General features: G+C 43.3%; 2 protein-coding genes across 4 annotated transcripts in view; both read right to left on the reverse strand.

Moving 5' to 3' along the window:
- Nucleotides 1-11,241: 11,241 nt before the first annotated feature.
- gapvd1 (GTPase activating protein and VPS9 domains 1) lies at nt 11,242-52,782 on the reverse strand. 3 transcript variants are annotated; one of them, XM_024003112.3, is made up of 28 exons: nt 52,618-52,782; nt 45,307-45,518; nt 44,551-44,818; nt 43,760-44,335; nt 43,532-43,615; nt 43,270-43,404; nt 42,464-42,653; nt 41,756-41,830; nt 34,153-34,307; nt 29,151-29,280; nt 28,792-28,917; nt 26,141-26,314; nt 23,037-23,174; nt 21,663-21,797; nt 20,900-21,010; nt 20,458-20,538; nt 19,440-19,786; nt 19,159-19,246; nt 17,705-17,776; nt 17,447-17,566; nt 17,234-17,363; nt 16,928-17,040; nt 16,441-16,600; nt 15,964-16,151; nt 15,496-15,709; nt 15,193-15,265; nt 14,877-15,074; nt 11,242-14,514 (listed from the first exon to the last, which is right to left on the reverse strand). In XM_024003112.3, the coding sequence occupies exons 2-28, from the start codon at nt 45,486-45,488 to the stop codon at nt 14,374-14,376; spliced, it is 4,404 nt and encodes a 1,467-aa protein (XP_023858880.1). In that variant the 5' UTR covers nt 45,489-45,518; nt 52,618-52,782; the 3' UTR covers nt 11,242-14,373. The 3 variants fall into 3 exon arrangements, with proteins under 3 accessions (XP_023858880.1, XP_023858882.1, XP_023858881.1); XM_024003114.3 differs by lacking the exon at nt 41,756-41,830; XM_024003113.3 differs by lacking the exon at nt 41,756-41,830 and having other exon boundaries at nt 34,153-34,310.
- Nucleotides 52,783-69,504: 16,722 nt separating this feature from the next.
- The window catches only part of LOC111973847 (apical junction component 1 homolog), a 10,780-nt gene continuing 8,195 nt past the window's right edge, over nt 69,505-72,089 (reverse strand). The window contains exon 2 of the mRNA XM_024001269.2: nt 69,505-72,089. This exon is cut by the window's right edge and continues 837 nt beyond it. Coding sequence (XP_023857037.1) covers nt 69,600-72,089 — 2,490 coding nt within the window. The 3' untranslated portion in view covers nt 69,505-69,599.

A 72,089-nucleotide genomic window follows, 5' to 3' on the forward strand; every position in this document is an offset into this window, starting at 1 on the left:
AGTGCAGGTAGTTGCCCCCAGTGATAAGTTGGGCAGACCGCACCACCCTCTGGAGAGCCCTGTGGTTGCGGGCGGTGCAGTTGGCTTACCAGCGGTGATACAGCCCGACAGGATGCTCTCGATTGTGCATCTGTAAAAGTTTGTGAGTGCTTTTGGTGACAAGCCGAATTTCTTCAGCCTCCTGAGGTTGAAGAGGCGCTGCTGCGCCTTCTTCACCATGCTGTCTGTGTGAGTGGACAAATTCAGTTTGTCCGTGATGTGTACACCGAGGAACTTAAAACTTACTACACCTCTCCACTACTGTCCCGTCGATGTGATAGGGGGGTGCTCCCTCTGCTGTTTCCTGAAGTCCACAATCATCTCCTTGTTTTGTTGACGTTGAGTGTGAGGTATTTTCCTGACACCACACTCCGAGGGCCCTCACCTCCTCCCTGTAGGCCGTCTCGTCATTGTTGTAATCAAGCCTACCACTGTAGTGTCGTATGCAACTTGATGATTGAGTTGGAGGCGTGCATGGCCACGCAGTCGTGGGTGAACAGGGAGTACAGGAGAGGGCTCAGAATGCACCCTTGTGGGGCCCCAGTGTTGAGGATCAGCGGGTGGAGATGTTGTTACCTACCCTCACCACCTGGGGGCGGCCGTCAGGAAGTCCAGTACCCAGTTGCACAGGGCGGGGTCGAGACCCAGGGTCTCGAGCTTGATGACGAGTTTGGAGGGTACCATGGTGTCAAATGTTGAGCTGTAGTTGATGAACAGCATTCTCACATAGGTATTCCTCTTGTCCAGATGGGTTAGGGCAGTGGCCGTGTGGTTGCGATTGCGTCGTCTGTTGGACCTATTGGGGCGGTAAGCAAATTGGAGTGGGTCTAGGGTGTCAGGTAGGGTGGAGGTGATTGGTCCTTGACTAGTCTCTCAAAGCACTTCATGATGACGGAAAGTGAGTGCTACGGGGCGGTAGTCGTTTAGCTCAGTACCTTAGCTTTCTTGGAACAGGAACAATGGTGGCCCTCTTGAAGCATGTGGGAACAGCAGACTGGGATAAGGATTGATTGAATATGTCCGTAAACACACCAGCCAGCTGGTCTGCGCATGCTCTGAGGACGCGGCTGGGGATGCCGTCTGGGCCTGCATCCTTGAGAGGGTTAACACGTTTAAATGTTTTACTCACGTCGGCTGCAGTGAAGGAAAGTCCACAGGTTTTGGTAGCGGGCCGTATCAGTGGCACTGTATTGTCCTCAAAGGGAGCAAAGAAGTTGTTTAGTCTGTCTGGGAGCAAGACATCCTGGTCCGCGACGGGGCTGGTTTTCTTTTTGTAATCCGTGATTGACTGTAGACCCTGCCACATACATCTTGTGTCTGAGCCGTTGAATTGCGACTCTACTTTGTCTCTATACTGACGCTTAGCTTGTTTGATTGCCTTGCGTAGGGAATAGCTACACTGTTTGTATTCGGTCATGTTTCCGGTCACCTTGCCCTGGTTAAAAGCAGTGGTTCGCGCTTTCAGTTTCGCGCGAATGCTGCCATCAATCCACGGTTTCTGGTTTGGGAATGTTTTAATAGTTGCTGTGGGTACGACATCGCCGATGCACTTGCTAATAAACTCGCTCACTGAATCAGCGTATTTGTCAATGTTGTTTGACGCAGTGCGGAACATATCCCAATCCACGTGATTGAAGCAATCTTGAAGCGTGGAATCAGATCAGGCATGTTGCCAGCCAGTCCTCCCCGGGTCATGAGAGCCAGTCGTCGTCTCATACCAGAGGCCAATGACACAGACACCACCCAGAAAAGCCCATCACCTGTTGCTAAAGGACAGCATATCCAAAGCAGGCCACACAAGTACAGGGGCAGTACCCAAGCCCTCCTCAGTGAGTGTGGGTGAGGTGATCATCTAACCAATTTGATGCTCCCAGTCAAGTCCGTGCTCCAGCTCTGAACTGATCCGTGATATCCAACCTGACAGAGATCAACATAATCCGTAGCAGCATCACATGCTCTGTCAGATCATACTCACTCTGAGGGCCAGTCATTGTCACTATGTCCTGCTGGACAGCATGTGTGCCGCAGTAGCTGATGTTTTTGTGTAAATGATTCAGTTTAAAATAGTATGTAGCACTTAGGCTGATAGTGACAGTATTGTGGGACTATGCCTAGTTTATGTAACTGATTAATGGTACAGTATGTAAAACAAAAAGAAGTATCACTTTTTGACTGAACACACACACACACACACACACACACACACACACACACACACACACACACACACACACACACACACACACACACACACACACATCATGTGTTCCCTTCCCTTGTTTTCCCCCCAATTGGAGACCAGCCCCCAATTGGAAACTCCCCCTTGGCTGGTCTCCTTGGAGACGGGAGTTGTCCCAGGTCTGCCACACCTGAGCCTGATCATCTAACAAGCTATCTGGGCTCCTTAAAAGGAAGCTTCCAGTTCACTCTGGAGTTGCTAGAGGAAGACCACGTCAAAACGGCTGTCATCAGCGCCACACGGCGATGACCTTGCAACCAAAGGGTGCTCATACATGTGAGCGTGGTCGAATACGTCTGCTCAGAATGGCTCCCTGCTCATGCATGTCTTCTTCTCCCCCCTCTGTCGCCTGCACTGGACTGGACCATTGGCTGGGTGCCACAGATGCTTTATGACAATCGACGATGAGGAACGACTGCCAAGTGACTACCGACGAACAAACTAACCACTAACCAACTGCAGATGAGACCGAAGGGTGGTGGTGGTGGCCAGTTTAACAACCCTCCAGCAACATGGACTATATCTGGGACTGAATGTATGGTTGGTGTGAACCCAGACGTGTTACATTACAAACCCTTAACCTTACATTTGTCTGTGTTGGCCTGGGATCCAAAGAAACTGTTTTTTGACACACATTATTCACAACTGTATATTGTTACAAACAAGAGTTTTTCTCAAACATCAGTTCAATTCATTTAGAAGCATCAGAAATGTATGAAATGCTTCAGGAAATGCCTTGTGGTCTCTCTCTCCAGGGGATTTTTGTCTCCCTAACTATGCTGCTTAATTGCAAGAACAAAGGAAAGTACAGTAATGGCAGCACCTTACTGTTGCCATTTATGTGAATGCTATGTATGAAAAAGGGATTTGGGCACCTTTTAATTGTCAAGTCCAAAGGGTAATTTTGTTTGTTTTCATTAACATAATGCTGGCTAAGTGCATCTAATTCTTGTTTCCATGGGTGATTACACATGCATAGGAAGCTTGCTTTAGAAACTAAGTTAAGTGCAACTTTGAAGTTTCACTATGCTCTAACCACACGGACAGCTGTAATTGACACAATGCCTAATACTATTCAGTGCACAAAGGAACCTACACTACATGACAAAGTATGTGAACACCTGCTCGTTGAACATCTTATTCCAAAATTATGCAACCCATTTTGCTGTGATAACAGCCTCCACTCTTCTGGGAAGGCGGTCCACTAGATGTTGGAACATTGCTGCAGGGACTTACTTCCATTCAGCTACGAGCATTAGTGAGGCCGGGCACTGATGTTGGGCGATTAGGCCTGGCTCGAAGATGGCATTCAAATTCATCCCAAAGGTGTTCGATGGGGTTGAGGTCAGGGCTTTGAAGGCCAGTCAAGTTTTTCCACAACGATCTTGACAAACCATTTCTGTATTGACCTCGCTTGGTGCATGGGGGCATTGTCAGGAAAGGGAATAACCCCAAACTGTTGCCACAAAGTTGGAAGCACAGAATAGTCTAGAATGTCATAAGATTTCCCTTCACTGGAACTAAGCGCAAACCATGAAAAACAGCCCCAGATCTTTATTCCTCCTCCACCAAACTTTACAGTTGGCACTATGATTTGGGCAGGTAGTGTTCTCCTGGCAATGGCCAAACCCAGATTTGTCCGTCTAACTGCCAGATGGTGAATCGTGATACATCACTCCAGAGAGTCCAATGGCAAGATTTACACCACTCCAGCCAACGCTTGGCATTGCGCATGGTGATCTTAGGCTTGTGTGTGGCTGCTCGCCATAGAAACCCATTTCATGAAGCTCCCAACAAACAGTTATTGTGCTGACGTTGCTTCAAGAGGCAGTTTGGAACTCTGTAGTGAGTTTTTGCAACCGAGGACAGAATTTTTATGCGCTTCAGCACAGGGCGGTCCCATTCTGTGAGCTTGTTTGGCCTACCGTTTTGCATCTGAGCCTCTCTTGCTCCTAGACATTTAAACTTCACAATAATGGCACTTAAAGTTGACCGGGCAGCTCTAGCAGGGCAGAAAACTGACTTGTTGGAAAGGTGGCATCCTATGACACTGCCACATTAAGTCACTGAGTTCTTCAGTATGGGCCATTCTACTGCCAATGTTTGTCTATGGAGATTGCATGGCTGTGTGCTCAATTTTATACACCTGTCAGCAACTAGTGTGGCTGAAATGGCCAAATCCACTAATTTGAAGGGGGTGTCCACATACTTTTGTGTGTGTGTATATATAGTGTATCAGACATTGAACTTCTAAGTTATATAGGCTCCAGCTTTATTTCAACATGAACTTGAACCACTCATACTATACGTTTTAATTATTTTCTTGATCATGTTGAAATAAATAAAAAATATTATGCATCAATACCACCGGTTCTGTCATGATTTAGTAGTGAATTAGTATGTACCACGATTGAGTCTATTGACATGAGACAGTGGTGAGCTTTCGACTGTATCCACATCACTAAGGCTCTATCATGGTCCATGCATACACACTGGTCTCTATACACACACACATACTGACGCCACACAATTTCACCCTCAGCACATATTGTACACTGCTGCTACTGACTATGATCTATCCTGTTGCCTAGTCACTTACCCCTACCTATATGTACAGTACATAGATACCTCAATTAACCTCGTACCCCTGCACATCGACTCAGTACTGGTACTCCCTGTATATAGCCATGTTATTTTCTACTCCCTATATACAGTATAGCCATGTTATTTTTACTTATTTGAATATTTATTCACTGTACATTTTTATTCCTTGTGTCACTATTTCTATATATATATTTTTTAAACATAATCTTTAACTCTGCATTGTTGGAAATGGACCCATAAGTAAGCATTTCACTGTTAGTCTACACTGGTTATCTACAAGAGCATGTGACAAATAACATTTGATTTGATTTTATCATACCAGTGGGAGATCTCCATCACCGATACATTCCCAGTCTGTATAGTTTGGGTGGGAATTATCTCAGAGAAGAAAGCTGAGTTTTATTATTTATGTCTGTTATCACCTCAGGCACAGAGACTGTATCCTCCTGAGTTTTAATCTGCTCGTCTCCAAGCATCCTCCTGGCTATTTCATTTAGGTTTTAATGTGCATTTGACATTTTGACATCTAGGTTCCCCTTTCATTTAATTGATTTGCCGCTGCCTTTTGCTGTTTTCTCCTCAGCGAAAGGATTCCTCATGATCACCTGCCTACTTCTCATCGTGGGCCTATTGCTTATTCAATTTCTCTTCACTACATCTCCAGATGTAGAAGTTAGATTAGTATTAGAGAAGAGGGGATGAAAACCTTGCATATGGGGTTTTGAACATTTTAACAAAAATATTAATGGCTACCATTTTGAAACCGCACACACACACTGTCCAATTTATTTGGACAGTGGTGTGCTATGATTAAAACATCTATAAATGTAAACCTATGGAGTTAGATGTGGAGTTTCGCAGTGCCACCGTTTGACCATTTGAATGCTTGAATGAAAAGTAGTTAGGAATATGGGAGACTTACGAGACCATGTCGACCACAAATGTAGGCCTATGTGTATGCAAATAATTATTGATTCTGTCTGTCCACCCAGTAATTTCAATGTACTGCTTGTGATGGTAATATGCATTCATTCGAAAATACTGTGGTGATTTTTGTGAGAGTGCAACGCTAATGGTGAGCTGCCCAAATTAATGGGGACGCACACCTTTCATTATTACTATTAGATTAGGTGGCGCCAATTGATGGATTCACTTGTGGCCAAACTAAAAGCATTTCTGCGGTTCGCATCAATTTGGTTTAAGACCAAATACAGGTTTTAATGTTATGGACACTTACTAAGTAGCTTTTTGTCTTTGTCAGTAGTCCATTAATTGTAATAAGTTTTCTTCTATCCTTTGATAGAATCTTGAATAAGTAGGCTACAAAAAAAACATGAGGCTACACAACAAAAGTAATGTTTTGTTTGATTAATAAATGAAAGCTATAAGTAGAGACAATAATATTAGTAGTGGTAATAAGAGGATTTCCAAATTTAGTTTAACTTTATAACACTTTTTTTATCCATGGCTTTTGTTTTATTATATATATATAATCCTCATTTACTCTCAAGGATATAATTTACATTAACTGACATTCATGTGTCCATAGACGTTTAATGTGGTAATGTTCCATAGGTCCCTGGTGTTCTTTGTCTAAGCTCAGCTCAGGAGACCGTCGTCGAGAATGATGCGTCTGCCATCTGCAGGAGAGCGACGGCACGCCACATTAAATGACCATTCCATTGGCCAGAGCCAACACATTCATGTAGCTCTGATTTATAGCATATTACACTATGATAATAAAATATTTTCTTTGATACAGCTTCACGGCTATATGCACCTCTACTTTCCAGACTATTGATTTACCACGTCGTTAAAAGGCAAGTGCAGTAAGCATGTCCAGTCTACAGTAAGTAAACATCCATTGCCCTAAGATCCCATGGTTTGGGTAGGCCTATTGTCCATTACAAAAGGTAAATGAGCACAGTGGATGCCTACCATACAGCATAAATGTGTCTGTCTTTCTCAAAGAGTGACTGGTGAGATACACTATTGATATCAAGCAAGTTGTAAAAGAAATCATCAAAAAGAGAGTCTGAATTAACCCTGATCAGAGGTCACTGTGTTCAGAGCTGCATGACCAACACTATTGAGCTAGGTAGCTAGCATTAGCTAGACTAGGGGTTAAGGTTAGAAGTCAGGTTAAAGAGTTAGGGGAAGAGTTAGCAAAAAGGGTTAAGGTTAGGGGAAGGGTTAGCTAACATGCTAAGTAGTTGCAAACTGGTGAAAAGGTAGGAAGTGGTTGAAAAGTTGCTAATTAGCTAAAATGCAAAAGTTGTCCATGATGAGATTTGAACTTGCAACCTCTGGGTTGCTGGATGTTCGCATTATAAGCCCACCCATTCACTCCAACCAACCACCGAACTTTTGTTCTTTCATTAAGTAATCATCTGTCTTATGTAACCATACCAAACATTACATATATTAATTTGAGTGTCCTGGATTTACATGTACTATGTTATGTCTAGTCTATGAGACCAGGCTGGCTCTTTCCATGACAGACTGACCAGGTGAATCCAGGTGAAATCTATGATCCCTTATTGATGTTGAATCCACTTCAATCAGTGTAGATGAAGAGAAGGTGACAGGTTCAAGAAGGATTGCTAAGCCTTGAGACATGGATTGTGTGTGTGCCATTCAGAGGGTGAATGGGCAAGACAAAATATTTAAGTGTCTTTGAACGGGGAATGGTATTTGGTGTCAGGCACACCGGTTAAAGTGTCAAGAACTGCAACGTTGCTGGGTTTCACACGTTCAACAGTTTCCTGTGTTTATGAAGAATGGTCCACCACCCAAAGGACATCCAGCCAACTTGACACAACTGTGTGTTGGAGTCAACATGGGCCAGCATCCCTGTGGAAAGCATTTGAAAACATTGTAGAGTCCATGCCCCGACGAATTGAGGCTTTTCTGAGTGCAAAAGGAAGGTGTTCCTAATATTTTGTACGCTCTGTGTAGATTGATACATTCTGGTAATCAAATTTCAATCAAACATATTTATAAAGCCCTTTTTACATCAGCAGATGTCACAAAGTGCTTATACAGAAACCCAGCCTAAAACCCCAAACAGCAAGCAATGCAAGCAATGCAGATGTAGAAGCACGGCCGTTAGGAAAACTCCTTAGAAAGGCAGGAACACAGGGAGGAACCAGGCTGAGTGGTGGCCAGTCCTCTTCTGGCTGTGCCGGGTGGAGATAAGTAAATGGCCATTAAGGCCAGATTGTTCTTCAAGATGTTTATTGATGACCAGCAGGGTCAAATAATAATCACAATGGTTGTAGAGGGTGCAACAGGTCTATCTCAAGGCCATCAGACTGTTAAACAGCCACCACTAACATTTAGTGGCCGCTGCCAACATACTGACTCAACTCCAGCCACTTTAATAATGGGAATTATGTAAAAATGTATCACTAGCCACTTTAAACAATGCCACTTAATATAATGTTTACATACCCTATATTACTCATCTCATATGTATATGTATATACTGTACTGTATATCATCCACTGCATCTTGCCATCTTTATGTAATACATGTATCACTAGCCACTTTAAACTATGCCACTTTATGTTTACATACCCTACATTACTCTCCTCATATGTATAAACTGTACACTATACCATCTACTGCATCTTGCCTATGCCGTTCTGTACCATCACTCATTCATATATCTTTATGTACATATTCTTTATCCCTTTACACTTGTGTGTATAAGGTAGTAGTTGTGGAATTGTTAGGTTAGATTACTTGTTGGTTATTACTGCATTGTCAGAACTAGAAGCACAAGCATTTCGCTACACTCGCATTAACATCTGCTAACCATGTGTATGTGACAAATAAAATTTGATTTGATTTGATACCTCAGGATTGTTTTCTATAGACCTAACATATTTAGCGTTTAACTACTCAAGGTAATATAGTGGAGCGAGTGAGGGGAGATATGTCATTCCATGGTTCCCCTAGTAGTCATGCACAAGCCCCGCTGGACTGATCATCTGTTATTCCAGAGCCATCTGGGCCAGGCTCCAGGGCTGTTTATATCCTCATGCAACAATCTGACATCAACGTGAAACAAGAGTTGCGTCAGAGAAGCCAAGTCCACATTTTCTCCACTTCATCCCTCAAACAATAAAACGGCAAGCATCTTTTGCATCAAACTTAAACAAAAATATACACTGCTCAAAAAAATAAAGGGAACACTTAAACAACACAATGTAACTCCAAGTCAATCACACTTCTGTGAAATCAAACTGTCCACTTAGGAAGCAACACTGATTGACAATAATTTCACATGCTGTTGTGCAAATGGAATAGACAAAAGGTGAAATTATAGGCAATTAGCAAGACATCCCCAATAAAGGAGTGGTTCTGCAGGTGGTGACCACAGACCACTTCTGTTCCTATGCTTCCTGGCTGATGTTTTGGTCACTTTTGAATGCTGGCGGTGCTTTCACTCTAGTGGTAGCATGAGACGGTGTCTACAACCCACACAAGTGGCTCAGGTAGTGCAGCTCATCCAGGATGGCACATCAATGCGAGCTGTGGCAAGAAGGTTTGCTGTGTCTGTCAGCGTAGTGTCCAGAGCATGGAGGCGCTACCAGGAGACAGGCGAGTACATCAGGAGACGTGGAGGAGGGCAACAACCCAGCAGCAGGACCGCTACCTCCGCCTTTGTGCAAGGAGGAGCACTGCCAGAGCCCTGCAAAATTACCTCCAGCAGGCCACAAATGTGCATGTGTCTGCTCAAACGGTCAGAAACAGACTCCATGAGGGTGGTATGAGGGCCACGTCCACAGGTGGGGTTGTGCTTACAGCCCAACACCGTGCAGGACGTTTGGCATTTGCCAGAGAACACCAAGATTGGCAAATTCGCCACTGGCGCCCTGTGCTCTTCACAGATGAAAGCAGTCACACGCACATGTGACAGACGTGACAGAGTCTGGAGACGCCGTGGAGAACGTTCTGCTGCCTGCAACATCCTCCAGCATGACCGGTTTTGCGGTGGGTCAGTCATATGTGGGGTGCATTTCTTTGTGGGCGCACAGCCCTCCATGTGCTCGCCAGAGGTAGCCTGACTGCCATTAGGTACCGAGATGAGATCCTCAGACCCCTTGTGAGACCATATGCTGATACATGCACATTTGTGGCTGCTGGAGGTCATTTTGCAGGGCTCTGGCAGTGCTCCTCCTTGCACAAAGCGGAGGTAGCGGTCCTGCTGCTGGGTTGTTGCCCTCCTACGCCTCCTCCACGTCTCCTGATGTACTGGCCTGTCTCCTGGTAGCGCCTCCATGCTCTGGACACTACGCTGACAGACACAGCAAACCTTCTTGCCACAGCTCGCATTGATGGCCATCCTGGATGAGCTGCACTACCTGAGCCATTGTGTGGGTTGTAGACACCGTCTCATGCTACCACTAGAGTGAAAGCACGCCAGCATTCAAAAGTGACCAAAACATCAGCCAGGAAGCATAGGAACAGAAGTGGTCTGTGGTCACCACCTGCAGAACCACTCCTTTATTGGAGATGTCTTGCTAATTACCTATAATTTTCACCTTTTGTCTATTCCATTTGCACAACAGCATGTGAAATTTATTGTCAATCAGTGTTGCTTCCTAAGTGGACAGTTTGATTTCACAGAAGTGTGATTGACTTGGAGTTACATTGTGTTGTTTAAGTGTTCCCTTWATTTTTTTGAGCAGTGTAGTATATAATGAAACGTAGCTGTTGCTCATACAGCCAGAGCTGTGTAATGCAGGATATGATCACAATGGGATCATGGGCAAGCAGTGATTGGGGAAACAATGTATCTGAAATCAACCATGTATCACAAACAAAAAGACCCAAACTCTAAACCAGGCCAATTTTGCCATTGGTTAATTAATCCAACTAATTAACTGCACAGAACATTTGAATTTAAATTAACAATTGAGAGATATTATCAGGAGATGCAAGCCACTCCGAGGACTTTTTTTTTTGTAAGAAAGATTACTATTAGAGAAGGCTATGGGTGAAGTGAGTGGAGCTTTTAGATGAGGGAAATCTCCAATTACAAATTTGGCGTACACTTGTCAGCAGTAATTCAATGTTTGGTTAGAGGTTGCTATATGTGGCGCTGCCGAGATAGGATGATCTTGCTCTGTTGCCCTCTCCAACAATTATGTTCCATGCAAAAATACGGTCACCATGTACCATTTATTGTGCAGCCTGAATGTCAGAATTTCTCTGAAGCTAAATCTGAATTACAAAGCTACAGTATATCTCCCACAGAATATGAAACGAAAGAATGAAACTACAACATCCCTCCATTAGAGAGCCTTCACACACTATACTTGCATGCAAACAAATAACAGGATACCGAGTCACAGAAAAATGACTGTTTAATAGTTTAAGATTTATATAATACATTAATCACATTAAAGACAGATCTCCTACCCCTCTGCATAWGTCATAATTGTGCAAGCTTACAAATGTCAAATGAATTATTCTGCCTACTCTGTACAGGGAACAGAGCACAGGGAGGATTGTAAAGCTTTGAAGACCAGATTTCATAGGCAAGTGTCTCTTCGTCCACCAACTGTCTACTTGTTTGCATACAATCAATGCTAAATCAGGCTATAGTACAGAGTTCTCAATGTTAGGATGTGTACTTTAACTTCACAATAAGAGGTATTCCGTCACTGTGTATGAACAGTATCACTCAGGTCAGACACTAAGGCTGGTTGTAGCTTTTTTAGCTATTAAAAAGAGTCACTGATATGTATAAGGGAACATTGAAACACTAGTCAGGTCCAGATTGTTTCACATTTGGTCTGTACTGTACAGTACCTCTAAAGTGACACCACAAACACTTATAGATACAGTCTATCTACATTTGGTGACATAGTACATGGGTGTGTTTTCAAACAGGTTAGAAAGCAGCATCATCTATTTAGCAGAGGTGTATTAAAACGGTAGATGCTGTACACATATATTCCTCAAAAACCAGGAACAGAAGTCCGGGAATGGGGAGAAAACACTAACATATCCCACCTTTAGAGATTGCTTATAAATGTGTGTCCTTATGACTAACAGTAAGACCTAGCTAAACTACCCATATAATCATCTCAATTACAGTATTTTAATGTCAGAGGCATTAGTTCAAACGAGTGCAACTCATTACTAAAGAGCAGGGAAGTAGAAAACATGTCAAATGTTCTGCTTGTAGAATGTAGGGCTCAAGCGTCACTAACCTCGTACAAAAAATCCGAGTAATTTAGCTCTGAACTTTGAAAAATAAATGACATCATGGTCACAGACTCAAAAGAAAACCAAGCCTTATTCTTCTCAACCCTTTCATACCTGGCCTGAGTTGGAAAAGAGAAGTATTATAGATTTTTTACCAGCAAGGATTTACTGCTCGTGGAGTAGTACTGTAGCTACAGTAAGAAGACCATCCTATAAGACAGTGCAAGAGGAGACGCACTCGTTTAACAGACCAACCTCTCTGCCCATCACAGACTTTTTCCAACGGTCAGTAACATGTCAGTGTTCTGATTGTTTGTTCTTTTTGTTGTGCTGTCTATTCATGTGATATGACAGCAGTCATTTAACACATCAAATAAGACAAAACACTTGGCACAATACTAAGTGCACAAACATAGTGTTCCTTCTTTTGTAGCTGCAATGAAAACAGAACAGGAGTTTGAGTTTTGAACTTTGGCTGCAAGTGATTTTGAAACAGTTTTTTCCCCTTCTTTTGTTTTTTTAACTAGGCAAGTCAGTTAAGAACAAATTCTTATTTACAATGACGGCCTACCCCGGCAACACCCTAACGACGCTAGGCCAATTGTGCGCCGCCCTATGGGACTCCCAATCATGGCCGGAAACATGCCTGTAAGTGGAAGAAAGTTATGAAACTGGAATATCCCTGCACTCTAAATTGGTAAAAGAAATAAAATAATCCACGCGTGCATACGCATGAAGAGTCCCTTTCTTGATCATGTGAGGTAGAGCTAATCCAATCACTAGCCTGTCTGCTCTATGCTGACACATACATGCATTCAACTACAGAAATACATAACTTTGTTCGTTTGGAAATGCTTTACTACCTTGAATACCAATGGTTACTTTGACCCGCCTAAAATAAAAATATTACATACTAGTATGCTTCATTGTAGCAGGGGAAGATGATGCTATAGAAGCCCCTTGAACAGTGAATACCTGTTCCATTATTCTTTCTATCCAACCAATGTTAAAGACTTGTGCCCAAAATAAATGGCAGGTTCATTGGTTCTAACTGAGGTAGAATCTTGGATATTCAAGGGCATAACGGTAATGGGAAGGAAATGAGTGCAAAGGGAATTAACTGAAACAACCAGCGGTGTTCCACACACTGCCTGTCCTCCTCAGAGGTCACTCCCAGCATAGAGGTTGGACAGAGGTTTCTTAAAAAGAGGCTGTGGGGCTCATTGGTGATAATGGGATGGGAGAGTAATGCCAATCGTTTACGGAAAATAAAGAGCAGAACCCTCATACTCAAGAATATATAGAAAATTAATAGACTTACACAAAACGCCCCTCAAGGCACTCATTTTCAGTAATTCCAAATAAGCAGTGCTACTGATATCTCATCCTGGGGGCTTTTCAGTCCAAGGACAACGCTGCTCCTTGTCCTAACACTATATATATTTTTTTGTTTTGTTTGTTGTTTGTTTAAAAGCATTAAATAGAATGAAATAAATACATACATTTTATTTCATATATAAATATGTGGGCCCTTGTGTCAAAATTGCCACATAAAAATAAGTATTTAGGAAAGGATGAACTGAAATGACTACATTTGTTAACATTTGATGAAAAAAAAAAAGTTACCCTATTATCAATGTGGTAGCGTTAAAAATAGAAACATTAGCATTACTATTATGGATTGATCTTATAATGTACTTGAGTCACGAATAATCAGTATCTATTGAGTTTTGTGATTCCCCAGGATACGATGCATCTGAAGAGCATAAGTATTTCAGGGGAAAGATTGCACAATTTAACAAGGAAGAACTTCCATCACCTTCTTGAAGTCCCCTTCCACAACATTTATCTGAGATCATCTCTYGGAAACATGGTCCCCTTTCATCTGATTAGAAGCTTTCAGTCAATTTAACATCAGAATCATAACTTAAGATAGAACACTTCAGATGCAGACCCCCACACCTCACCATGACTACGGAGACCCAAGAGATGAAAGGAAAAAAATTGAATTAGTTTAAGTTCAAAGTTAACATCTGCCATTTTTCCAAGGCCTTTTTCTCCACTGTAAAAACTGGATTTTGCCCACTTAATAAGCATATATACTCTCAGTCTCTGACTATGTACAGCTATACAAACAGACAGCAGACAGGGTGTGGGCCTGGGTCCTGGTGGCTGTGGGGAMCAGAGAGAGAGGGAGCAGTTGGTTGGGAAGTTTCCCAGTCCCGTCTCCTTCACCACGGTCTGCCCATACAGGTGGCTGTTCTGCTTCACTTGCGATCGTCGATGGTCTTAATGAATTCCACTGCCGCGGTGAACTGCATCCACCAATAGCACTCCTCCCCACTCAGCCGGCTGGCGTAGAAATTATTGATGTACTGAATAGTGGACAGCAGGCAAGGCGGGTTTGCCTGGAGGGAGGGGGCTCACATTAACCACGGAGAGAGCCACACGTCCGCCATGTATAATACATGCCGTATGTTAATATGTCCATACAAGTTATCATACAGCAAGATCTTTCTGCTACTACACATTTACTATACAGTTGTCTAGGTGAGAAAGAATTGTCAGAAGGTCTGCTAAGGATTCAGTTCTCCCCTCTGCATTTTAGGGAGACGAGGGTCATACTTCTAGCAAAACCTATCCTTTTAATAACTATGTTTGTGAAATTAAAGATATGGTTTAATGAGGTATCAATTTTCATTATCTAAAGTGAATATGTTGTTGTAAACATCTCAGAGTAACTTGATATCAGTTTGCGATGGATGCTCACCTTTATCAGGACAAAGACAAGCACAGGGACAAAATCGTCAGCTCCGGGGACAGAGTCCTCGTTGGCCAGACTCAGGAGATTCATGATGGTGGAACACATGCGTAAAATACACTGCACTTTGTCCCGAGGGGTCTTGTAGGCACTGATGGTCCGGATCTCTGACTGGGCAGACGGCCAGGGAGCCTCCCTCGCATACACCTGGAGCCACACAGGAAAAAGCATTCAGCATGTCAAATCTGTAGAGCTCCAAAACATCAACACAAAACATCTCAGACTTTGACGGACAGTTGGGGGATACAAATCTGTGGGGCATTACCTCTGGGATTTGAAGAGCTTTGTGATTCGCTGTCACCACTTTTGAGAGACGTGCTATGTGTTCCTGAAGAAGCCTAGAGGGGGAAACATGGATGTAGAGAGCAATAGATACAGTAGCCTAAGATAAACACATAACATAGCAATACAGGGTATTGGTTATTCAAATATGTCAAAGATACTGCTGCTACAATAGCATCAGAGGAGGAGGAGAGGATTCTGGGTCATTTGATAGCGTCAGGGGTAGCAGCCACACTGAGGCTGGGGCTGTGTGACTGAGGTGGCGGCGGCGGTCACCGTTACTCACTGGTCTCTCAGGATGTCCCCGTCCTGGTTGGGGTAGAAGGCCAGCTTGAAGATGCGGTTCATGACGCTGCGCTCGATGGCCATCTGGGCATCCTGCAGCTGATCCTCGCTGGCATACTGCCAGATTGCATCATGGGCCATGGCCCCGTACAGGTAGCGCAGGAAGTCCTCCACCGCCGCCGTCTTGTCGTCTGACGCTGTGCACCCCTGGAAGGCTAGAGGGGCAGAGACAGACACACTGAGCACTATGTACCCCTGGAAGGCTGGGGGAGGAACCTGAGATACAGTATTTTAGAGGTTACAGATTGARGCACTGCAGTGTGGTGCAGGTAGTTAGGTTGAATATCCGTGTCTGTATTTTGAATTCCACTCTATGGCCATTCAGCGGACAATCAACTAGCAGAGACAACATGAGTAGATTCATGGTTACAATATCACAGTGAGTGTGTCAGTAATAAGCGGCAAAGACCTTTGATGAAATCCAGGGACTTAGCCTCCATGTGTTCCAGTAGGAGGCGAACACAGACTGTGGTGAAGTAGCGGTTAGCCACCTCCTTGTCCCTCAGCACCCTCTGCAGCAGCCTCTCCAGGTGGGCATGGGATGTCTGCAGGCCCTGCCGACACCGCGTCAGATACGCTATGTAGGGTGCCCGCTTCCTACCGGAGGGTACAACGGACACACACAGACAGGCATTATGGATTATGCTTACTAACAGTTGTGTTCAGTGACAAAATTATGTTGATCTGAGATAATACCGGTGAAATAAGACAGTACACTCAACATTCATTGACAGTCAACCAAAATGTTTCTTTTATCCTTTCAAATAGACACACACAGGTATTTCAAACAAAACAACCAACTATGCCACAGTACTACGTCCTGCAGTAGAAGAGGTGAATGTGCAGTGCTGGTCCTTTGGCAGCATGTCTGTCTTCCTCCAGTTACCTGTAATCCTCAGCAATGGCAGCCAGCAGCTTCTTGCAGGTGCGTGTGTCGAAGCGGCTGACGCAGCGCGTGGTCTCCTGGATCTGGGCCATCTGGTTCTTATCCTGCAGGTTGATGGCCTCCGCCAGCTGGACCTTCAGGAAGCACACGATCTCGTTGTCTGGGAAGGAGACGGGAGGGAGGTGGCGGTGGGTCAGATACGCAGGCCCCTCACTGGGAGAAGGGCTACTGCTGTAATCAGATCAGCCTGCCCTGCTCCCCCCTGACATGTGGATGTGACTGATGACTACAGAGCTGGTCTCTTACGGATTTCAAATGTAATAATTTCAAAGGATTTCACTTTCTATTGTGTGTGGCCGTGCCCTGATGATCAACGTGTAGTGGGATGGCTTACTTACAGGAATGAATGTGGCCAGATATAATATGAACAGTGATGATAGAATGTGCAAAACAGATCAGTGATTTTTTACAATAGCTCGTCTGGTACCTTCAAAGTCTGTGTGGTCAGGCAGCCCATTGCGTGTGGTGGCAGGAGCCATGAGAGGGAAGGCCACAGACTCTGCTGAACACAAGGCCAGCCTCAACTTCTTCTTTGCATCACTGCAAAATATGAGTAAAAAAATTGCCAAATGTAGATTTGGTTTGACAGTCTTATCACTTGGTCTTTTGRCTCTGAAGCACTTCTGGCTAATTAAGCATCACATGAAATCTGATGTATAAACAAAGATCTTATTATTACTATTATCAATATCCTAGCTGTGTGATTCCTGTGAGTTGGTTAGCGTTGATTGACCTGAATGAGAACTTGTTGGAATCGTGTTGCTGGGCTGTCTGGCTGGCTGAGTCTGGCAGGTCGTCTGTGGACATGTTCTGCAGAGCTTCGTCTCTGGGGGAGTTGTGCACACACTCCTCTCCACACAACTCTGTGTACAACACATTCACACGCTCAAATTAATTTAACGTGTGTGTGTGTGTGTGGGTGTACCTGAGTGAGAAAGACACTGACCTGTGGCGTCGTAGGCTGCAGCAGTGGCTCCTTCACTGGGACTGGTCCTCTTGATGTTCCTGTACTTGTCAAGGATGTCTTCTGCTGCCTGGGCCTGGGAGTTCCTGAACAGAGGGTCGTCTGACACATACCGGAGACACCACAGGCACAGACACACACAGGACACATTTGGATTAAACCCACCATGGGAAACATGCCCAATTCCTTTCCCTGTGATTCAGCAATATCTGAGTGCAATGACAGTAAATCAGGACAGACCTTGTGGGACACGTTCATGGCCCATATTGTCTTTCTCTTGCTTGTCCCTTTTCCGTAAGGCTGCTATCGGAGCTGTGGAGAGGGCATAATGAGTGAGCTAGGAGAAGTGCAGCTACGCTCTCCTCTCACCGTCTCTGGACCACAGTCCCATCATGACTCACTTCACACAGCAGTGGTTCATTACAGCATTAACAGCATGTGTTTATACAAGGTAATTTCTGACTAACAATGCAGAGGAGAGATGCATACCGCAGCATAGCATCATATCACTGAACAAAACAAAGGAGATTTATCCATCTTTTACCTGCATGAAAATAGCAAAGGAAAAGAGTGGTAAATAAAACCAACATGGCTGAAATAATACGACTGCCAGACCGCAATGGAGAAATAAGATCATAGATATATACACATGATAAAATATCAATATATACAGTAAGTGTATATATTTGTACAAATAAGCAGGTGAGGCTCATCCTAATAACATGTCAACTAGACAAACGGGATGTGTCCAGATAACAGACGTATCCTACAGGACAGATATTTAAAGGGAGAGAATGTGGAGGACTAGCAATGATTCAACTAAATGGGTTGCCATTCTGTGCGCTCCACTAACATTGGCTCACAATGTTGTATCGCAAACAGTACAGTGCAAAAAGAAAAATGGAGACAACCAAAACAAATGCATGAATGCTGAGCCAGAGARATCAACTCAGGTGGCACCATATCACATCACAGCTTTATCACAAAGGGCCACGTCTACAAGCCTCATGACCTACAAAACTACAGCCACTGACTTCAGAGCCGCTAGCTCAATGGTGACAGTTACAGTGTCGGGACGTGTTACCTGGGACTTCACTCTCAGCCGTCCAATACAGCACTGTGTGAGGAACACAACAGACAAGGTTGGCCTTTCACACACTCAGTCTGCCTGGCTGCCACTCTGTGTGAGGGYCTACACATCACCATGGTATTCACAGCACAGCAGCAGCAAGGCCAGGCCAACAGAAGGGCCTTTATGTGGACTTCACAGGTTTACACTTCTCTTTGCAGATCTGGCTTTATTAATACAACTTTAATGTTCACTAAAGGAACATCATTATCTAAAAGAGTAATACGCAGTCATCTCTTGTAGGCACAGCTCATTATTTCCCTGACACTTCCATGAGAGATGGTTTGGGGTTTAACTGCAACAAGAGATGTGTAATCTATCACGCATCATCACTCCCTTTCTCACGTTACAAACAGTACAGGTCTGAAACACTCCATTTTCTGCAACAGATGTGATTAAGAGAAGATAGTGAAAGAATGAAAATAATGTACGATACATAGGAACCATGCAATTCTCTAACGAATTGTAACAATTTTCAACCCACTAAAAGCATTTCTTGCAACAGACAGCATGCCAAAATGACACAGTGATGGAGGGGAAAAGAGTAGTTGAAGTGATTGTTTACCTTTAGGAATGGCTGACTGAAAGCGTTTCTTCCACCACGGTCTGTTGCGATCAGACTTTTCCTCATCACTGTCCTTTCTCTCCTCAACCTTTGGGAAAACAGACATTCAAGTATGTTTTAAAATCCATAGTGACATACTGTACGGTAGGACAGGAAAGAAAGGCTTACAGTAGAGTTCAAACTTAGACTATTGCTATAGAGCAGTAGGTCTAAAACTAGGCTTGGAGAGCAGCATACAGGACTGACACACGATACAGGCAGCGATGACCAGCAGCTCTCACCTCTCCTTTCAGGGAGTCCTTGCTAGGAGACGAGAACGGACCCATAAAGAAGGCCCCGGCATGGTCCCGCTCCTCGGCTGCAGCCCTGCGGTTCAGGCCCGGGTCGCTGGTGGGTCGGCGGCCTGGGCACACAATGTCAGAGCTGCGGCTGCGTACCAGCCTGTCTGTGTAGGAGTGGCGCTGCTTGGTGTGCTCCAGRTCGGCTTGGGCCAGGCAGTGGGGCGTGAACAGGGAGTAGCGGGGCTCCTGGCCCAGGGCACAGGTCTCTGGGATGGGAGGGTCAGGGGGAGGATGAAGGGGCCTGGCGTAGTGCACCTTGGGCCTCACGATGGTACCAGTGGAGGAATCTGTGGGGGGAAAAAAACATGGCTTAGTTTGGTTATACAGCTTAATACATAGGGGTGCATCACACTCTCAATTACCCAGATTGTCCAGAAACAAAAGAACAGCAATACATTTAGAAAGTAAGGGACAGTGRTAGAGAGAGGTTGATGGGAGACAAGCCCTAGGTGTGGGTAGGCCACCTGTTCCAAGGGTAGATTGTCTCTCCTGAAAAGCTTCCAATGGCAGCCTGGTGCCATGAGCACAGTGGGACAAGGGGACTGTGCCAAAGTGCCTGGGGTGAGGTCTCTCAACCTGTCATCCCTTCACCTTGCCACAGACACACAGCCCTGCCACAGCTCCCCTCCCTCTCCAGCCATCTCCTCCTCCACTCACAACAACACTGAGCAAGACAGGGCCACAATTTACCAAGAGCAGAGAGAACAAAGAGCAAACCACAATGGAAATTTTATACACCAAATTAGCTAATTGAAATGACATTCCCACGCAGTAGACATTTTTATTGCACTAATGTTTTGTCCAGTAATTGGGTCGAGACTCTTTTGGTTCATTTCTCAGAGCTCAAGCTGTTCTGTGAGCCCACGCCATTAGACACGACTTAATGATGCTCATTTCCGGGTTTGATTGGACACTCGACACAGCAAAGACCCCAGAGCATTGTGGAAGCAGATATTACCTTCGCCGGAAGAGAGGGGATCAAACATGGCCAGTAAGGASTCAGCCTGAGAGGGCGGAGAGGCCAAACTGTGATGTGCTCCTGAAACAACAAGAGGGGAAATAGAGAATTATGAATGACATTCATACACTAAACAGAGAGCCACTTTCAGCTATAATTGGTCATGTCATTGAAAAGCGCATGGGCTATTCTGTGCTTCGTATTATACAAAGAGAGTCATCATAATCAATGTACCTACGCTTTGTATTTGAGCAATATGGTCTAAACATCTTATATGAAAACATAGCAGAAAGACTCCAACAGGGTCAGCAGCATTCTAGTGTAGTGGAGAGGTTGTGGCAGCTCAGCTATAGAGCAGACAGGGATTGATAGGTCTTGCTGATGACAGTGTAGTGATGGCACAGCCAGGCCAGGGTTGAGGTGACTCTTCCCGCTCTCCTACCATGGGATGACTCCTCCCCATCTGGACTGGTCACAGAGTCCTTCCCCCCAAAGTCCGAGCTGCACTCTGACCGCAGGTCCTCTGTCTTGTTGGGGATGTCTTCTGATGTCGCTGCAGAAGAAAAAGTGTCTGTTCAAAAGTCTGTCATCCAGGAGATGTTTACATTTGGTGGAAGACTTGGTTTGGCTGACTAGCTCCTATTCTGAGGGATTGAATGCGTGACATTTGAAAGGTAGCAGCATGACACCATACACAATGTATTGAGAGGATATGCCGAATGATCCCACTGGGACCTCTAAATATGGTAGCGGGAGATCCCATGGGTGGGGATGGTGACACAGATAGCTGCAGTAAGAGTGATAATCAGACAGAGCCTATCCATCGGCCCGGCCCCTCTGGGACATGTTCCTATAGGGGCTCAGCCATGGGCACTAGCCCAGTCCTCTTAATCTGGAATGCTACGGCAAGCATGTCAGCACGGCTTGTTCACCTGAGCTACCAGTACAGAGTGCCAGGGTTWACCTCTGTGTCCTTGCCAAACTCTCACACCAACCTGATTGTCCTGGCTATTTAGCATTATTTGACGGTTTTCCAACTAACACAGACAACTCCCAACGTGGTTTTAAACTAGCCCGCATGTATTCCATGTAACTGACCGGTTAGTGGGAAATCAAGTAAAAGCAACCTATGTGTTTTATATGTAATGAAACCTGATGTATAGGGTTTAACCGCACAGCTTCAATGAGTGACAGACGCAAGGTACCTGAGACGACGCTGAGCCCTGGGGTGCTGGGCCGAGAGCTGACCTCTCTGACCTCTGTGTCATCGGAGGTGCTGCCCACCCCTGAGCAGCTCTCTAGCTCCTGTAGACGCTCCTCCTGCTTCAGGTCTGGGGCTTCTGGAGGGGATTAGGGGGAGGTACACACACACACACACAGCACAGTCACATCCCGTTATAGTCAATGTGGTTTGTTCTTGCATACAGTAGGCAGCCTAAAATAGGCCTATGAATGCCAATGTACACCTTGCTGTATGTTTGCTCTCCCTTCTCTGGGAGGACAAAGTAATAGCTAAGAAAAGCTCATATGCACGAAAGAAAACAAACCATTTACAACTGACAAAGAGAAAAACAGAAAGTCAAGTCCAGCCCATTTTGTGGCTGCCCAATGGAGCTGTTCAGCTTAACCCAGAGGCTCCATAGTAACAGCCGTAGTCATTTGCATGCTCATTAGTAATAATGTGCTAGTGAAGTGCTCTTTGGAGTGTAGTTTTCTGCTGCCTAGCCATGAAACAAGCGCTCAACTCCAGGTGAGCATCAGATAGCCCTATTACAGAGGAGAACAGGGGCAGCAAACGGAACAAAAAGCAATCAAGACACTCATGCATGTCAATTTAACACTGCACATATTGCAATGGTCCACTTCAATTAACAGAGTCCGGGCTTTCCCAAGAAACCCTAGTTATGCTTTTATTAGAGCACTCAATTGATATTCATGAAACACTGACTTAAGGGAATTTACGTAATCTAACATAAGGGTTAACCTTGTTTTAACTAAATAACAGACAGTGCAAGATTGATATGATTCCTGCTGTTCATCACAAGGTATGGTTTGTAACTGCTGCAATGGGACCACATTCACACTGTGCTGGAACTGCTCAGCACATGTCCATACATAGAACCACTGTCCGAAGAGAACTGCAAAGCCTACAGATTTGTGAGATTTGTGAGAGGATGTCGCCAGCAGACAACAGCACTTGCACATTTCCTCACGACTGTTCCTTCACTACAGGTGCAAACACACCTGGAGGTTCCTCTGGGGAAGCCCAGAGCTGCCTTATACTGTCACAGGCAGATGTGCCCTGATAGACAGGCTAGTGCACACAAACATGACAGATTGCACCCACTTCCTTGATTTGGAACTGGGGGACGCCACACCTGGCATGTCCGCCCACACACACACACAGAGATTCATACCGTGCACACACCTACTGGAGTGACTCATGCAGATGCAGTGCATGGAGGAAGACAAGAAAATGAATCTACATAGAAACTCATGGAAAATGTGTGTAGGAAGTTGTGAAATAGACAGGAGACACCCTTCAGCCCCTTTAATCCCCTTCTCCACACTGAACCCACCTGAGTCGCTGGGCAGGACCTCCACACTCCAGGCCTCGCTGGTGGTCTCGGAGATGGTGGATCCATATGGGTCTAGCAGCACTGAACCAGAGCCTGGTAGACACAGCAGGCTGCCCAGCATGTTCTCTACAGCCGCCCCTGAGCACACACGCAGACAGATAGAGAGAGAAAGCCTGGGGTCACGGGCATTTCATGCTGGGCCCAAAGGCACGCGCACACACACACACACACAACTGTGCCAAAGGTCTAAGGTTAATGGTAATATCTCACCCCACCGCCGCCCCCTGAGCCATGACTTTGAGCTGTTGATTAAGCCGGGCATTACTCACAACCAAATTACCCCTCACCCACCCTCCCACAAAGTCCTCCACACGACGTCCCTCCATTTCCATTTGGGATGCTGCGGCAGGTTAACAAGGCGGAAGAATGCGGAGGAGGGGAAAGAGCTAGCAGGTGTGAGTGGGAGTATGGTGGCCGGGGTGCGGATCATGAGTCGACCCGTGGTACCCACACTCCCAGGTACGCCATGTTTCCACTTCACAGCACACACAGGCGCACGTGCGTGACAGCGCCCAGGCAACAGTCTGCAGGGCGGGGGCAGGGCCCTTCCTTGCGGCAGGAGCTCTACCCTGCTGTCCATGTTTACAGTCTTCAAGGTAGAGGCGCAGAGCACTTGTCTTTCAGGTGGATGATTAAATGAGTGGCACAACAAGAAGTGAAACAATTAGAATGTCTGCCTCATTATCATGGTAATCTTATCAGTGGGATAATGAGGTATTAATGGATATTTAATGTGCATCTCATAACCCAATCCCTTGGAGAAAACACATAAGGAAACCGTTGTAAATTCACTTAATGATGGAAAAGTCCCCCAACGCCATATTCCGAGCAATGAAAAATGGTGGATGCAAATGAGAAGGAACCAAGGTCAATAAGACTGCAGAGACTGAGTGAATATATATATGAGCGAGAGAGAGAGGTTTGCATGGAATAAAATGAACAATTCTGATGTCTTAAGGCGTCAGCATGCTTCAGTTCGGCTGGTGCCAAGCTGAACTTGTCTAACCGAACAAGTGTGCTCGTAAACTCCCTTAAAAAGACCTTCTCTTGAAAAACGAGAAAAAAAGCAGCAATAGTACCTTTTGGCCATTTAGAGACGCCGTAGCCACTCCAAAATAGTCAGAACTAATCTATGTCAAGAAATCTGTCATTAATTTTGACGTTTTTGCCAAATAAATCTTATTTGCGTGATTTTACATCTAAGATGTTCGGTGCATTATTGTTCAATGAAAAAAATGTGCATGAAAACATTTCTCATTGAATGATAAGACTTTATTTAAGAACCCCTACTGTTYACCAATCACCGATAAAGGGGCGTAGACTTCAACCTTCAGCTTGCCTCCAGAACTGTTTTGGTGTGCACGACCAACCCACCCCAAAAAACTCGCTAAGTCCAAAACGTCGTCATAATATATGCACGAACTCTACCGAACTGTTTGGATGTATGCGGACGCCATTAAAGAACATTAAAGGTTGTCCTTACTTTACAGAATTAGCTAAATAAAATGGGACACTCCAGAATAAATGTGACCATAGGCTATAATGAGCGGAACTATTAAAAAAACAAACACAAAAGTTAGAAATACAAGCTAGATGAATAGCAGATAATGATAATGAGCTGCACACATGGAACTCATACTTTGATTGAAATCATGCATCGATGCTTCAATGGGAACATTCTAGTTATGCACAAGGATCTCAAGTTGGGATTCAGCCCGAAGTGCCCATTTTCTACCCACATATAACCATAGCTAAACTTATAGGGCATTCAAGAGAGTGACCTCAATCAAGAACACACCCATCCAAACATCACTCGAAAAAAGTAAAATTAAGAAATAGCAATGATAAGTCCTCAAGGGATAGAGTGCTTTATAGGACAGGGCTGCTTATGGAGAGGAAACCATAACATGCCGTTTACAACATACACCACAACATGACAGTATTGTGCTACATTTTCTTGACAAAAATATGCAACAATTTCAAAGATTTTACTGAGCTACAGTTCATATGAGGAAATCAGTCAATTGAAATAAATTAAATTTGGCCCTAATCTATGGATTTCACATGACTGGGAATACAGTTTTGCATTTATTGGTCCCAGATACATATTTAATAAAAAATAAAAAAATAAAAATGGGCCTCAGGATCTCGTCACGGTAGCCTAGTGGTTAGWGCGTTAGGCCAGTAACCGAAAGGTTGGTGGATCGAATCCCCGACAAGGAAAAAAATCTGTCGTCCTGCCCCTGAGCAAGGGAGTTAACCCACTGTTCCTCGGGCGCCGAAGACGTGGATGTCGATTAAGGCAGCCCCCCACACCTCTCTGATTCAGAGGGGTTGGGTTAAATGCGGAAGACACATTTCAGTTGAAGGCATTCAGTTGTAAGGTATCCTCACTTTCCCTTTCCTTTCAAATTGCCTCCGATAAAATGCAATTGCGTTCGTTGTCCGTAGCCTGTTGTGAGGCCGGTTGGATGTACTGCCAAATTCTCTAAAATGACATTTGAGGAGGCTTATGGTAGAGAAATTCATGTTAAATTCTCTGGAAATAACTCGTGGACATTCCTGCAGTTAGCATGCCAATTGGACGCTCCCTCAACTTGAGACATCTGTGGCATTGTGTTGTGTGACAAAACTGCACATTTTAGAGTGGCCTTTTTTCCCCAGCACGAGGGGCACCTGTGWAATGATCATGCTGTTTAATCAGTTTCTTGATATGCCACACCAGTCAGMTGAATATATATAAATAAACACACGGCATATGTTGGAACTCCTTCAAGACAGTTGGAAAAGCGTTCCAGGTGAACCTGGTTGATAGAATACCAGGAGTGTGCAAAGCTGTCATCAAGGCAAAGGGTGGCTACTTTGAAGAATCTCAAATATAAAATACATTTTGATTTGTTTAACACTTTGTTTACTTCATGATTCCATGTGTTATTTCATAGTTTTGATGTCTTCATTATTATTCTACAATGTAGAAAGCAGTAAAAATAAAAACCCTGGAATGAGTAGGTGTACAAACTTTTGACTGGTACTGTATGTCTTACCAGCTATTTCCTGCAGTCTATCTTCGTCTATGTTGGGGTCAAAGTCGCTGCCCAGCACGTCTGTGCTCCAGGTCTCACTCACAGTCTCAGAGATATCCCGGTCATCTGTCAGGCCCATCATGTCTCGTATCTCAAACTTCCTCAGTTTGTCATCCAGGTTGTCCTGAGTGGTGGCTGGGGGTTAGAAATATTGACAAAGTTATCACGGCTCAATTTAACAATCCCTGACATTGATATACACTACCGGTCAAAAGTTTAAGAACACCTAGGGTTTTTCTTTATTTTTACTATTTTCTACGCTATACATCAAAACTATGAAGTAACACATGTAGTGTAGTACCTACATGTAGTAACCATAAAAGAGTGTTAAATCAAAATATATTTTTTATTTGAGATTCTTCAAAATAGCAACCCTTTGCCATGATGACAGCTTTGTACTCTTGGCATTCTCTCAACCAGCTTCATGAGGAATMTCTTTCCTTCATGCATRTGACCCAATCAGTTGTGTTGTGACAAGGTGGGGGGTGGGGGGGTGCAGAAGATAGCCCTATTTGGTAAAAGACCCAAGTCCATATTATGGCAAGAACAGCTCAAATAAGCAAAGAGAAACAACAGTCCATCACTACTTTAAGACATGAAGGTCAGTCAAAACGGAACATTTAAAGAACTTTGAACGTTTCTTCAAGTGCAGTTGTAGTAAGGACCTCTGGGTGGGGTGTATATTTATGTATGTGTGTGTGAATATATAAACTCAGCAAAAAAAGAAACACTCTCACTGTCAACTGCGTTTATTTTCAGTAAACTTAACATGTGTAAGAAGATTCAACAACTGAGACATAAACTGAACAAGTTCCACAGACATGTGCCTAACAGAAATTGAATAATGTGTCCCTGAACAAAGGGGGGGTCAAAATCAAAAGTAACAGTCAGTGTCTGGTGTGGCCACCAGCTGCATTAAGTACTGCAGTGCATCTCCTCCTCATGGACTGCACCAGATTTGCCAGTTCTTGCTGTGAGATGTTACACCATACTTCCACCAAGGCACCTGCAAGTTCCCAGCCATTTCTGGGGGGAATGGCCCTAGCCCTCACCCTCCAATCCAACAGGTCCCAGACGTGTTCAATGGAATTGAGAGCCGGGCTCATCGCTGGCCATGGCAGAACACTGACATTCCTGTCTTGCAGGAAATCACACACAGAATGAGCAGTATGGCTGGTGGCATTGTCATGATGGAGGGTCATGTCAGGATGACCCTGCAGAAAGGGTACCACATGAGGGAGGATGTCTTTCCTGTAACACACATCGTTGAGATTGCCTGCAATGACAACAAGCTCAGTCCGATGATGCTGTGACACACCAAATCGATCCCGCTCCAGAGTACAGGCCTCGGTGTAACGCTCATTCCTTCGACGATAAATCAAATCCAACCATCACCCCTGGTGAGACAAAACCGTGACTCGTCAGTGAAGAGCACTTTTTGCTAGTCCTGTCTGGTCCAGCGACGTTGTTGCCGGTTTCTGGTGAGGACCTGCCTTWCAACAGGCCTACAAGCCCTCAGTCCAGCCTCTCTCAGCCTATTGCAGACAGTCTGAGCACTGATGGAGGGATTGTGCGTTCCTGGTGTAACTCGGGCAGTTATTGCTGCCATCCTGTACCTGTCCCGCAGGTGTGATGTTCGGATGTGCCGATCCTGTGCAGGTGTTGTTACACGTGGTCTGCCACTGCGAGGACGATCAGCTGTCCGTACTGTCTCCCTGTAGCGCTTTCTTAGGCGTAAGGACATTAAGGACATTGTAATTTATTGCCCTGGCCACATCTGCAGTCCTCATGCCTCCTTGCAGCATGCCTAAGGCACATTCACGCTGATGAGCAGGGACCCTGGGCATCTTTCTTTTGGTGTTTTTCCAGAGTCAGTAGAAAGGCCTCTTAGTGTCCTAAGTTTTCATAACTGTGACCCTAATTGATACCGTCTGTAAGCTGTTAGTGTCTAACGACCGTTCCACAGGTGCGTGTTTATTAATTATTTATGGTTCATTGACCAAGCATGGGGAACAGTGTTTAAACCCTTTACAATGAAGATCTGTGAAGTAATTTTGATTTTTACAAATTATCTTTGAAAGAGAGGGTCCTGAAAAGGGGACTTTTCTTTTTTTGCAGATAGACACAGAGGTCCTTACTACATTGAACAAAAATATAAATGCAACATGTGAAGTGTRGGTCCCATGTTTCATGAACTGAAATAAGACTCCAGAAATGTTCCACACACACAAAAAGCTTATTTCTCTCAAATTTGTTCACATTCCTGTTAGTGAGCATTTCTCTTTTACCAAGATAATCCATTCACCTGACTGGTGTGGCATATCAAGAAACGGATTAAACAGCATGATCATTACAGGTGCACCTTGTGCTGGGGGCAATAAAAGGCCACTAAAATGTGCAATTTTGTCACAACAATGCCTCAGATGTCTCTCAAGTTGAGGGAGAGTGCAATTGGCATGCTGACTGCAGGAATGTCTACCAGAGCTGTTGCCAGATAATTGAATGGTAATTTCTCTACCATGAGCCAAAGCAAAAAATATATATAAACTGGAATGAGTAGGGTTTCTAAAACTTTTGACCGGTAGTGTAGCTGATGATTTCTCACAACACACCATGTTCATGCTCCAGCAGTTGTAGAGCCTCCACCCCATTGCTCCCTGATGGCCCAGCTCCCAGCTCTGACACAGACTCTCCCTCCAGGTCCAGAGACGACACAGAGTTAGACCGGTTGGACGGACCTGTGCAAAGAAAACAATTACATTGTGACATCTCTAACTACAATGCATCAGATTACAAAGTCCTCMTCTGAATCCTCTTTTTGTGGTACATTAACAGTTACTGTGGTTTACATAAGATACTGTAATAACATCTATTATAAACCTAATTCCATGGTCAAACATTGAACACATTCTGTTGTGTTGCTGTAGTAACAACTGAGTTAGCAGGGCATGTGGGCTGTTAGCACACTGACCCTCTGAGATACCCTCCAGGTTGTCACTGCAGAGGGAGAAACGCAGGGTTTTGTCTGGTTTGCAATGGTGCTTGGTGTCGTCTACAGGAGTGTACCCTTGTGCTCCATCAGTCTGCTGCACGGTCAACACCTGAGAGAGAACAGCACTGGTTACTGRCATTCTGGCTCTTGATATGGGCTTCTAATAATGACAAACACATCTGTTACATAAAAGTATATATAAAAGTAACTGATCTTTGATTTCCACTATAGTGTGGAACTGTATTAGAGCACATCTCTAATATCTCAATCCAAGATGGCGTAGCAGTCGGACGTGTCTTTGTCTTGTCTTGTCCCGTGTAAATAGTCTTCGTATTTTTCGTATACATTTCGTATATATTTTAATTTCACTTTCCATCTAGGAACTGAATATACATTCCTACATTCCGCCTCACCCAATGTGGTACGGACCTGCTATTTTTTTATACTTTAGAACCGTAACCCCAATCAGAAGCTAGCCAGATAACTAGCTACTAGCTAGTAGTCAGTTAGCCACTGCTGCGGTCTTCACCCTCAACTCGGACACAGCCAGCTTCAATACCGGGCCAATACCTGCCAGTCTGCAAGCGCGATATACAAAACCCAGAGCATATAGGACTGCTTTTTCTCTACCACATCACCGGATTCCTGACGCAAGCTCTGGACAATTACACCGTATCATCACAGCTAGCTAGCTGCAACCGAGTGGCTACTACTGGCTAACACCTCTGTCCCGACAAGCACCAGTTAGCCTTGAGCTAGCCTCGAGCTAGGCCCATCTGCCGGCTAGCCGAAGAGGTCTACCAGCGAATTCTTGGGCTACAACCTCTTTTGCCAATTGACTGACCTTTTTTAGCGCAGCTAGCGCCACTGCACCGAAGCTAGCACCAGTTAGCAAACACAATTCTACAATTCACAACCTCTCTTCGCCATCCGGCTTGATTCTCTGTCGACCGACCACGTCTGAGCAGACCCCCTCCGTCTGAACAGACACCCCCCCGGGCTACTAACTTTAAACGCCGCGTGCTAGCTTAGTGGAGGCCTCCCTGCTCCATCTACGGCTGCCCCCTGGACACTATGATCACTTGGCTACATAGCTGATGCATGCTTGACTGTCCATTAATTCACGGTACTCCATTCTGTTTATTTGTGTTTTATCTGTCGGCTCTGTGCTTTAACTCAGGATCTGTGTGTAGTTAATCCGACCCTCTCTGCCTAGTCGTCGCCATTTTTACCTGTTGTTGCTGTGTTAGACTAGCACCCTGTTATTGTGCTGCTGTTATCTTACCTGTTGTTTTAGCTAGCTCTCCCAATCAAGACCTGCAATCACTTTATCTTATTGTATGTCCTCTTCAAATATCAATATGCCTGCATACTGTTGTTCAGGCTAGTTATCATTATCATTGTTTTGGTTTGCAATGGACCCTGTAGTTCCACTCTCCATACCTCTGATACCTCCTTTGTTCCACCCCCCACACATGCGTGACCTCACCCATTGAGACCAGCATGTCCAGAGATACAACCTCTCTTATCATCACCCAGTGCCTGGGCTTGCCTCCGCTATACCCGCGCCCCACCATACCCGTCTGCACATTATGCCCAGAATCTATCTACCACGCCCATAAATCTGCTCCTTTTATTCTTTGTCCCCAACGCTCTAGGGACCAGTTTTGATAGCCTTTAGCCGCACCCTCATCCTACTACTCCTCTTTCCTCGGGTGATGGTAGGTAAACCCAGGCCCTGCATGTCCCAGTCACCCTCATTTGTTGACTTCTGTGATCGAAAAAGCCTTGCCTCATGCATGTCAACATCAGAAGCCTCCTCCCTAAGTTTGCCTTACTCACCGCTTTAGCACACTCTGCCAACCCTGATGTCCTTGCCGTGTCGAATCCTGGCTTAGGAAGGCCACCAAAAATTCTGAGATTTCCATACCCAACTATAAACACTTTCCGTCAAGATAGAACTGCCAAAGGGGAGGAGTTGCAATCTACTGCAGAGATAGCCTGCAAAGTTTGTCATACTTTCCAGGTCTATGCCCAAACAGTTCGAACTTCTAATTTTAAAAATGAATCTCTCCAGAAATAAGTCTCTCCACTGTTGCCGCCTGCTACCGACCCCCCTCAGCTCCCAGCTGTGCCCTGGACACCATCTGTGAATTGATCGCTCCATCTAGCTCAGAGTTTGTTCTGTTAGGTGACCTAAACTGGGATATGCTAACACCCCGCAGTCCTACAATCCAAGCTTGACTGCCTCAATCTCACACAAATCATCAAGGAACCCACCAGGTACAACCCTAAAATCCGAAACATGGGCACCCTAATAGACATTATCCGCAACCTGCCTCCAAATACACACTCTCTGTCTGTTTCAATCAAGATCTCAGCGATCACTCCCTCATTGCTGTATCCGCCACGGGGCCGCGGTCAAACGACCACCCCTCATCACTTCAAACGCTCCCTAAAACACTTCTGCGAGCAGGCCTTTCTAATGCACCTGGCCCGGGTACCCTGGAAGGAATATTGACCCATCCGTCAGTTGAGGATGCCTGGTCATTCTTTAAATGTTACTTCCTCACCATATTAGACAAGCATGCTCCGTTCAAAAAATGCAGAACCAGAACAGATATACCTTGTTCACTCCAGACCTGACTGCCCTCGACCAGCACAAAAACATCCTGTGGCGAACTGCAATAGCATCGAAGAGCCCCCGCGATATGCAACTGTTCAGGGAAGTCAGGAACCAATACACGCAGTCAGTCAGGAAAGCAAAGGCCAGCTTTTTCAAGCAGAAATTCGCACCTGTAGCTCTAACTCCAAAAGTCTGGGATACTGTAAAGTCCATGGAGAACAAGAGCACCTCCTCCCAGCTGCCCACTGCACTGAGGCTAGGTAACACGGTCACCACCGATAAATCCATGATAATCGAGAACTTCAACAAGCATTTCTCAATGGCTGGCCATGCCTTCCTCCTGGCGACTCCAACCTTGGCCAACAGCCCCGCCCCCCCCCCGCTGCTACTCGCCCAAGCCTCCCGCTCTCCTTTACCCAAATCCAGATAGCAGATGTCTGAAAGAGCTGGAAAACCTGGACCCATAAAAATCAGCTGGGATTGACAATCTGGACCCCCTATTTCTGAAACTGTCCGCCGCCATTGTCGCACCCCCTATCACCAGCCTGTTCAACCTCTCCTTCGTATCATCTGAGAACCCAAGGATTGGAAAGCTGCCACGGTCATCCCCCTCTTCAAAGGGGAGACACCCTGGACCCAAACTGTTACAGACCTATATCCATCCCGCCCTGCCTATCTAAGGTCTTCGAAAGCCAAGTCAACAAACAGATCACTGACCATCTCGAATCCCACCGTACCTTCTCCGCTGTGCAATCCGGTTTCCGAGCCGGTCATGGGTGCACCTCAGCCACGCTCAAGTACTAAACGATATCATAACCGCCATCGATAAAAGACATTACTGTGCAGCCGTCTTCATCGACCTGCCAAGGCTTTCGACTCTGTCAATCACCATATTCTTATCGGCAGACTCAGTAGCCTCGGTTTTTCTAATGACTGCCTTGCCTGGTTCACCAACTACTTTGCAGACAGAGTTCAGTGTGTCAAATCGGAGGCATGTTGTCCCGTCTCCTGGCAGTCTCTATGGGGTACCACAGGGTTCAATTCTCGGGCCGACTCTTTTTCTCTGTATACATCAATGATGTTGCTCTTGCTGCGGCGATTCCCTGATCCACCTCTACGCAGACGACACCATTCTATATACTTCCGGCCCTTCCTTGGACACTGTGCTATCTAACCTCCAAACGAGCTTCAATGCCATACAACACTCTTCCGTGGCCTCCAACTGCTCTTAAACGCTAGTAAAACCAAATGCATGCTTTTCAACGTTCGCTGCCTGCACCCGCACGCCCGACGACATCACCACCCTGGACGGTTCCGACCTAGAATATGTGGACATCTATAAGTACCTAGGTGTCTGGCTAGACTGCAAACTCTCCTTCCAGACTCATATCAAACATCTCCAATCCAAAATCAAATCAAGAACGGCTTTCTATTCCGCAACAAAGCCTCCTTCACTCACGCGCCAAACTTACCCTGATAAAACTGACTATCCTACCGATCCTCGACTTCGGCGATGTCATCTACAAAATAGCTTCCAATACTCTACTCAGCAAACTGGATGCAGTTTACACAGTGCCATTCGTTTTGACTAAAGCACCTTTATACGACCCACCACTGCGACCTGTATGCCCTAGTCGGCTGGCCCTCGCTACATGTTCGTCGTCAGACCCACTGCTCCAGGTCATCTACAAGGCTATGCTAGGTAAAGTGCCGCCTTATCTCAGTTCACTGGTCACGATGGCTACACCCACCCGACACACGCGCTCCAGCAGGTGTATCTCACTGATCATCCTAAAGCCAAAACTCATTTGGACGCCTTTCCTTCCAGTTCTCTGCTGCCTGCGACTGGAACGAATTGCAAAAATCTCTGAAGTTGGAGACTTTTATCTCCCTCAACACTTTAAAGATCTGCTATCCGAGCAGCTAACCGATCGCTGCAGCTGTACATAGTCCATCTGTAAACTACCCACCCAATTTACCTACCTCACCCCCATACTGCTTTTATTTATTTACTTTTCTGCTCTTTTGCACACCAGTATCTCTTCTTGCACATGATCATCTGATGATTTATCACCCAGTGTTAATCTGCTAAATTGTAATTATTCGATTTATTGCCTACCTCATGCCTTTTGACACATTGTATATAGATTCTCTTTTTTCTACCATGTTATGACTTGTTTATGTTTACCCAGTTGTAACTCTGTGTTGTCTGTTCACACTGCTATGCTTATCTTGGCCAGGTCGCAGTTGCAATGACTTGTTCTCAACTAGCCTACCTGGTAAAAAGGTGAATAAATACAAATAAAAAAAATCTCCATAATGAACTAATCTTCATGATCCAGGCTCCTTAGTTACCTCATTCTCTGACATCATGCCGGGGATGGTCTGCGGGCTGCTTCCTAGTGAGATCACCAGGACCTCTTCTGGCATCACCTCCTGCAGGGATTCCATGGAGCTGGCCTCTGCTTCCTCCTGCTGGGCCAGCTCAGTACGGCTGCGACTGCGGGAGGCTGCTGGGGGAGCAGGAAGACAGACGAGATGAGGCTAACTAAATAACAGAGATTCAGGGTTAGCAGGGGACAAGGAGTTACTCTGTAATATTCACTCATTAACAGAAATTCAAGAGTGCGCAAAAGACTGGGATCGGTTTCAATTATAACAAAAGCAAAAAGTAGGCAATATACTATCTATAAAACAACCGAACGTACAGACTCACCTACCTACACACAACTACATACAGACTGCTTTGCTAGTTAGATTKCCTGTTAGTTGCTCCCAACCTTTCAGTTTTGCATTGTGAAAGAAGTATTGCAGTGAACAGAAATATTGGACTCATGAATATCTCACATTTAATCATTAAATCAATGAATCTCTCCTAATAGAGACTGAATATTTTGCTAGGCCCTGCTTAGATAACCTGTGCTGTATAACCCGTGCAGTGTAATATAGGTCAATGACTGCATCCAATCAGGTTCACAAATCACAAGTGCATGCCAAATACAATGAAGCAGCCACACTCATCACAATCTGCACATGGCATGCATACCATTCTAATGACCGACCTGATGGATTTCTACAGGATGACAATCTGTTCCTACATTGTGCTCTGTATGGTTTTTTATTTAATCTTTACTTAACCAGGTAGGCCAGTTGAGAACAAGTTCTCATTTACAACTGCGACCTGGCCAAGATAAAGCAAAACAGTGACAAAAACAACACGTGATAAACAAACGAACAGTCAATAACACAATTTTTAAAAACTATGTACAGTGTGTGCAAATTAAGTAAGGTTAGGGAGGTAAGGCAATAAATAAGCCATAGTGGGGAAATAATTACAATTTAGCATTAACACTGAAGTGATAGATGTGCAGATGATGTGCAAGCAGAGATACTGGAGTGCAAAAGAGCAACAAAAGATGACCTGGAGACAGTATTTACAGATGTGCTGTGTACAGGCGCAGTGAGCTGCTCTGACAGCTGATGCTTACAGTTAGAGAGGGAGATAAGTCTCCAGCTTCAGTGATTTTTGCAATTCGTTAAAGTCATTGGCAGCAGAGAACTGGAAGGAAAGGCGGCCGAAGTAGATGTTGACTTTGAGGATGACCAGTGAAATATACCTGCTGGAGCGCGTGCTACGGGTGGGTGTTGCTATGGTGACCAGTGAGCTGAAATAAGGTGGGGCTTTACCTAGCAAAGACTTATAGATGACCTGGAGCCAGTGGGTTTGGCGACGAATATGTAGCGAGGTACAGCCAAGTAGAGCATACAGGTCGCAGTGGAGGGTAGTATATGGGGCTTTGGTGACAAAACCGATGGCACTGTGATAGCAAACTAGATGTAGTCTGAGTAGAGTGCTGGGGGCTAGTCAGTTTTACGAGGGTATGTTTGGCAGCATGAGTGAAGGAGGATTTGTTTGCAAAATAGGAAGCTGATTCTAGATTTAATTTTGGATTGGAGATGCTTAATGTGAGTCTAGAAGGAGAGTTTAGTCTAACCAGACACCTACAGTGAGGGAAAAAAATATTTGATCCCCTGCTGATTTTGTACATTTGCCCACTGACAAAGAAATTATCAGTCTATAATTTTAATGGTAGGTGAGAGACAACTATAACAATAACTATAAGTGAGAGACAAAATAACAAAAAAATACAGAAAAACGCATGTCAAAAATGTTAAATGGATTTGCATTTTAATGAGAGAAATAAGTATTTGACCCCCTCTCAATCAGAAAGATTTCTGGCTCCCAGGTGTCTTTTATACAGGTAACGAGCTGAGATTAGGAGCACACTCTTAAAGGGAGTGCTCCTAATCTCAGCTTGTTACCTGTATAAATAGACAACTGTCCACAGAAGCAATCAATCAGATTCCAAACTCTCCACCATGGCCAAGACCAAAGAGTTCTCCAATGATGTCAGGGACAAGATTGTAGACCTACACAAGGCTGGAATGAGCTACAAGACCATCGCCAAGCAGCTTGGTGAGAAGGTGACAACAGTTGGTGCGATTATTCGCAGATGGAAGAAACACAAAAGAACTGTCAATCTCCCTCGGCCTGGGCCTGGGGCTCCATGCAAGATCTCACCTCGTGGAGTTGCAATGATCATGAGAACGGATCTTGTCAATGATCTCAAGGCAGCTGGGACCATAGTCACCAAGAAAACAATTGGTAACACACTACGCCGTGAAGGACTGAAATCCTGCAGCGCCCGCAAGGTCCCRCRGCTCAAGAAAGCACATATACATGKCCGTCTGAYGTTTGCCAATGAACATCTGAATGATTCAGAGGACAACTGGGTGAAAGTGTTGTGGTCAGATGAGACCAAAATTGAGCTCTTTGGCATCAACTCAACTCGCTGTGTTTGGAGGAGGAATGCTGCCTATGACTCCAAGAACACCATCCCCACCGTCAAACATGGAGGTGGAAACATTATGCTTTGGGGGTGTTTTTCTGCTAAGGGGACAGGACTGTTTAAGTTCATGTTTTAAGTTTCCTATATTTCTGTTATTACGGGGCTATCACTCAGTCAAGAGTGCGCATGCGCAGGAGGTCTTGTCGTTGTTGGACCTAGCCTTGAGTGTAATGGCTACCTTGTAGTGTTGCATATAGTCGAGTAAACTTTGTTAAACTGGAACCTTGTCGTTGTGTCATTCGAGTTAACATTGGTAGCAGAGGATGGCTTCTAACTACAACGTGCCACCTCGCTTCGACGAGAAGAGGTCGTACGAAAGTTGGAAAAATGAACTGGGAATCTGGACACGCGTACTAATCTGGACGCGAAAAAGCAAGCACTTGCGGTGGTATTATCGCTCGAGGGAAGAGCGAGAGATACAGCACTGGAAATATCCGTTAGGATTTGAACAAGGATGACGGTATGGGAACTTATCACAGCACTGGATTCTGGATTTCTTAAAGAGAAAGACCGTGCCTACGAGCATATTCAAACTTTGACAGTGTTACGAGAGATATTTCGGTTGCAATGGCGGACTACATCAGATTTCGAACAGAGGTACACATAGAATGCGCAAGTACGACATGGTTCTCCCAGATGCAGTGTTAGGGTTCAAGTTGCTAGACACTGCTTGTCTAGATTGTTGGGAAAACAGTTGGCTTTGACTGCTTGTACTGTGCTGACTTTTGCATCTATGAAGTCGGCACTAAAAGAATATTTGGTGAGAAGACGTCTGTCGCGCCAATAACAGATGGAATGCAAGTGAGTGACGCAGCATATTACACCGAGCAGCACAGAAAAGGCGCCAACAAGTCACGTTCTCAAGACAACCAGAAGAGGGCGCCATTCCCGGCACAAATCCACTGGACACATATGGAAGATCGAAATGTGCAATTTGTCAAAGCACTTACCATTGGGTTAAAGACTGTCCTCATAAAAATAACACAGTTAAAACAGAGGAAAATGTAAACACAGAGATAGAGCAGTGTAACATTACACTGTTTTCAAATGAATCTGATACTGAGATTTTTATAGTTGAATCCTTAGGATCTGCTGTGATTGATACTGATGTACACGGACAGTGTGTGGTGCAAAATGGCTATACTATATGTCAGTGAACTAAATATGAAAGAAGTACAAAATAATGATTGACACACCAAGCAAAAGAGCTTTCAATTGGAGATGGGAGAATTGTCCATTCTACCAAGAGTATAAGATACCAGCAAAAATTGGTCAGACTAAGTGTCACATTGAAACAGAGGTGGTCCCTACAGATATCCCCTTACTATTAAGCAAAGCTTCCCTCAAGAAGGCAGAACATAAACATAAAGACATAAACATAACATACTAGACATAAAAAAATGACAAGGCAGTGATGTTTAAACAACCAGTGACTCTTGAACTTACTACCTCTGGCCACTATTGTGTAAACATTTAGACAAAGACATCTCACAGAGTCCATGCAAAAATAAGATTCTGACTGGACACAGAGCACATGGAGATTCTGACAGTCACAGAGAACATGAGCACTAAAGAAAAACACAAAGTATTGCAAAAGCTTTACAAACAGTTTGGACATGACAGTTGACAGACTTCAGAAGTTACTCAGCAGTTCAGGGAATAATGATGATGAGAAGTACGAAACTGGAAACAAAGTGTACTACAAACGAGTTGACTGTCAAGAGTGGAAAGGACCGGGAGTAGTCATTGGTCAAGATGGTGTGGTGATATTTGTGAGGCACGAAGGCATGATTGTCAGGGTGCATCACTCAAGATTGCGGAAAGTAAATGATCAACAAGATAGAGGGGCTGTAGCTGAGAATCAGTCTCCTAATGAAAATGACAAAAAGGACACAGTAACAGACACAAGCCTACCAGATGTGTCATCCAATGATATGGACACTGAAACTGAAACAGGAAATGGAGCAGAGACCTTCAACCATGCCACAGGTAATACTGTTGAGGGTTCAAATGAGGAAAACATTCAACAACAGCCATGTGTTATTAAGAGAACATGGTTGTTCCAATCTGAAAACAGGACAAACTGTTAAATACATGGACAGAGAAAGTGGTATTCCACATACAGCAACCGTCATTGGACGAGCAGGAAAAGTAAAACATAAGAACTGGTACAACTTGCAGTACTCTGAACCAGCTACACTTTCTGGTACAACAGGGTCAGCTGACCTGTCACTTGTAGATAATATCAGAATTAAATCAATGGAAAATCAAGAAAAACAGAATGACATTCAAAATGATGATGTACTTCAAACAAAGGACGTGTCATTTGARTCAGCTAAGCTAGATGAGCTCAGTAATTGGAGGAAAAATGGAGTGTTTGAGGAAGTCAAAGACATTGGCCAAAAGTGCGTATCAACAAGGTGGGTGTGTACCCTTAAAGAATCCTTAACTGGAATAGTGCCCAAAGCACGTCTAGTGGCTAGAGGTTGAGGGGCTGGCTGCTAAAGAACTCCCAAAAGACTCACCGACATGCGCCTCAGAGTCACTCAGATTGCTGATGTCAGTGATCTGCCAGAAAAAATGGAAACTTAATTCCATAGACATCAAATATGGATTTTTGCAGGGAACAGAGCTGTCAAGGGACATTCACATCCGACCTCCGCCCGAAGCTAAAAGTGAAGGAACACTGTGGAAACTAAAAAAGTGTGTGTATGGACTGGCAGATGGATCCCTCTACTGGTACAACAAAGTCAAGGCAACAATGCTGAATACAGGTGGAAAAATGTCACAAGTGGATCCTGCAGTCTTCRATTGGCTRGATCAAGACTGCAATGTGACTGGAGTACTTGCCTGTCATGTTGATGACTTTATCTGGGGTGGCTCACAGACCTTTGCTTCAACTGTGATTCCACACCTCAAAGCTGTTTTCTAGGTTGGCCGTGAGGAGCATGATCATTTGTTATGTTGGCATAGAGTTTATTACAGTTGATGGAAAAATACTGATGCAACAGGAGAGCTATATCAAGAATCTTCAACCCATCCACATGGATTCTTCAAGAGCCGTACAAAGGAATTGCCCTATGTGGAATTGAAGCTGGTCAATTGAGGTCAAAGATAGGACAAATTTTATGGGCTGCGAGACAGAGTAGACCTGGTTTGATGGTTGCAACTTGGCATCTAACACAAAACACGCCACTGTACAAACCATTCATGAGGCAAACAAAGTTGTTCGTAAACTGAAATCACAACAAGTGACTTTAAAGTTTCAGCATGTTGGAAAAGATGACTCTTTGAAACTAGTTGTCTTCAGTGATGCCTCGCTAGGTTATCACTGGTGGGACAAAATGGCACTTCCTACCTGTAGTTTGTGTCACTGACAACTACTCATTAGTTGATGCGGTGAAGTCAACCAAGTCTGTCACAGAGAAAAGACTTTGAGATTAGCAGCATCAAGGAACTTATTCAAGCACAGAGAATCCAGCGGATTCTGTGGTCGACCACAAAGGAACAGCTTGCTGACTGTCTGACTAAAAAGGTAGCATCCGGTCTTGTGCTCCTACAGGCTCTCGCTCCTACAGGCTCTCAGTAATGAAAGTGGCAGCTTGAGTAATACAAATAAAAACTGTCACACAACCCATTTGTAAATGGGGATCTTGAATAATACTTGGACATTTAATTATGTTGTTGATGGMMTTTTTTGTCTTTAAAGAAAAGGGAGATTGTTAAGTTCATGTTTTAAGTATCCCTATATTTCTGTTATTACGGGGCTATCACTCAGTCAAGAGTGCGCATGCGCAGGAGGGTCTTGTCGTTGTTGGACCTAGCCTTGAGTGTAATGGCTACCTTGTAGTGTGTTCATATAGTCGAGTAAACTTTGTTAAACTGGAACCTGTCGTTGTGTCATTTCGAGTTAACAAGGACAACTTCACCGCATCAAAGGGACGATGGACGGGGCCATGTACCGTCAAATCTTGGGTGAGAACCTCCTTCCCTCAGCCAGGGCATTGAAAATGGGTCGTGGATGGGTATTCCAGCATGACAATGACCCAAAACACACAGCCAAGGCAACAAAGGAGTGGCTCAAGAAGAAGCACATTAAGGTCCTGGAGTGGCCTAGCCAGTCTCCAGACCATAATCCCATAGGAAATCTGTGGAGGAAGCTGAAGGTTRGAGTTGCCAAACGTCAGCCTCGAAACCTTAATGACTTGGAGAAGATCTGCAAAGAGGAGTGGGACAAAATCCCTCCTGAGATGTGTGCAAACCTGGTGGCCAACTACAAGAAACGTCTGACCTCTGATTGCCAACTAGGGTTTTCCCACCAAGTACTAAGTCATGTTTTGCAGAGGGGTCAAATACTTATTTCCCTCATTAAAATGCAAATCAATTTATAACATTTTTGATATGCGTTTTTATGGATTTTTTTGTTGTTATTCTGGATTTTTTTGTTGTTATTCTGTCTCACTGTTCAAATAAACCTACCATTAAACTTAGACTGATCATTTCTTTGTCAGTGGGCAAACGTACAAAATCAGCAGGGGATCAAATACTTTTTGCTAGGTGGGCGGGCAGCAATCGATTGAAGAGCATGCATTTAGTTTTACTAGGATTTAAGAGCAGTTGGAGGCCACGGAAGGAGTGTTGTATGGCATTGAAGCTCATTTGGATGTTTGTTAACAGTGTCCAAGGAAGGGCCAGATGTAAACAGAATGGTTATGGTACAATACTTTCAAACAGAGGGATGCACGATCCCAACATCAGCAACTTCAATATCTCTTTAGCCAAAAGCATGTGTCTGAAAACATTCAGCAGACAACCGGGTATAAACGACGTTAACAAGACGAAAGCACAGGGCGAAGCAGGCATGGTCAAAACAACATGGACAAGAGCATATCTAGCTCTATCTGGTGGTGAAGCAGTGGGACTGCAGCTACATGGCTATAAGCATGGCTGTTACTGTATGTTTTTGACTGGCAGCGATACATGACTGGCAGTGGTACAAACACACACTTTAGTTCTAGTCAGCCTCACAGGGCTGCCAGGCTACCCACCAAAAGGGGTAACTAATGGAATGTGTGCAGACAGGGTGGTGGTTGTGGAGTCCCAGGACGTTGCTAACTGTTGTCCTGATCGTTCATAGGCAGCAAAGGAGGAAGGAAGAAGGTTGAGGGTGAAAGAGTATACAGGGCAAATATTTAGAAGCAACAGTATAAAATCTGACAATGGTTCATATTTTAGGGCAGCTTGAAGCGGCTTATTTCATGGCAGAGGATGTTGTGCCCTCACATTTAATGAATGTATTTCTAATGGAGGAAGGTATACATTTCTCCATCCATACCAATTAAAAAGGGTTCATTTATATTTGGTCATTTAATTGGTTGTCATTTCTGGAATTGAGCTCCAATCTAGAAGCTGCTAATTACCTGTAGAACAGTCCCAGAACCTCATTAGCTTCCTACATAACAGGGGATTTCTAAGGCAGCCATTACAACTCCAGCAACCTGGTTATTTATTACCATGAATGAAACAACCTATAGTTAGTACATAAATACAGCAAGGCTGGTTTCTGTGTAAATTCAAACTGAACTCCAACTGGTGCCATCAGTTACAGCAAAATACACTATTGAAAAGACATCCTATAATGGGAATGACAAGTACTGGAGATGAACACCGTACATCATTAAGCAGTATGTAATTCTATCTGTAAGAGAGCCAGTGGCTGCACATGTACAGTAACAATAGCTGAGGTAGGTAGGTACCTAAGTTCCTGTTCTTCTTGTTGGCGGGGGTGGTGGTTGGGGAAAGCTGGGGGGTGTTGGAGGGGGTGAGCTCCAGACTGTTGCTCTTCACTGTGCGGGACTGCGGCACGTTGGCCATTAGGGTCTCCAGGAGTATGTGCTCCTCCTCCCGGAGGTGGTCCCCTGCCATCACACTCCGTACAAAGTCCACCTGAACAACATACGATTAATTTACTTAATTTAATATACTCTCACATCCTAGTCTCTATGTGGAACCTAATTATGATGTTTTTAATAATGCATGAATAGCTAAGCTGGTGGAGAACTTATGCCACAGGTGATAAGTACAGGGCTCTGCTTTACAATGAAACTAAAAGTGGAGCTTGAGACATGCTACTGTGCAGAATACAGCTAGAGTAATTGTTGATTATCACACTGTTATAAGGAAAGGTAGCTAAGGGAGGAGACACTGTACTGTAACTCCAAGAATATGTGAGACCACTTTGTATACTTGAGTATGGTACATCCCAGTTAGGGTTCCTGCTTATTCCCTCCTGATTCCTGGAATTTTACAAACAGGATTTCTGGAGAACCTGGGATAGTTACCAGAATTTTGTAACCATAAGACCAGTCCTTAAAACATAACAGCACTCTCAACAACCTGTGTGAAATGTCTCTTTCTAGTCTGACAAGTTTGGGCATGTCATGTAAATGTTCTGTAACATAGGAATCTCTACGGTTGCCTGTATAAAACATGGGTGTATACAATTCTTAGGCTAGGCTAACTATATAACATTCAGACTGAAACAGTCAGATCAGCAGTGTACCAGGCAGAGCAGCTGACTGTGTGTCATGTACGCCACAGTCCTGCTGAGGCCTTCAAGTAGGTTCAAGGAGGACATGGGCGGCGTCTCCACAGCTCTCCCTCCGATTACCACATCCAAGAAGGCAGCTACGCAGCTCTGAGGTGACAACCAGACAGTCAACTTCAATAATACGGCAAGAAGCAAAACATGTATTCAGAATGTAATAAAAGCTACCCCATGGGCAAACTGGTTCCATATTAAGATGTGTGTTTGAAGATATTACCTTATCGAACTTGGCCAAACTGTTTTTCCTCCTGGGGTCTCCATCACCGTCAGCCATTGCCAACTGTTGAAGAAGCTGCCCTACCTAAAGGACAAAGATAATGATTAGAATATATACAAAGGTAACAATATTTTGTCTTATAATCTAACAGTTAAAACAGGATTTGTACTCTAAGCTGTCAATATAAGAGTAGTYTGYYTGTATGAGTCTGTTGGCTCCTCCACTGACCTGCATGAGGTTGAAGCGAGCCACCTCGTTGATAGGGGCATCTGAGATTATGCCATACTGCTCAGGGTTGACTATGGCTGGGCAGATGAAGCAGGTGAGCAGCAGGTCCGTGCACATGGTCCGCACCTCGCCCACCTCTAGCCTCTCCACACACGACAGCGTCTTGTACATCTGAGACACAATCCAGCGCAGGTTGTGGGGGAAGCAGTAGGTGTTCTGCTTCAGGTAGCCAATGAACTTGTTGACCAGGGTCACCAGCTTGGCCTCATTGGCCTCCACAGCAGAAGCCACCTTCTGCCTGTAGCCCTCCGAGCCCTTCTCCCCAAACAGGCGCTCCTGCTGCGCCGGCGTGAAGCGCTCTGTCACCTTGGAGGGGTCRGTCTCCAGGTGGTCCTCGTCCTCCACCAGCAGCTGCATGATGGGCTCGTGGAGGGTGGCGGTGAGGAAGAGCTTGGCGGAGTACAGCCCCTCAGAGAAGAGCTTGAAGAGGATGCTGAAGGCGCACGTGCCTCGCCGCAGCAGCCGCCGAGGGTTGTCGCTCTCCTTTAGCTCAAACTCCACCAAGTATCGCAGGACCTGGAATTTATAGAAACAGCAGCACTGTTACCATCAGTTTTAGCAGTGCAGAGGTTAAAAAATAACTGCCTGATCACACTGCCTATGGGGATATGTAATAGTATTAGTAACATGTGGCTGCTGTGGACTTTGTGAGTGCAACTGACTATTGGCTGTGTGTGACTAGTATGTTTATAGTGTAAGTGTATAAATCAGAAGAGYTCTGGGCTGCTCACCTGCAAGAGGTAGCTCTCATCCTCCTGCATGATACAGTTGCCATAGAGTGAGGTGAAAACAGTGTAAATGACCCCCTGTGTGTGCTCCTGGTTCAGCCTCTCCCCAGCCACCAGGCAGGAGGCCACCAGCCGGGGATTCTCCCGCACCCGMCCCAGGAACTCCCCGTAGATGCTCTCCTGGAAGCCCAGAGTCTTGTAACCATCCAGGAACTGTGTGTCCTCCAGCACTTTGGCATGCTGGCAGCATTCGGCCGGGGAAGCCTCAGCACTGTAGGAAAGAGAGATTTAATTACAAGAGCAGAAGGCTCCACAAACCAGGAGCTGGAATTAGGCAACAGTGGGCCACAATGGGCTGTTGATTAGTGGTTGGAGTGACATGTAATTGTATGATATTCTTGCTGACCACAGGACTCCTCTTATTCCTTGCAATTTCCCTTTTGACCTGCTAAACTAAATAATACTCAGCTGGGTCTGGCTTGCACCATGTTTGTATTTGGCAGGATCTACCATAAACAAGATGATCACATCAGGAAGATAAGACAGTTAACACTGTGGAATCCTACTTCAGGACTACTAAATTACTAGTTCATTAAAAGGTCACTCGGTGGTCACACATTGCTGTACAATTTAAAATGCAGGACAATTTAAATTGCCCATTAATTGAGAGTTCCTATTAGAACAGTTTCTATTCTACACTGGGATCCATGTCAATGAAGTGCACTGGTGTAACAGTAGCTGTGAGGGCACCATGCTGACCTGGTGAGGATGAGCCGGTCGAGGTTGATCCTCTGCTGCTTGGTGATCCAGGCAGCACGGTACAGCCTCTCAGCAGTCTTCAGCACGTCCCCATTGAGCCGCTGGATCAGCTGCTTCTCTGAGGCCACATACAGCCGCTCCTGCTTCAGGTGATGGGCCAGAGTGTGGATGTCTGGCTTCATCTTTACCAGCTCACGCAGAGAGGCAAAGGACTGCAGAAGAGTAAAGAAGAGAGGGATCAGTCACACTGGGAGAATGAGTCCTAGACATTCAGGACAGAGCAACATACAGGGCAGTTTGAGTAATTTATAAGTGTGGACAATGTACCATTTCTATATCTGAGAGGAATTCAGATGAAGAGCAGGAAAGAACCCATTTCCTGTGGGTGCATAGCTGGCAGAATCCTAGCTCACACACGGACAGAGGAATTGGATTGTCAGTAGTCAAGAGAAGGTAGAAACACTACTTCCATTGGCTGAGAATGACAGCAAAGAGAGAAGAGGGGTGGGGGGGAAAGAGGGCTTCAAGCCAGCTTCAGCAGCTGGCCCCATACTGGGACGGCCTTTAAAGAATTGAAAACTCCTACTCTCGCACACACAAGCGTCTGGTAGTATTATTCACAGCACAAAAGAATATGCAAATCCCTTTTTCTTCACACAAATACACAAACCAGACAGAACACATTAAATTTAAATGATTTCCTGGAGCATTCTATGACACAAAAGGCTTTGTGGATGGCTGCTCCCGAGGAAAACAGACAAGATTGTAAGGCTGTGAGGCCCGTGAAAGCGGCCCAGAGAACCCTGCCTCAGACAGAAGGCTACGGCTATCAGAGGACACAGCCTGCTAGCTAGTAACATACAAGTGCAAATGCTTGATACTATTAAACAGAATCAATTAATGTGGTTTGAGACATAAATATTGTGTAGAGGCTTAGAAGCATTTTTAAAAACATGTCAAATAAGCAAGGTTATCATCATGGGTAATACACAAGGCAGTCTGTGTTTCTTTAGTATGCTAAATCCAATGATGGACAGGCAACTGTGGAGTTTTCTGGAAACATGAACACTGTGGGATCTCTGCTAAATCAAATTCTGTCAAATGTATATAAGGTTAATCAATAGATTATTGAACGACTAGTATACTTGCCCATGAGATGATGCATGTGCTGTATACTCGAGAGATAACTACATTTGTCATAGTCCTGCGGGGAAGAGAAAGGGTATAGGCCTAGGGCCGACAGACAGGCGGTACTGTAGGAACTGCGGCCTGGTACTGGTAGTAAAGCCATTTCTGCGTTAGAGATTTGTTGAGTAGACCTACAGTGCATTTGTAAAGTATTCAGAACCCTTGACTTTTTCCACACTGTTACGTTACAGCCTTAATCTAAATGTATTCAAAATAAGAATCTGTAATATCACATTTCCATAAGCATTCAGACCCTTTACTCAGTACTTTGTTGAAGCACGTTTGGCAGCGATTACAACCTCGAGAATGACGCTACAAGCTGGGCACACCTGTATTTGGGGAGTTTCTCACATTCTTCTCTGCAGATCTTCTCTGTCAGGTTGGATGGGGAGCATTGCCGCACAGCTATTTTCAGGTCTTTCCAGGGATGTTCGATCGGGTTCAAGTCCGGGCTCTGGCTGGGCCTCTCAAGGACATTCAGAGACTTGTCCCAAAGCCACTACTGTGTTGTCTTGGCTGCGTGCTTAGGGTCATTATCCTGTTGGAAGGTGAACCGTCGTCCCAGTCTGATGTCCTGAACGCTCTGGAGTAGGTTTTCATCAAAGATCTCTCTGTACTTTGCTCCGTTCATCTTTCCCTCGATCCTGACTAGTCTCCTAGTCCCTGCCGCTGAAAATCAACCCGACATCACGATGCTGCTGCCACCACCACGCTTCACTGTAGGGATGGTGCCAGATTTCCTCCAGACTTGACACTTGGTATTCAGACCAGAGTGTTCAAACCAGAGTGTTCAATCCTGATTTCAGCAGACCAGAGAATCTTGTTTCTCATGGTCAGTCCTTTAGGTGCCTTTTGGCAAACTCGGGCAGTCATGAGGCTTTTACTGAGGAGTGGCTCCCGTCTGGCTACTCTACCACAAAGGCCTGATTAGTGGAGTGCTGCAGAGATGGTTGACCTTCTGGAAGGTTCTCCCATCTCCACAGAGGAACTCTGGAGCTCTGTCAGAGTGACCATTGTGTTCTTGGTCAGGCCCTTCTCTCCAGACTGCTCAGTTTGACCAGGCGGCCATCTCTAGGAAGTGTCTTGGTGGTTCCAAACTTCTTCCATTTAAGAATGATGGAGACTACTGTGTTCATGGGGAGCTTCAAAGCTGTAGAAATTATTTGGTAACTTTCCACACATCGGTGCCTCGACACAATCATGTATCGGAGCTCTACGGACAATTCCTTCGACCTCATGGCTTGGTTTTTACAACTGTGGGACCTTATATAGACAGGTGTGTGTGACTGTCCAAATCATGTCCAATCAATTGAATTCACCACAGGTGGACTCCAATCAAGTTGTAGAAACATCAAGGACGATCAATGGAAACAGTACGCACTTGAGCTCAATTTCAAGTCGCATAGCAAAGGGTCTGAATAGTTATGTAAATAAGGTATTCCTATTTAAATAAATGTGCAAAAAAATCGAAAAACCTGTTTTCCCTTCGTCATTATAGGGTTGTGTGTGTAGATTGATGAGAAAAAAATATTTTATCCATTTTAGAGTAAGGCTGTAACGTAACAGAATGTGGAAAAAGTCAAGGGGTCTGAATACTTCCCGAATGCACTGTACCCAATGACTAAGTAATGGAAAAGGGGAACTCGAAAGCAGAAGAAAACACTGTAGGTGGTGGGGAAAGGCGCAGGTTGGAATGTGTGAGACAGAATAACTGTAGCTACAGGTAGGCTAGAAATAGAATTCTCAGTCCAAAGCCACCCCAACCCTCTGTACTAGAGGTCAACCGATTAATCGAAATGGCCGATTAATTAGGGCCGATTTCAAGTTTTCATAACAATCGGAAATCGGTAATTTTGGGCGCCGATTTTTTTCCCCCACCTTTATTTAACTAGGCAAGTCAGTTAAGAACACATTCTTATTTTCAATGACGGTCTAGGAACACTGGGTTAACTGCCTTGTTCAGGGGCAGAATGACAGATTTTTACCTTGTCAGCTCAGGGATTCAATCTTGCAACCTTACGGTTAACTAGTCCAACGCTCTAACCACCTGCCTCACGAGGAGCCCGCCTGTTACGCGAATGCAGTAAGAAGCCAAGGTAAGTTGCTAGCTAGCATTAAACTTATCTTATAAAAAACAATCAATCATAATCACTAGTTATAACTACACATGGTTGATGATATTACTAGTTTATCTAGCATGTCCTGRGTTGCATATAATCAATGCAGTGCTCATTCGCGAAAAAGGACTGTCGTTGCTCCAACATGTACCTAACCATAAACATCAATGCCTTTCTTAAAATCAATATACATTTTTAAACCTGCATATTAGGCTAAAAGAAATCCAGGTTAGCAGGCAATATTAACCAGGTGAAATTGTGTCACTTCTCTTGCGTTCATTAGTCGCAGAGTCAGAGCATATGCAACAGTTTGGGKAGCCTGGCTCGTCGCGAACTAATTTGCCTGAATTTTACGTAATTATGACATAACATTGAAGGTTGTGCAATGTAACAGGAATATTTAGACTTATGGATGCCACCCGTTAGATAAAATACGTAACGGTTCCGTATTTCACTGAAAGAATAAACGTTTTGTTTTTGAGATTAAAGTTTCCGGATTCGACCATATTAATGACCTAAGGCTCGTATTTCTGTGTGTTATTATGTTATAATTAAGTTTATGATTTGATAGAGCAGTCTGACTGAGCGATGGTAGGCACCAGCAGGCTCGTGCTTACGAGCACTTTCATGCGTTTTGCCAGCAGCTCTTCGCAATGCTTCAAGCATTGCGCTGTTAATGACTTCAAGCCTATCAACTCCCGAGATTAGGCTGGTGTAACCGATGTGAAATGGCTAGCTAGTTAGCGGGGTGCGCGCTAATAGCGTTTCAAACGTCACTCGCTCTGAGACTTGGAGTAGTCGTTCCCCTTGCTCTGCATGGGTAATGCTGCTTCGAGGGTGGTTGTTGTCGATGTGTTCCTGGTTTGAGCCCAAGTAGCAGCGAGGAGAGGGATGGAAGCTATACTGTTACACTGGCAATACTAAAGTGCCTATAAGAACATCCAATAGTCAAAGGTATATGAAATACAAATCGTATAGAGAGAAATAGTCCTATAATTCCTATAATAACTACAACCTAAAACTTCTTACCTGGGAATATTGAAGACTCATGTTAAAAGGAACTACCAGCTTTCATATGTTCTCATGTTCTGAGCAAGGAACTTAAACGTTAGCTTTCTTACATGGCACATATTGCACTTTTACTTTCTTCTCCAACACTTTGCATTATTTAAACCAAATTGAACATGTTTCATTATTTATTTGAGGCTAAATTGATTTTATTGATGTATTATATTAAAGTTAAAATAAGTGTTCCTTCAGTATTGTTGTAATTGTCATTATTACAAATAAATAAAAATGTTTTTTTTAAATAAATTAAAATCTGCTTTTTTTGGTCCTCCAATAATTGGTATCAGCATTGAAAAATCATAATCGGTCGACCTCTACTCTGTACATGATCCTTAGGCTCAGAACAAGGAAGCACACCATTCATCTGATCAAAACACCATAACAGCACCTGAACCAGTGATGTAGAGTCGTGGTGTTTAGAACACAACCCAAACATCCCCTCAGTTGAACATACAACACAGGCCAAGAGAACAATGCGCTTTCTAAAGGCACTCGAAACACAGCCAAAGTCCCCTTCTCACTTCCCCTCCACATCAGATCAAGTAGGACTGTTTGCATGAGTAAGTTAACAACTCCAGTAAACCATAATCTATGGTCCCCACCACACCACTGCTGAGCCGCAGCATCTCCCTTTGAAACTCGTCAGGCCTTCTTCCATTGGACTGCAGACATTTACCAGCTCCTGTGTGGAATGCCTTGGGGTGCACACTGCTCCTCCCTACAATCACCTCCTCTCAGAATGAGCTCACACACCAGAGACATAGCAAAACTCTACCTAGCCTATTCCAGCAATCTGGGCCCACCACTCCCCATATTCAATTGACAACATAGGATAGTCAGATATTCTGTTTTAGATGATTAGGAAACTAAAAATATGAAATTAAAACCAGGGTGAGCAGGGTAGCTGAGAGTGTACTTCAGTCAGAACATAGATCTGATAAAAATGGCTACATCACAAAAGCTCAGGCATACAGCACTCTTTCACTCGTTCCCCACAGAGGTTGTCTGTCACATCTAGTAGGCCTAGGCCTGTCCTACAACAACTTTCATTATTGAGCAAAGCCTCCTGCACATGTCCCTGTTTAACAGTACATGTGCCGTACACACAATATACTCAACTGCTGTACCCTGAGGAGGCTTAGCATGTTTATGTTCAGATTATTGATTCTGGGATGGAGAGGTAGAGGGAATCACACTGACACTGGTGTCTCCCTGGCCATAGAGGGGCAATGTTGGGGGAGAATATGCTGTGTGGCATTACAAGCCCAATTGATGTTTTCAGTGAGTAGTTTCACTTTGAGAGTAATTTCGATGCTTGGCTAGCTCTTCTGCTTACACAACCATGTTCAGAATAATCCAGTGCAGTAGTGTCATAAATGCCTAGAAACTTAAGTTAGGCTATCTGAGCCCAGAGATGACAAATTAGTAAATGCTTCCTCTTACAAACACCATAACCAAAGGGGGGCATTCTGTAGGTAAGAGCAGTGCTGGCAGGAAATATTTAGAGACTTCAAGTTCAAAGGTGGGAGCAAAGGAGTAGCGTCCAAATATAGGAAAAGGAGAAATGATATAGGCCTAAATCAACACCTTTACTGACATATACTACAAATTGTATTTTGCAAAATGTAGTTCAAAATGAAGCCTGCCAGGAAGACAAAGCCTGACAGTGCACTTCAACACAACATCCTCTGGAGTATTCAACTTCCTAACTTCTGACCTTGCCGAACACACACAACTAGTAGTGCATGGGCAGAGGCAGTTGAGATTCAATGGAACCAGAATTATATCCAATTTCTGATAGATCACTATAATTCAAGAATAAATTAAAGAAGCTAGGAGCACACTTCTAATTTGCAGGGATTGAGGTGTATGTGTGTTTTGCCTCAAACAATGAACCTAATCAAAATGTCAAGTGCATCCCTGAATCAACATAAATAGTGACCATCCTGTTTAAAAAAAAGACTGAGCCCCTCTTGATACACACATGCCTTTTTCTATCGTTCATCATACTGCACTAAAGTCATGGCCCCTGCAGTGGGTGGGGCTCAACTGTGCACCTAACTAGGGGATCGGGTGTTTAATGAAAGGGGTGACCACCGTTTGCCAGCCACGCAGCTGTCTTTAGAGAGATAAAACTGCAGTTGCCCAGCAGCCCAGAACCATATAACAGCCCCTCTTTGTCACCCTTAACTTGGAAAATAGTAACTACAGACCACTTCAGAATTTATTATGTAAAAATCTATGATAACTGACATTGAGGTAGTTATAAACTAGCCAGTCCTATGATTTGTTAAGGCCCTAGCTTGTTCACTCTGTTGCAGCACAGTCGACATCTTGCGGAATTTTTGGTTTGTTTGTTAGCATCTCACTGCTAAGGTTTGCAAGCATTATGATAGCAAGCTATAGTAGTTGTTTACAACAGCCCGACCGTACCACCTACTTAACGTTAGTTGTAAACAACTAGTTTGCTATCATGATGCTGGCAAACCTTAGTAGTGAGATAGCTACCTACCTATCCAATGCTTGCTATCTAATTATTAACGTTATATCCTAAACTAACAAAATATCAAGCCATCGAAGAGAGAATGGCTAACGCGCTAGCTATCACCAACGATAGTTAGCTAACYTTATCTAGTTACGGTAACTAACGTTAGCGATCTAACGTAAGTTTGCTAACCTTAAATGTTGGTAGTACTGTACTAGCCAAACATCGAGTTACGGTGGGACAATTTTATGGGAATGCCTAGGCCAATGTTGCCGTGGTAGGCCAGTTGCGGTGGCAAACCGGTACAATCACAGAGGACCGTTCGTGTTCAAACATCAAGAAGTAGCTAACAGCTACTAACGTTACTAGCTAGCCTGCTATCTGTGCAAACTAGCATGGAGGCCTGCGAGGAAAACATGCAAACATAACTATAACACTAATTCAATGACTTACCAAACAAGTTGATTAGTATAACAGTTGTTTACGGAATCCCTATAACCGTGAAATAATTGCAGTAAGCAATAAGTGGTTAGCTCGATACGTCTATTCCACAGCGTTTCTGAACTCCCTCTTTCGGGTTACAGCACTTGCTAACGTTAGCTGTCATAATGAGAAGACGCGCTCCACCCGCATGCGCACTGGGTATAGAATGCTCTTGGACGCGGTCAGCGCTTTCTTGCGTCCTTGGAATGTCTCTACCCTAAAACCTTAACCCTTACCTTAACTGTTTTACATTTCAACTTCAATGAGGGTGACGTCCGAGTTTGGACTTCCCAATGATGCCGTTTAGACTTTTTCCTCTTGGAGACTCAAGGCTGTTGAGGTTAGAAATACTTTAAGAAATTAGCAGGTCAACTCTATTTGATCTGTATTAACGCCCATTACATACTTTGCCCGTGAGTTGTGGGCCATGCGGTGCATTCTGGGTAATTCTGGGACAAGGTAACCAGGGCCTTTTCTCATTTAGAAAAGTCTGTCCTTCACTCTCTCCTTTGTCTGCTCTCCTCCATGACCTGGAAACCAATAAGTTGTCAAGGAGACAACAATTCTTTAGTAGTCAAAATGAAGAGTGTCCTTCCCTCCTCGATAGCCACCTTTCAAATACATGACGTATTTGATACCATTCCACCTATTCCGCTCCAGCCATTACCACGAGCCCATCCTCCCCGATTAAGGTGTCACCAACCTCCTGTGATCCTACATGAGTCTGCAGAAAAGTTTTGAAATCAGCCACACCCCCATTGAATTAGTTTTTGTTTTGTCGGAGGAGAAAAGCATACACTTTCAAAACAATATGCCAATTATCAATGTATCTATAAAATGTTTTGCACAACTAACTTAGTTCGTTTTTATCACTTTACACATTTATTTTGAGATCCCTGTAAACATAATTTGCCTGATGACGCACGGGTGGAGTAGATTTCATACAAGCACATTTTCYTCCACATTCCCTCTCCTCACCGCCTCTTGTCAATAACCTTTGACCTTTTTTAAAAAGGAGGCGAGAGAGGACAGAGGATGCAAGAGTTGAGAAAACCAATAGAGAAAATGCCCATGACAAGGAGACTTATGGGGGGTGATAAGGCCCATAATTAAGCCTCGTGAAGCTACTGATACCTCTTACGAAGTCACCTAACGTCTGCCTAGCGCCATAAAATACCGCCATGAATTTTTCTAAGGCGTCAAATTGCCAACGCGTTCACGTCACTTGACACATACACGTCATGTAGACGTAGCGGTCACGTTGTGTAACGTGGCACTGACATGTCATGTGTCAGTTTGCTTGTAAGTTTATTATGAACGCCTTAAAAACGTCAACATGTGTTATGCATCACGTGTTAGTTTAAGTGTCTTTTTAGTTTATTATTAAAGATCTCACCATGAACGCCATACAAACGTCAACATGTACATGATTTTGTAAAAAATATATATTTAATTGCCAGAGTAATCAATTCAATTTCACTTGTCGATTTAGCTAAAATAGGCTTATCACCTCAATACAAAAATGTATTAGGCTAGTTGATATCGCAGCCAGCCACCATTACTGTGTAGTTACTGTATGCCTACTTCTCACATCAATACAGCCACAGGGGCTTCTTTGTTTGAGATAGCCCTATTCAGAAATAAGAGGTAACCTAGGTCTCTAGTGGCACATTCAAAAGAACTCGGAATTCGGCAATCTCTGACTTTCGACTTCAGTGTGTTCAAGACAACTGGAAACTCGCAAGAGCTCAGACTGGGAAAAATAGTTTTGAATGTCATCAGATTCAGAAACTGGCATCTTTCTCTGACCTGAAAATCAACGATTTTCAATAGTTTTTTCTCCAGAGTTCCCAGTTTAACAGACACAATCACTGTCACCATGCAATCCTTAGGTTATACATTTCTGTGGAGATGTCTTATGGTTAAAAGCAGGGCTCGAATTGAGGGATATAGGGCTAACCCTTGTTATAGAGATGGGTAAAAAGCATATGTTACCCCTTGTTTGCTTAGCCTTAGAAAAAACAACGGTCCAGATTATGTAAAGCAATCTAGGCTATAACAATGATTACCTCCCCGATTATTCCCGCATYGTCTACTAGCCTATCGAAGGACTTGCTCAGCATCAACATGGTTTCTTGGTGGACCAATAGGCTTATGAAAARATTCATTTTAAAATTAAAAGCAAGTGTCACCATCACAGGAAAATATGGTGAATTAAATGCTCTGTAATTTAGAATATTAGTGGTAGGCTATACCTACCACAAAAGACCAAAAAGATAGTATCGGTCTATCCATAGACCAAACAGTTTAACAGAAACACTTTATTACTCAGGAGAATCACATTAAATCAGGCTATTCATTTCAGTGCAGTTGCGTTCTAACGCATAACCTTAGTCTAAACGGAACCGAAAACACCCCAGCCTGTTATGATGACAGATCATGATAAAGCCTGAACATTTCAGCTATATTTGTCATTGATTTAACCCACAATTGCCTACATATTTGATACACATTAAGGCCTTTATTTAGACTGGCTTTGACAAACAATAGATTGACTAGGATACATTGACTTTTCACCGCATTATATTTGTTCCCAATTAGGAAAATGTAGTCCTATTAAAAAGCTTTTGTTTTCCTATTCATTTTTATAGGCTAACCATTGTGATTAATGATATTTACCATCATCTGCTTTTATGAATAAACAGGCATCAGGGTATCTGTAACGATTCTCGTTGGTGGAAGGAGAGAAGGACCAAAATGCAGCGTTGTAAGTGTTCGTCATATTTTAATTTCAAACTGAACACTACACAAAATAACAACGATAAGAAATACAAAACAGTTCTGTAAGGTGAACAGACACTAGACAGAAAATAAACACCCACAACCCATAGTGGGAAAACAGGCTACCTAAATATGATTCTCAATCAGAGACAACGATCGACAGCTGCCTCTGATTGAGAACCATATCAGGCCAGACATAGAAATACAACATAGAAAACAGAACATAGACTACCCACCCAAACTCACGCCCTGACCAACCTAACACAAAGACATAAAAAGAAACTAAGGTTAGAACGTGACAGTATCAAAACAAAAAAAATATTGTTTTGATGCCCCCCCACCCCACACACATTACTTACCTTGGATCACAAAATCAGCTAATTTCCAATTCATTCATATGCAAATACATTTGATTCTTACATTTTAGTCATTTAGCAGATGCTCTTTTCCAGAGCAATTAGGGTTAAGTGCCTTGCTCAAGGGCACATRGACAGATTCTTCACCTAGTCAGCACGCCGATTCAAACCAGCAACCTWAAGGTTACTTGCCTAACTCTCCTAACCGCTAGGCTACCTGCCGCCCGTACACTAGCTTGTCTGGCTGGCATGTTTTCATTTTAAGCTGGCCTAATTCAGTAATCCTCTATTATGATTTTTTTTTTAATGTATACCTCATTAGTAAACCCTTGTGGTTGAAAATATATAATGTAGGTGCTAGGATACAACAATGAATAATGTTGAACTAACAAATACCATCAAGGGATACCTTACAACTTACAATAATGAACACCTTGTGAAACAGCTGTGAAAACCAACCTGACAATATTAAAGACTGAATATATATAAACTTAGATATTTGTTTTGGTACAGGTGTGGCAATTTACTTTCACAGATTGTCTCCACACTCACATAGCAAAAATAGCCTGAAATACTTAATTCTGGTGGGTGGAGTCCAGGCACTGCTGCTCTGTTTGTAATGCTAGTGTTTTTAGTTCATCTGTGTATCTCACATTATGTGCCCAATATGATAGAGCAAGAACATTTCTTAGCAGATAATGACAACATTTCTGGGTGTTAGGCAGAAACCTGAGGTCCTGGAGAACAAGAGCAAAGTAAAGGGAACAGGGCAAGAGACAGAGAAGTAAACAAGCAAACACACAGGTTGCAGGTTGATCAGGTTGATATGTAAAAATACAGTTATTGAATGATTTAATTTAAATGTTTGACTAGACATGCAATATTGTTAATGTCAGACAGAAAATAAAGGATACCCGTCTGTAATTGTTTATGTCAGTGGGGTGGATGAGGGAGGTATGGGACGGTCCCTGGAAAAGATGAGAGAGGTGAGTTGTGAGAGAAACTCTGGGATGGTGTCATAACCACTTGAGTCATACACCTTAACAGTACCTACCTGGCAGCAGAGGTTACTCATTGTGACCCAGTAGTTAGCCTTGAGATTGACTATTTGGAGAACCCCCGGGCCAGTGTTGGTAATGTTGACAGCATGACGATGCCGCCCACCGCGAGGAGGCAAATGCAAATAGTTATGAGATTTTAATATTCACCTTAACGGATGGTGGTTCTCTTACATAATTTATTTTCTGTCCCTCCAAGAAATAACAGTGGACAATAGTTTTTACCTGGTCAAAAACCTCCACATCCTTCTCAGTCTGTGCCTGAAGGTGATCCTTGAAGGTGCTCTGATCTGGTTCGACAACTTCCACCACATCAGGTGGAGTTTCAGTGATCTGAAAGTACGTTATACAAAAATAGCATTAGACAAACAACACTAAGCCAATCAGAAATGTTAAATACTACAGTATATCCAATAATTGGATATACAATTGCATTGTTTACCTCTGTCAACAGCTGCAGCTCCCGTCCATACAGCAGCCGATAGGGTGAGTACTCTGGAGGCCTGGACGCTGCTGTTGTGTGCAAAGAGAATTACCTTCAGGTTGTTCTCCCACCATTTCAGGAACCCGTCAAGGGACTTACACATGGCAGTCTTGAGGGTGTGGTTGGTCCATTCATCCAATCCTGGAGGAGGGGGTAGGCGAGGGATATCTATTAACAATGGAAGATATTGAAATGTCTGATTATGTACCATGTAAAAACAAAAACTAATTGTAAAAAAAAAACAAAAAAAACATTGGTGACAGAATATAACCTATAACATCTGTGTCTTGCTCCAGAGTCCACGACCTAGGTCACTCAAGATTACCTCAGGAGAACCGTGGGTGTTGAAGATGTCCATCATCGCCTTGGAGGTGGCCTCGTCAGTCTTGTCCTTGATGAGTATCATACAAAAAAAAAAATGTGGGGTTGCAAGCCCCTTTTAACATGGGTTACAGAAGGGAATTTGGAGTTAAGCACATTCTCTTCTTTTTAACAGACCTTAATGGGTATTGCCTCAAACCACTTGGTAAAATAATTGGTCGTCGTCAGACACCAGCTGTTGCCATTCCTGGATTTCGTGAAGGGTCCGATAAGGTCCACCCCTAACATATAAAGTGTTAGAGAGAAGATTACTTCATTCTTAGCCCTATCTACGTCATTCAGTATGCAGATCTTCATATTTGTAAGGATAATAACACACAATCTTTAATATATATATATATTATTTTTCACCTTTATTTACAATTGCGACCTGGCCAAGATAAAGCAAAGCAGTTCGACACATACAACAGAGTTACACATGGAGTAAAACAAACATACTGTCACGATCGTGTGGAGGAGAGACGGACCAAAACGTAGCATGTGGAAAATAAGCCATCTTCTTTTATTTTTACTACGAAGATGAACATGAAACGAAACACTATTACAAACTATACAAAAACAACAAACGACCGTGAAGCTATAAACGTAGTGCACACACACAGGCTACAAACGTTCAACATAGACAATTCCCCACAACCAGCTAAAGCCTATGGTTGCCTTAAATATGGCTCCCAATCAGAGACAACAATAACCAGCTGTCTCTAATTGAGACCCAATTCAGGCAACCATAGACTTTCCTAGATACCTACACTCAACCATAGACACAGCTAGACTACTATACTAAACATAAACCCAACTACTCTAATAAACCCCCTAAACCTTACAACCACCCTAGACACTACAAAAACCACATACATTCCCCATGTCACACCCTGACCTAACCAAAATAATTAAGAAAACAAAGAATACTAAGGCCAGGGCGTGACACATACAGTCAATAATACAGTAGAAAAATAAGTCTATATAGAATGTGAGCATGTGAGGTGAGATAAGGGAGGTAAAGGCAAAAAAAGGCCATGGTGGCGAAGAAAATACAATATAGCAAGTAAAACACTGAAATGGTTGATTTGCAGTGGAAGAATGTGCAAAATAGAGATAGAAATAATGGGGTGCAAAGGAGCAAAATAAATAAATAAATACAGTAGGGAAAGAGGTAGTTGTTTGGGCTAAATTATAGATATTATTATATTATTATTATTATAATATTGAACTCTGCTGTGGTCAAATGGGCTCCCCAGTAGTGCAGCGGTCTAAGGCACTGCATCTCAGTGCTAGAGTCATCACTACAGACCCTGGTTCAATTCCAAACTGTATCACAACCGGCTGTGATTGGGAGTCCAATAGGGCGGCGCACAATTGGCCCAGCATTGTCCGGGTTAGGGTTTGGCCGAGGTAGGCTGTCATTGTAAATAAGAATTGGTTCTTAATTGACTTGCCTAGATAAATAAAAAGGGATAAATAAAGTAGTTATGTAGAAATGACTGATAAATATTAGGTCATTTTTGAGATTTGCCTTAAAAAATTCCTGTCTTAGATTTGCAGAAGGGCTGAAGACCCTTGGCCTTCTAGAATGTCTGAGGGCACACCCACACAATGCTTCATGAGCATTTTGTGGCTGGTGTCACAAAGCCATTGACAGCTGAAGACCTGTTGGAGCTGTTCCTACCAAAACGCTCCCCGGCGGGTACTAACAGCAGAAGACGGTAGGAACTAGTTATAATTTGCTGGAGGGACTTCCTCATAGAGATTGATGGTAAATTCATGATTGCTATTGTCTTATAAAACATATAATATTTGAATACAACTACATTGTCAATGTATCAATATAATGCTGTTCAGATTAATTGAACCCTGTTCGAAACTGATCGGTCAAATTTACAGGACCCGGTGCACCTGTTACGTGTGGAATGGTCCTCCAATTGTGTCAGGAGCAGAAGAAATATCTCTACTTGGCTTCGACACATGGCCAACATTAGAGTTCCTGTTGAACACACAGGGTCTACCCTGAGGCAAACACTTGCGGAGCTGTGCTACATTTACCCATGCACCAGAATTATGAACAATTCAAGAAGTTCATGGTGAAAGGCATAATTCAAGCCCCAACATGTGGCTTTGCTTAGGTCGTTAGGTGTCATGCTTTAAAATGGATAAAATACATTCTAAAGTGTAATTACCAAATTGACAATTTTATCTCTTTGAGATCATGTCCACATTTGGTGTAGAATATTTTAATTAAAACAAATTCAAGATGTTAGGTTGATGGATTCAATTTAGCTGTTATGTGTGTTCAGTTGAGATGTTTGTATGAAATGCATGTGCTTTTCTTTAAAACAGTAAATTGTGGATTAGATGGGCTTCCTCTGGCTATTATCTTTCACAATTCAGAGACTTAACAGTGCTCAAGGTATTTTGGGAAACTGACTTTGCAGTCAATTTGACTTTGTTCAGCACTTTCATTGATATAAAATGTTCTGTCGTGACTTTCAATTTCATCATCATCTACAAATGTTAGATGTACTATTCTTTAAAGAAAAATGTTGTGGGTTAGGAACCCTATGTCTCCTGTCTTTGAAAATTGAGAAACAACTTCACATTAAGGGAGACTGAGAAACTGACTTCGCAGTCAACTTCACATTGTGCAGCACTTTAATAGATTGTAACGCTCGTCTGAAGAAGAGGACCAAAGCGCAGCACGTGTTCATGWTCATTTATTCAAACTGAAACAACATAACAAAGTGAGAACAAAATGAAACAGTTCTGTCTGGTGCAGACACAAAACAGAAAACAACTACCCACAAAACACAGGTGGGAAAAGGCTACCAAAGTATGATTCCAAATCAGAGACAATGATAGACAGCTGTCCCTGATTGAGAACCATACCCGGCCAAAACATAGAAATACAAAACATAGAAATAAAGAAACTAGAATGCCCACCCTAGTCACACCCTGGCCTAACCAAAATAGAGAATAAAAGCCTCTCTATGGCCAGGGTGTGACATTGATGTCAATTGTTCTTTCTGTGTTTTTTATTTAAATTTGATTTGAATCAAATTGAAGCTGAATAAATATTATTTTAGATTTATAATAATGTGAGATATGATTTTAGAAAAAGTCATCACAAAAAGTATATGTTTGGTGGATTCAATGGTGTTTGTATACTTAATTTCACAATTTATCCACTGTGTTAACTATACAGCAAATTTGACATTGTTCAGCACCTTGTTTTAAAACAATTTATTTGTAATCTTTTGGCCACAAGTATATGAAACAAACAGATACATATTTGGAATACTACTGCCCACATCCTGTTTTCTACAGTACAAAACAAAATCAACAGAAAATTGCATTTCTTTTTTAGCCACAAACCACTCATCATTGACATCAATTTTCATCAGCAATGACAAAAAAGAGACGAGGGAATCCCATACTCATTTTAGATCCAAAGGTGTCTTTATTTTCATGTGATCTCACTCATATCACTATCTACTTTGCCATATTCCAMTTATGGTATTTCAACATTGACACAGAAGGGCACATCACTCTCATGTGTTTTCTTGGAACTACATACACACACACACTACTGTAAAATTTTGTTTTCATTTCTCACGTTTTAGGCGTCCAGCTGAGGCCTTGGACGGATCATGTCAAATCAAATCAAATCAAATCACATACACATGGTTAGCAGATGTTAATGTGAGTGTAGCTAAATGCTTCTAGCTCCGACAGTGCAGCAATATCTAACAAGTAATCTAACAATTCCACAACTACCTAATACACTCAAATCTAAGTAAACGAAGGGAATAAGAATATATAAATGTAAATATATGGATGAGCAATGACAGAGCGGCATTGGCAAGATTCAATAGACAGTATAAAATACAGTATATACATATGAGATGAGTAATGCAAGATATGTAAACATTATTAAAGTGGCATTATTAAAGTGACTAGAGATCCATTTATTAAAGTGGCCAATGATTTCAAGTCTGTATGTAGGCAGCAGCCTCTCTGTGTTAGTGATGGCTGTTTAACAGTCTGATGGCCTTGAGATAGAAGCTGTTTTTCAGTCTCTCGGTTCCAGCTTTGATGCATCTGTACTGACCTCGCCTTCTGGATGGTAGCGGGGTGAACAGGCAGTGGCTCGGGTGGTTGTTGTCCTTGATGATCTTTTTGGCCTTCCTGTGACATCGGGTGGTGTAGGTGTCCTGGAGGGCAGGTAGTTTGCCCCCGGTGATGCGTTGTGCAGACCGCACCACCCTCTGGAGAGCCCTGCAGTTGTGGATGGTGTAGTTGCCATACCAGGCGGTGATACAGCCCAACAGGATGCTCTCAATTGTGCATCTGTAAAAGTTTGTGAGGGTTTTAGGTGACAAGCCATATTTCTTCAGCCTCCTGAGGTTGAAAACGCGCTGTTGCAACTTCTTCACCACACTGACTGTATGGGTGGACCATTTCAGGTTGTGTACGCCGAGGAACTTAAAACCTTCCAACTTCTCCACTGCTGACCCGTCGATGTGGATAGGGGGGTGCTCCCTGTGCTGTTTCCTGAAGTCCACGATCATCTCCTTTGTATTGTTGATGTTGAGTGAGAGGTTGTTTTCCTGACACCACACTCCGACTGCCCTCACCTCCTCCCTGTAGGCTGTCTCATCGTTGTTGGTAATCAAGCCTACTACTGTTGTGTCGTCTGCAAACTTGATGATTGAGTTGGAGGTGTGCATGGCCACGCAGTCATGGGTGACCAGGGAGTACAGGAGAGGGCTCAGAACGCACCCTTGTGGGGCCCCGGTGTTGAGGATCAGTGAAGTGGAGATGTTGTTTCCTACCTTCCTACCGTAAGGAAGTCCAGGACCCAATCTCACAGGGCGGGGTTGAGACTCAGGGCCTCAAGCTTGATGATGAGCTTGGAGGGTACTATGGTGTTAAATGCTGAGCTATAGTCAATGAACAGCATTCTTACATAGGTATTCCTCTTGTCCAGATGGGATAGGGCAGTGTGCAGTGTGATGGCGATTGCATCATCTGTGGACCTATTGGGGCGGTAAGCAAATTTAAGTGGGTCTAGGATGACAGGTAAGGTGGAGGTGATATGATCCTTGACTAGTCTCTTAAAGCACTACATGATGACAGAAGTGAGTGCCATGTGGCGATAGTCATTTTGTTCAGTTACCTTTGCATTCTTGGGTATAGGAACAAAATTGAATGGGGGATGCTTGTGGGTATAGGAATAATATTGTCTACGTGCTTTCGACAATACGTTATCAACTCATTATCAACAAAAAAACAAATTATTTTCAAATAAACCAAATTTGCCTTATCAACACAGTAGGCCTAAATATTTCCCAACGATATCACAACTTACATAGTTGACTTATATAGTCTATTTACTCCTCAGTTGGATCAAGGACATTGTCACTGCCGTTAACCTGTCTAACCCCAGCYTTCCGCTAGCGGAACTCCTCCCGCATTCCACTGAAAAGGCAGAGCGCGAAATTCAAAATATATTTTTTAGAAATATTTAACTTTCACACATTAACAAGTCCAATACAGCATTTGAAAAATACACATCTTGTGAATCCAGCCAACATGTCAGATTTTTAAAATGTTTTACAGCGAAAACACCACGTATATTTTTTTTTAGCTCACCACCAAATACAAAAAAAGGACAGACATTTTTCACAGCACAGGTAACATGCACAAAGCCAACCTAACTAACCAAGAACCAACCAAACTAACCAAGAAACAACTTCATCAGATGACAGTCTTATAACATGTTATACAATAAATCTATGTTTTGTTCGAAAAATGTGCATATTTGAGCTATAAATCAGTTTTACATTGCAGCTACAATAACAGCTACCGTCAGAAATAGCACGGAAGCAGCCAGAGTAATTACAGACACCAACGTGCAATACCTCAATACTCGTCATAAAACATTTCTGAAAAATCGATGGTGTACAGCAAATGAAAGACAAAGATCTTGTGAATCCAGCCAATATTTCAGATTTTTTAAGTGTTTTACAGCGAAAACACAATATAGCATTATATTAGCTTACTACAATAGCCTACCACACTACCGCATTCATTCATCAAGGCACGTTAGCGATAGCAATAGGCACGTTAGCGATCGTAACAAACCAGCAAAAGATATATAATTTTTGACTAACCTTGATATGCTCCATCAGATGACAGTCCTATAACATCAGGTTATACATACACTTATGTTTTGTTCGAAAATGTGCATATTTAGAGCTGAAATCAGTGGTTACACACTGTGCTAACGTAGCATCTTTTTCCCAGAACGTGCAGATATTTCTATTAGACTCTCACCTATTCTGACCAAATAACTATTCATAAACATTACAAAAAAATATATGTTGTATAGGAAATGATAGATACACTAGTTCTTAATGCAATCGCAGTGTTAGAATTCTAAAAATAACTTCTTTACGACATAAGGCTTAGGTTATGGCGAGATAGTGACCAAAACCTGAGCGCAAAACTAATAGTACACAGTTCGACAGATATATGAAATAGAATCATAAAATGAGTCCTACTTTTTATGAGCTTCCATCAGAATGTTGTACAAGAGGTCCTTTGTCGGGAARAATCGTTGTTTGGTTTTAGAATGTCCTTTGTCCCTCTTGAATTAGCAAGCGCACTAGCCAAGTGGCAAGTAGCTCTCCATCGTCAACAAACACAGACAACGCAACACGCCTAACGTCCCGAAAAAATATCAATATTCTAATAAAACTATATTGAAAAAACATACTTTACGATGATATTGTGACATGTATCAAATAAAATCAAAGCCGGAGATCGTATTCGCCTGTAAAGACAGCTTTTCAGAAGGCAATTACAGGTCCCTCCACGCGCCTTGCAGAAAACAAAAAATGGAGGACACGTCATTCCAAGAGGGTTCATTCCATCTCAGGCCAAGATAATCAACTCATTTCTCCTCTCACTTCCTCTTGACGTCTAGGGGAAGGTGTATGACGTGCACGTATAGTCATACGTATCATGCCCATTTATAGGCAGGTGCTTAAACAGAGCATCGAATTCAGACTTTCCACTTCCTGGTCAGAAAGTCTGCTGCCAAATGAGTTCTGTTTTACCCACAGACAAAATTCAAACGGTTTTAGAAACTAGAGAGTGTTTTCTATCCAATAGTAATAATAATATGCATATTGTACAAGCAAGAATTGAGTACGAGGCCGTTTAAATTGAGAACGATTTTCCCCCAAAGTGTAAATAGCGCCCCCTATCCTCAACAGGTTTTAAAGGAAGAGGACCAAGGTGCAGCGTGGTGAGCGTACATTTTCTTTATTTTAATCAAAATGACACCGAACAAAACAATAAACACTACAAAAAACAAACCGTGAAGCTAAAGGCTATGTGCCATAAACAAAGTCAACTTCCCACAAAGATAGGTGGAAAAAAGGGCTACCTAAGTATGGTTCTCAATCAGAGACAACGATAGACAGCTGTCCCTGATTGAGAACCCTACGCGGCCAAAACATAGAAATACAAATAATAGAATATAGAATACGCACCCCAACTCACACCCTGACCAAACCAAAATAGAGACATAAAAAGGATCTCTAAGGTCAGGGCGTGACAGACATCTTGGTAATTACATTCATCGTCTCTAAGGAAACTATCTGGGGCAGACATTGGAAAATCGCCTCTGCTGCTTGTAAAAAAAACTACCAAATGAATGTCTGTGTCACCGCCAAGCTCTCAAATACCATGCCCGTTTCTCACTGTGAATGTCACTGCTATCCGGATTCCTTAGGACGTCCTTACCCTGAATACTAAACTAAAACCCTTAACTGACACTAAACTAAACCATTTTACATGTATCCTCGATTGAGGTAGGGACATCCCAAGTATCCCAAATTTCCATCTGGGAAAGCCTATGAACTCCTCTATTTGACTGAAAGCCACGGACACAACTCTTATTGGTTGTCTGATGTAGGCTACACACCTTATGACTTTCATTAACACGCAGGAGTCACGCAGATGTTAGTAAGGCGTTGGTATCACGACATGTTAGTTAACGTAACATGCAGGCGACATGCAGACGTTAGTAAGGCAGCCACACAGTGGTACAGTTTCCTGGGCTTAATTATGGCCCTTATCACCCCCCATAGAGACTCCTTCAAGGAGTGAATGGGAGTGAATTGGACGCTAGCTCAAAAATCCAACATTAGAATGAATTACGTGAACAACAAGGACAACATTACTTATCATTTCCGAGATCTGAGATATTTTACTTGTTCTTTGTAACATCGTATCGTTTTGAAATCGTGACAATGCGTACTTTTGAGGAAGATAAGCACTTTCTCGACTCAAACCCTGTCTTTTTACAAGGGATTTCGTGACGATTAGTTTAGCAACCGCGTGACCCGATTGGTCGACAGTCTGTTGGGTTGGCCGTTATACATTTCTACATTCATTGACTAATGAGATACCTATCTCCTTATTTCTTAAAGTATTTATGTTGAAGTGAGTCCCTAAAAGGTTAATCTCAAGGCTAAGGCTGGAGAAGCAAAATCTAGAAAATCTTTGTTTATGACAAGCACACCTCATTTATTTATGTTTTTTCACTATATGTTGGAGGCATCCCTATGGTTCAAATTATGTATACTCCTTGCACAATTAAATTAAGGGGCCAACTGCCTAGTCTAGTCCAATATCTCTCTCTCTCTCTCTCTCTCTCTCTCTCTCTCTCTCTCTCTCTCTCTCTCTCTCTCTCTCTCTCTCTCTCTCTCTCTGTTGTGTGTTAATTTACAAAATAGACGAATTTACTTTCTTAATTATGACTGAGAGAATAACTATGATCATAATTTCTCCTGATGGGTTCTGAAGGCAATCTGACTGTGAGTGAAATATGGGTGTGAAAGAAATGTTATATTTCCCCCCCACCTTGTTGAGAACCCCCCTGGGACACCCTCAAGGACCCATAGAGGACCCTGGACTCCGATTTGGGCCATAGTTGCAGTCTGTGAAGTCCATAAACAATCTGTTTTCAAATGTTAGGATATTAGGCCTACAGTGGCAAAGATACCTCCTGGAGAAAATATAGTGTATATCTAGTCATAGAATATTTCTCAATATAGACTGAGTATGAATGAAACAGATTTGTAGGCTATAAGCTACAAACTTTGTTTACAAATAATATGAAGGGACAGTTTTTGACTATTCTGATTTGCCACTTTAGCAATGTCTAGATTTCATCAATAGGTGGTGCTCAAGTTCTATGATTTCATATACACTCTTCAAAATGGCTTTTCTCCAGATTTTTCTCTCCATCCAGCTCCATTTGTATAGAAAAACAAAGATACAGCACTGTCTAACATAAGAATATTGAGATGTCTATTTTAGGAGCAGCAGAAGTAGTGCTGGTTTCTCACATGTGCCTGCATATTGCAGGGTGATGCACTATCATGATGGGATAGTGTCTGTTGGCAAATTCAGAGTCACTATCAATATTTAAGTAATATTGAGATACCATTTAAATGATTATCTGCATTGTCTTGGTCTGTTTTTGGGCTGTAGGCTTTCTGGAGTTCTCGCTTGCAGTGCAGAGAATGGTCTTTAACGTGGCATGGCTGATTTGATTTACAGTTTATTAATGCATCAGTTAGACGAGGATGTTCAATTTATTCAGTCTTCAAGTAATTCCGACTGTCCTTCAGGGCTATCTGATAGAAGTGTGAATAACTACAGACTTCCCATATACATAGTGTTTATTTTGGTCCTAAATTGTAAGACCAACAAAAATAAAGGGGAAAGACTAAATACCAAGTTGTTATTGTGTGTCCTTCAACTTGGTCTATGTATCACATTGTATGATCATTGTTTTAGTGATTTGTATGGTTTACTCAAGAGCCTTGATATGTCTGAATATAAGGCTCTGCATGGTTTACTCTAGAAGAGAAATGCAAAGAGAAAGGTCAGTCTTTATTTTCAGATTATTATACATGGGTTATAAACATCACAAAATAGAAAATTGGGTGACATCTTGCAGGAGGACAAAAATAGCAATTTTAGATTTGTCAGGCTCTATCAATGGAAACATAACATGCTTGTTTCAGTGCTGTGTAGATGCATTAGGAGACATTCTGTATAATTTATGTTCAAGTGCAAAAGAAGCTCATAGCAGCTCAAAGCTCCAACTTATCATTACCAATATGTCCTGTTTAAATGTTAAGTTGCTCTTTTGTTTCTTCTTTTTATTTCATTTGTGTGTTCATTTACAGGTATGAAATACTTTGTGCGGAATAGGATATTAATAGATATTCTTCAACAAATGTGTTAGTTACAACATTTTTTCCTCAACCAAAAATAGTAGTACTAATATTTCATATATCTTTGAAAATAATATTCAATTTCCAAGCATTGAATGTCAGTTTATTATAACCATTGTCAGTCTTATGATGAGCATAATCAATATTAAAATACCTGAATATAAATAACGTGCTTTAAGCAAAATAAATGTTCATTTGCAATGTCAAGCAAATGCACCACATTAATTTACAGTCAAGAGTCAAGCCTTACAAAACAAATCCACACATTGCTTTCTGTCAAATGCATTTTCTACCGAAGGCCACTATCAAACAAGTTATCAAGCGTGTTACAATGAATTTAGCAGTGTAGAATCAGTACAAAATCTAAACAAAGTGATGAAAGAGGGTGCAATTCAAATGCCTAAAACAAAATCAACAACTGGGAAACTCAAGGGGTGAGAGGATTCAGAGCGTAGATGTAGACACCTGATTTTTTATCCATATGTAGGCATAATGAAAGTATTATTATCAGCAGTGATATTAATAGTATTAACTAAGATTTCTACCCAGACCCTGGCACAACACAGCAATTTCAAGAGATTCTTGATATTCAAATTAGAATAATTTTCTGTATATATTGAAGCATCTGCAGAAATACAACGGTCAGTATTTGTTTTATATATTCCAGCTGCTGAGAAAAGCTTCAACAAGTAGAACACTAGTGGAGATTATGCTTTGAAGCTTTAATCTAGTTTACTTTAGAAATGCTCTTAATAGTAGTGCCTCCATCAGTTATATTCAGTTATATTCAGTTATATTTTTATAGATCATTTTGAATTATTTGTGCTTGTTCCAACCCAGTTCATATGGTATCAACACAGACAGTACCTTGTCTAAACAGGGATTAAAACTAAATAATGACTTGAAAATACAGCATGACCATTTTACATGCAGATCAAACTATTTCAGTGTAACAGGATCAAAACAACGCTACTTCAACCAAAAACTACAATGATAAAGTGTTACATTATAGTTTGTTTGTGTGTGCAACGTCAGTCAACCTTTCCTGCACATTGTTTGTATGAATCACTTCTAAATGATATCGAATTCTTAGTGATTAATATGCAAACATTACTTCTGGTAGTCTTATTAAAGGGATACTTCAGGATTTTGGCAATTAAGCCCTTTATCTACTTCCCCAGAGTCAGATGAACTCATGGATACCGTTTCTATGTCTCTGCATCCAGTTTGAAGGAAGTTAGAGGTAGTTTCGCGAGCCAATGCTAACTAGCGTTAGCACGATGAGTGGAAGTCTATGGTATCTACTAGCTTGCTGGCAGTTACCATAGACATCCAGTCATTGCGCTAACGCTAGTTAGTAATTGTGCTAGTTAGAGACATAAAATAGTATCCACGAGTTCATGTGATAATGGGGAAATAGATAAAGGGCTTCACTGCCAAAATCCTGAAGTATCCCTTTAACAATCTTACTTTCTGATGTAAAATGCATGTGTATCTACAAACATCCATCATAAATATCTGTTAAATCATATGTATATACATGTACATATAGGTGACATCAGAGGTGCACAGGTCAGTACTATATAATATCATCCAGGAGATGGGGGGTGCCCACCCAGTCTAGCGTTCTGGGCTCAGAAGCAGCCATGATCATACACATGAACTGCTTCCCTGTTCTCTTATCTATGGGGTAAATGGTAGTGGGCGTGAATCTCTTGTTGCTCTCCACAAATTCACAGAGTTGACGGTATATTTTGGGATACTCATGACGCAGGAAGACTCCCCTGGTCCTGAGCTCACGTTGGATATTGATAAAGCAGATCTCTCTGGCTTTCATACCCTCCTTTCCCTCTTTGTCAATATCAGGTGTGCCTGGTGGCGGGGTGAGAATGAGTGTCTCCATGTCACTTTCCTTCCTGAAGACCTTTTTATCTGGGCTGGAGGAGGCCAACGAAATCTTTGCATGTTTTCGGACTGTTGGTGTTTGGACTCTTGGTGAGGGTCTGTTAGGCACTAGTTCACCAACAGCTATGGATACATTCAAGAGAAAACATTCATTGGGGTCATAKTCATTGCCAGCCTGCTGCAGGTCCTTACAGTAATCCCCCAGGTTGTCTTTGAAGCTGTCCAGCTCTCTTAGAGACAGATATGTGGGGGACATGACAAGGCTCTCAAGGCCATCCTTCAGGAAGTTGTCAGCAGTCCCTGGGTTAGCAAAGCCCAGGAAAAGAATGCCTCTCCCTCTGGAAAGGTAGCCAGCTTTGGCAATGCGAGAGAAGGCTTTATGGATCTCAGAGTTCTCTCTGCAGTACTTCAGCATGTGCCTGCACACACTACTGATACGCCCATATAGACAGTTCTCTTTATGGCTGTCCCAGTCATCCCGACGGCAGTTCCGGGAGCAGTAGAAGGTGTAGCAACTATGACAGGATTTGAAGTAAAGACAGGCATTGAACAGGGTCTCTGTCCGCTTGCACTTCTTGTTGGCACACATCATGGTGTCATCGTCGTCTGTGCTGTGGTCTGGGGAGATCTCCTCTGGACTCCTTTGTATGCTCTGTAAGCCATCACACCCACTGTCTGGGTCTTTGATGGTGTCAGGGCTGGTTTTAGTGGAGGCGATTGGTGAGCTCAGAGTTCCTAGACTCTCTAGGCCTCCTAGACTCTCTAGGCCTGAAGATATTAGCTTTCCTTTTTCATCATCCTCACTAATCAACTGTTTTAGTTGGTCCATTAGATCCTGACTAGGCCGCCTGCTGGTTGAGGGTTTGTAATCAGTGACAAGATCAGCTAGCAGCTCGTCCAGTTGCTCTAGGCTCTGCTGCAGGGAATAATCTTTGTGTTGTCTGTCTTTGGTCAGTTCCGCTGACTCAGATGGCTGCTCTTGATGATGAAGAACATTTAGAGTTGGCACCTTTTCACAATCCAGTGCATCCCAGGTGGCTGAACGCACATCTTGCTGTTTGTGGTTGCGTGCGCGTATGTCATTGTCGGTTATCGTGATCTCAGGAGTTACAAACCATAGCCCAGCCTTAGTGTTCCTTCCAGGATTGTTTGGACCTTTCTCTAAGGAGTTTTCAGAGAGGGACAGGGCAGCATAGCGCCTTGGTGAACTAGATAGATTGAGTATAACTGGCTTTGGTGTATCATTAGGAAACAGAGCATGTCTCCCCTGGTATAACAGATTATCATAGCTGCGTCCACACGGCACTGCTTGCTCCCTGTCATGACGAGGATAAAGAATATTGTCCCAGGACTTTGAGTGTTTTCTGACTTCTGCTCCCAGGCTGGTTGGCTCCACATGACTGTTTTCAAACCAGGGGGACATTACTGGCTCTTGTCTTACTCTCTGTGGTGTCAGCTGAGAGGACTGGTTGGAGTATCCAGATATACTTGAACGATACCAGTCATCTGCATAGGCCTGGGACATTTGTGTACGTCGACGGCCCTCCGTGTGATACGCCCTGTAAGGAATATACTGTTCTGCTTGGGGGTTGTACGGCTTGCTGTATAACATCCTGGAGCCATTAGACTGACAGGGATAGCCCCTGGGTTCTTCCCCATAGTATGCTCTTGCCTGTTGTGTTTGAGCAAAGTATGGCCCTACCTCGCTTGTGGAGTAAGGCCTGGTATAGACAGCCTGCACAGGGTCTCTGCTGGACATGTGTTGCTCTGTGTAATATGGCCGGACTGGGTCAGTGTGAACCCAGCGAGTCCGTGGATCATGCATATACTGACCATTAAGAGTACTGCCTTGGCTGGTGAGGCTTGAATTATCATCCTGATAGTACGCTCTAGCAGAGGGGTGGACAGGGTATCTGGTCGGATCCTCAGTGTAGAAGAATTTAGTGGGTATATTGGGGTTTGAAAGAGTCCTCTGCTCCCTTGACAAGTATTCCCTTGGCATTATAGTGGAGGGCACCCTTCGCATGTCTACTGGCTGGATGTAGCTGGGGGGCCCGCAGGTAGTGTACTGATATGTTTGTCTATAATCGCCACTGTAACAGTCGTTTGGTGTGGGTGTCCGTACCTGCCGTGGCACAGACAGACCTCTGCTCTGACTGAAGTA

The sequence above is a fragment of the Salvelinus sp. IW2-2015 genome, linkage group LG15 (genome assembly GCF_002910315.2).
Source record: "Salvelinus sp. IW2-2015 linkage group LG15, ASM291031v2, whole genome shotgun sequence".
Classification (NCBI taxonomy): Eukaryota; Metazoa; Chordata; class Actinopteri; order Salmoniformes; family Salmonidae; genus Salvelinus; species Salvelinus sp. IW2-2015.